This window comes from Echiichthys vipera (genome assembly GCF_963691815.1).
Source record: "Echiichthys vipera genome assembly, chromosome: 22".
Taxonomy (NCBI): domain Eukaryota; kingdom Metazoa; phylum Chordata; class Actinopteri; order Perciformes; family Trachinidae; genus Echiichthys; species Echiichthys vipera.
Genome location: NC_139847.1, coordinates 11,670,414 through 11,742,502, shown reverse-complemented (window position 1 = coordinate 11,742,502; position 72,089 = coordinate 11,670,414). Strand labels below are relative to the sequence as shown.

Below are 72,089 nucleotides of genomic sequence, written 5' to 3'. Positions count from 1 at the left end.
GTTGGTCTATCCAGGTGGAGCTCGTCACTGCCCATTATGCTGCGTTCCATTGTAGTCTGAAAATGGGAACTTCCAACTTCCAACAAGTAAAAGTGCAATGAAACGGAACGCTCAAGTCTGAGTTTCAAGTCAAGCTTGCTCCTGTGTGTCTGACCGGTGTGTCTTATGTTTCTGACCACAGTGAAGGATCAACAGACGTATGGAGCATGTGAAGGCATCACGCCACATCACTGAGCTGAGAGCCTCCAATCTAAAGACGTCATGCAGCCAACACTGATAGGTTTCCAAAGGAACTCTGGGAGATGAGGTCCTAGAGGTGTGCCTGCAGTTACATCTCACCCCCAAATCAGTCGCTTGAAGCAATGTATCTCAAACACCACAGACCTTTTGTATAGGACAATAATTAGGTGGATATCGAGGCCAATACTTACTCTTCCATGCACCAGGTCTGATTTACAACTTGAGACACTTGAATAGACTTGAAGTTGAGAGATGGCATCTCTATAATCACATATCTGCTTATTGATGCAGATTAATACATTTTTAAAAACAACCCAAACTCTTGTCCTGCTGTCGACATATTTTTCATTTACAAATACCTTTTTCAGAGATTTGCTAGAAACTAAACGCAGTCTATTTAGTCTGGTTTAATATTTGTCCTCCAATCAAATCTGGAGGTTGCAGCATTATTTTGCAAAATTTCTTTTAATTAAAGTTTAAATTGTTGATTTAGTTTATTGCTCAAATTCTCTATTTACTAAGATTGTATGGCGATTATCCACTACGCCTGTTGTATAAAAATGATATTATTATGTAAAGACATGGACTTGTGTTGCATGATTTCTTAATGATTAATCACTTATTAAAGCATCAAATGAAAGAGTAAAGAGGAAGGAAAGTGCTTGGAATTTGAATTTGGTTTTTGGAATTGAAAAACTAACTAACATATAATCCAGTTATTACCACTAAGTTGCTTGTATTTTAACTGCAGTTAAATAGTTATGTCATATATCTTTAAAAAAGTTTCTGTAGAAACTGAAAAGTACTCTAATTTCCTTCGAAACTTTCCAGATCTTGCAGTTGGATAATCCGTCCTGTCAAGTTGCAGAATATGCTCCTGCAAGCCTGTGCAAAAAAAATGTTTCAAACAAAGTGAAATCCATCTTTGGTTCTGCTCTCCTCCTCCATGTTGAGTCTTCCTCAACTTGTTGGAGAGAACCGCTCACACAGGAGATGACAAGCTGTGGTGGCTGGCCTTGAACTTGGCTGCATTTGCTGACTCAGAGGAGGACATTTGCATACAGCTGCCATTAGCCAGGCTGCAACTGCTATGGATGCCTTCCTTAGTTTGCTGAAAGGAAGAGATAGTATGTCGGACTAACTCGTCTGAGTGTGACAGAGGGTTCATAAGGCGTGCACTCACAGTCCTCAGATACCGTCAATGATGCATTCTCTGTCATGACTGATATTAGGGGGTTCTTATGAACACTGTTTGCAGACCTTTGGAAAAGTCTGTTGTATGATTGACATGATATATGGTATGAAGAAAATGTGAGTCATGTTATTTATGTATGCGAAAACACCTACTGGCGTGCAGGAAAAAAACATAATTTTAAAGATTTTTAGGAAATACGGTCTCAGCAAATAGTTTCCTTTTCAAAGGACCTTTTGAAATGATTTCTTCTTGTTCCCAATCCACTTTGAGAAAGCCATCTTTTCCTGTCTAGTTGAAGCTGAATCACATTCTGTCAGGGTTAAGGTGATGTTGCAGGCAGATTGCTTATCCGTCAGGATCACGGCAGACACAAACAGGTTGCTGATGCTGCTGCTTAAACCTGTCTCACTCAGGCCTCGATCATCAAATCTGTCCCTGTCTCCCATGATATATTGACAGCATTGCATTTGTCTCCCCCTTCCCCTCCGAGCTGAATTCCTGACCAATCCTGTGCCTGGTTATCGGGCCATCATAAAGAATGTATGACAGGACCTTAGAGCGGTGAGGAATGGCTTCGGTGAAGCCGGTAGGGCTGGTGAAGATGGAATAACGCAGGTGTGGCGGCACATGCCAGCTTGACTTACAGCTTTGATTCCTTTCACGACCACCTTGAAATCCCAGACTGTGGACACTATTTGAGAAGTTGTTGAAATGGAAATGAAATAGATAGAAATGCTGTGACCTGGTGGTTATTAAAGTTGAAGGAGGAAGGCCAAGAAAGTTCAGATTCAATTTAACACCCTCAATTCGCATGCAGGTTTTGCATATTAAATGTGGTCAGCTGAAACCGTGTCTTTGAACTCATTAAGGTTTAATGTGACCACAGCGGACCATTTCTCAAAAACACTGTTGAGATCTGGTTTTATTGTTCTGATTTTAGTTTTGCCCATGACTACCAGAGACAAAGATGGGTTACATGTACAGCTTACCCAGAAAGTGTTGATTGGTCATGGTCGGAAAACCTCAAATTACAAGTTTCACAAATTGTGATCTCAAGAGATAAAGCTCGGACCTAGATCAATACAATCAGCAGGATAGTGACGTCAAAACTAATTAAGATTGCCTGTGTAGCACAATGGTACCAATCTGTGCTGGGTGGGCCCAGTGTCAGCATGGGCTACCGCAAGGTTATTTTTCTTCCATTGTTTGAGGCTTAGAGACACCTCCAGAGGGATCCCTGTAGCCAAGACACTATTATCTGGCTAAGGTTTTGGACAATCACACTGTCCCTCTCTCATTTCTTGTAAAGGTCCCTCTTCAATTAATCTCAGAGCAAAATCTTTCTATGCTCTCCTGTACGGTCCCCATGAAAAGAGACTTTTTCAAAGAGGCTTGTGAACAGGCTGGCTTTCTGTGTTGAAAGGGAACAAAGAGGGATTATGTCACGGGGAAGAGAGGATGTAGCTGGTTGATTCCGATTATGTCCAGATAATGTAGTGTTGTCACGTCTGACAGAAAATGTTGTGCTTGAAAATCTGATCATTCAAAGGTCTTTACATTTCAGTTCAGCCCAATTTGTAAATCAATTCAAGGCATCGAACCTAAGAATCACTCCAATGTGCAGATTGCATGAATGATACAATCAATACAAGGACATTTGTAATGGTGACAACATTAGAGGGGCAATATCATGCTCATTTTCAGGTTCATACTTAATTTGGGCTTTATACTAAAGCATGTTTATATGCTTTAATGTTAAAAAAAAACATTATTTTATTCAGTCTGAATATATCTGTATTCAGGCATATTGTATTGTCTCTTTAAGCCCCCCTCCCAAAAATCTGCTCTGATTGGTCAGTGTTTCTGGGTCATCTCTGCACCATCATTGCAGCCAGGGAATGCCTGTTACAGCACTATAGCAGCACGTTCTACCTATATATAGTATAGTTGTGACATCACAACTATGATGTACGAATACGGACTGTGTGCTTTTCTCTGTGGACTGGGTGTTTTCATACTGTACATTCACAGTATTTATATAGCACCTCGAACAGCTTCATAATAAAAAAAGGCATGGAAATTTCACTATACAACCTGGGACCTTTAAGTAACAAGACATTGTATTGATTCCCAAAGATGTCTATTTTCATTGGTCTTCTCTGTTCACTATAACATTTCAATATGTGTTCTGCCTTTCAACTCTCCAATTCACCATGACAGGACTACCTTGACATTGTCTGTACAGTAAAAAGTGGTTGCATTGAGGTCAGGGTGGTAAATATACATACTGTACAGTAAGGGATTAATCAGGTTCAATGCAAAATACATTTTATCTTTGTAGGTGTATCCTTCTGTGCTATTGCTAATGATAACATTGAGATCTAGGAAACTGCTCAAAAGAAGTCGGATGGGGAAAGAAACATAAGCAGTCAAACGATTAGACAGGTTATAAAGCCGACCTATTGTGCTCACTCTCAGGTTCATAATTGTATTTTTGGTTTAGAACATGTTTACATGCTTTAATTTTCAAAAAACACATTCTTTTTTAATATTGTCTGTCTGAATATACCTGTATTCACCCTCTGTTTGACACGTTCCGTTTAGCTCCTGGAAAAGCCTGTTCTGATTGGTCAGTGTTTCTGTATCTTCTGCATCTGCACTGATTCCACCCAGGAAATGACTGTTACGGCACTGTAATGGTGGTTTAGATAATCTGTTGGTTTGTTTATCTGACTCTAAAGCTTGTGTTTGGTGTAACAGCTTGGTCATAGAAATGTACTCAGTGAGTAAAGCATTCATAACAATGATCACAGCTATGAAAATGAGACTGAACCAGTTTATATAAAGCATTTATATCGTGTAAGTTAAAGGTACCCAGTGTATGTTTTGACTGCTAGTGGTGCTATGGAGCAGTAATTTCACAAGTGGGTTCAAGTTTTTGTCTCTATGTGTTTAAAGTAAGCTAAATAATCATTTATTTTTCAAATAATTTAATTTTACAGTGACCAACATACGATCAAAATAGTTAGTCTGTCCTGCCCAGAGTAGTCACATAAATCCAATTATTGTATAGAAGCATGGAGTATTCTCACATACAATGTGTTCACAACATGCTATTTGTAATGTGTGTTCCTTTCTAAGAGTTTGCTGTAACAATGTTCCTGCTTGTCACGCTCCCTTAACTGCTAAAATTAATTTAACTGATAAGGCTACAGTTTGTTGACTGTGAATGTGTTTTCAAAAAGTGAATCATTATGCAGAAAGATGCAGAGCAACATTTACAATTCAGTGGCCTACAGTACCATGGAGATGAGACAAATTGAAACTAAATTGGAATCTTAACCAACTGTAATACAAAACTTAAAAATGCTCGAGCACTCAAACAAACAAAAGCAACAAAACAGCTTGTGTTTATTTACTAATAACAAATATTCTGTCCTTAGCCAACCTTGCATACATGTAATCAGTTCAAATAACCTTGAAAAATGCAAACAAGGCAATTGTGTTGGGGTGATTAATTCATTTCTGAATTGCTGTGCCCGACTACATGTGGGAAACAGTAAGATTAATTTTGTGAATATATGTATTTTGCAAAAGTGCTTTTCGGAGTGCAAAGATGAATGTTTATTTGGATAAAGCAGCCAAGATATGGGTTTACTCTTTGGCCCGAACAAATAAACCTAGTGCCCACACACACACGCACGCACACACACACACACACACACACACACACACACACACACACACACACACACACACACACACACACACACACACAGTCAAAGTTGTTTTAAAGTCAAATGGATTGTAACTGGAACCCTAGATGCACTCTGTTCCTTACTCTGAGGATTAGGTAATGTGTAGAACAAAAGACATATGAATAATTAATTTGCCACTGCATGCGTTGCGGTCATGCACATAGAAGTGTTAGTTTCCGAATCAGTGTGTGAAACTCTTCAGTTATTCATGACATTTTAGAAGGTTAGTTAGATCTGTAAAGGGTTAAATCATGTGCAAATTAATCATGCATGCATACCTTCCATTCAAAACTACTTCATAAAGAAAGTGTCATCCTAAAAATCATATCATCCAAAAATGCTGGATTTTAGATAATTACTTAATAATAATGATAATTACATAACTATTTTAATTACATTCTTCATCAACAAACAGAAGGAAAACAGGCACACACTCACAGCGACTCAGAGTTGCTGAGCAATGAAAAATTCAGGTGTTTCATGTGATTAATTTTTCAGTTGATTTGACAAAACGCTTTTGCTGTGTGGAGAAAAGCTACATTATGATACGACTGTAGCTCTCTGGGCCATCGTCGAGGCCTTCTTTTTTTTGCCTTGAAGACAGTAATGGGGACTTCATCTTTTTCTCTTTTGGGACTATTCTAGAAAAAGGTGCTCGTGTCTGAGGTCCCAGTGGTACCTATTACAGCAGCCTAGTAGTCATTAATCACGGGCAAGTAAGCATTCCAACACAGCGTCCGCCCAGAGTTTCCAATAGCCATTCATTAACAGTTTCCACCGCCATCTCTTTTCTTAGCATCTGCCCCCTCCTCACCATCGCTCCCACCTGGACTCTATGGAGTTGGTCCTTTTCTTGCTGACATACCTGCTTTTTACTTCCTGCTTTATGTAGAAACTATAGAAGAGGGTTGCTCACTGTCCAGGACTTTTATATAGTGTGAAAAAGGTGTGAAGCTAACCTTTGCAAAAGTTCTCCATGTCTTTTCTTTGCTTCCCCTTTCGTTGGGTGTTTCTGTGAAAAGCTGCTTGAGTCTGACAATATTTTGTCTTTAATTGCATTCATCTATCTTGAATTTGATCCAGGTGTACATGCAGCAATGAGGCAGACACAGAAATAGTTATTTCTAAATTAAATACACTCAAATACTTTGAAGCTGCCATGCAGAATCAGCAATTAAATGACCAAACTTTATTCTAAAACAACTTGCATCGACTTGCTTCTTCCCATCTGTAGAAAACATTTCTGTTCATACTGCTGCTGTTTCATATCATCCAGCAAGGGAAAATAATCTGTCAAAACTCATGCAATAGAGTAGCCAATGGGGAAAATATACCCATTATTAATGGTTTCCAAGATCTCTCAGGGGTTTTCCATTATAATTATTGACTTTTCCCTTTCTTGTCTCATACAGTGTTTTTTAAACATTAAATTAGAGCAGGGTCAGCATCTCGTAAAGCAGCAACAAAACAGAAAACCAAGCATAAATGATTTTGTGGTTGGTAAGGTTTTTGTGTCACAGTAACTGAGACACAATAACACTCATTTATTTGGTTGTTTTTATCAGAATTTATGCTATACATCGAAATCATTTCACACGAGGGATAATTAAACTATTAACGTTTTCCAGGACCTTCAAATTGCGTCCTTCACTGGCTACAAATGCCCTTGTTTGTTCTGATAAACAAACCAAACTGGGCCATGGGGAAAGTCTCATCTAGATTTAGAGCAGTCTGGTTTGACACAAAAGAAAAGCCAGCCCTATAACTAACCTATTTTATTGCCAAAAGGATCATTGTTGTCCCTCTAATCTTTATGAAGACCAATTTTACCACCAATTACAGCAGGTGGTGGGACAAATCATGACTATCGGAAGAAAACCTTGACCTCGAAACTTGTTTTATATTGACTTTCTCTACGATTTTCTCAGTGATTTTAAGTAGACCTTATAAGCTCTAGTTAATTTAATGATTTTAGTTAGTTATGTCCAATAGCAAAGACTCATTATCAAATTGGACTTACTTAGCTCTGACAGAGCACTATTTTTTGCTTTCCCTCTCCTAGAAATGGGATATTTATGCATGGTGAAAAGGGTATCTTTGATGGCCAAAAACCTGACAACACAAACCTGAGCAATTTGGCTTTCTGCACTGATTGATTAGGTGGAGCTCTCAGCTTTCTCATTGATATGCATCTGGGAAGGGAGTAACTGTCCTCTCAAAATAATTTCCCCACAATGACAGTGAACTTCCCACCTGACTTAATATCCATCAGCAGAACAGGGATAACTCAAAGTGCTGATCAGCAGATAAGCAGGGAGATCCCTCCTCAGTTAAATTTGTGTCATATAAGACATTAACCCGGAGAGTTGGATTTCCTACGGCAGCAGCCTAAACAAAATGATTGCTAATCATTTGTCATCTGCTCCCCACGACTCTGCATCATTGATGAGAGAGAGAGAGAGAGAGAGAGAGAGAGAGAGAGAGAGAGAGAGAGAGAGAGAGAGAGAGAGAGAGAGAGAGAGAGAGAGAGAGAGAGAGAGAGAGAGAGAGAGAGAGAGAGAGAGAGAGAGAGAGAGAGAGAGAGAGAGAGAGAGAGAGAGAGAGAGAGAGAGAGAGAGAGAGAGAGAGAGAGATCGATCTTCCCTTGACTAATGCAGATGACGGGGAAAGTGTGACAGAAATCGGCTAATATAAGGCCACCTGAGGATGAGGCTTCATAACACACTTTGATAGCTCATGTACCAGATTTGTAGGTTGAGGAAAGACAAATGCCCCCTGGCTCCATCATTTTGTATAAACATTTAAATTCCAAATGAAATGGCACTTAACTTGGATTGCTTTATTAACTTGGATTGCTTTATTAACTGAAGTTTTGTATTTGTTCTGTTTCAAATCTATTTATATTACCACTAATTCAAGACGAAGTTTACATACTTTGGACTTAAATTGTTTGAACTTTGGAGTTTCTACGTGATCAAGAGATCAAAGGTAAATGCCCCTGTGGCTACATGGAGAATGGCAGAGCCATTACTCATATTCTGGAAGAAAATGAATAGGCCAAAGTCCACCATGCTGTGGGTCCATGAGTAATGCAGGGTCTTGGCTGCTAGTACGTTTCAGAACAGAAGCTAACAATACTTGCCAATTCCACATTTTGGAAATTGAGCTTCATGATGGAGTGGAAATTGCCATCAGGCTGATGCATTGTTAAAGACAAGCGGGAACAGCTGGTGGCCTTTCCAAGATAATCCAACTCTTGATGTGTTTGGACTTCTTGCTTGCCTGTGCTCTCCACTAATGCTCCCAACGGTTAACTTCCCCTCCTTGGTTTACAAATGAAACTGCATTATATTCGCAAAGACAATTTATGCTCTAACACATGCTTACAATGCAGGATGCAATTTGGACAAGGAGACTAGGAGTTTGCATTTATGCAGAATATTAACAACTACTCCATTAACTCCCAGTAATGATGCATGTCATCCGTCTGTTTGCCTGCTGGTGATTTGGAAATGGCACACTGTTGCATGCTGTATGCTCTGTGTCCTTCTGGCCAGAATTCGAAGCCTCACAATTGGAGGAGAAAGAGCAAAAATATTAAAGGTGAATCTGAGCTGCAGCAAACCAAATGGCCCACACTGTTAGTGCTCACAGTTTTTGAGTCCCAGAAAAGCAGAGAAAAGGGGTATTTGAAAGCCCACTGTAGCATTTCTTCCCCCTATTGTGAAGTATATTTGTCTGCAGCCCCTTTGGAGGGCTCACAAAGCAGCTTGACAACTGAAGACATGTTTTCTTTATGTGAGAATCAGCTTCTGTGATACGCAGGGAAAAATGCTATTTCTCACCCCCAACTGTTGTTTATGGGAAGCAAGTGTCAGAAACTACTTCAGTCACCAAAGTGAAATTGATAAAAGTAAGAATATAAAAAGTGCATGCTCATATTTTCGATCACTCAGGGCTGCGTGAGAATTCAAAATTTGTCTGTGTTAGTCTGGAAGTCAACTTCCTGCTTTTGAAGTGTGAAAGTGCAAAACACAAGAAAGCAGATGGATTTCTCAACTGAATTGGCCTATTATTAAATTATATCAGCTCAATGAGTCGCAAGGTGTATAGCCTAATTACAGTTCTTTTAAAAAATACTGGTGTTATTCTAGACTCGTACAAAATGGAGGACAATGTTGAGAATAAATGTGTTGAATGCAGGAGAATTCGTAATGCATGTGCATTACTGTGTTAAGTATATTTCTCCCAATTATGACACAGAACTTGTGGCGTTGACTTAATATCACACAGTTGTGCTGAAGAGAAAATAATTATTTTAATATTCAAGAAGTACACTCTTTTGAATGAAGTTCTTGTAGTGCCATGTCACGTTTTCAATGCCGTCGTCCTATGAAATGAATGTCCCCTGTCAGACTGATCAGTATGACTAACCTCCTTGTAATGCCTCAGATCCTCTTCAGATAAAGTCTTGCTCTGGCCCCATGCAGCAACTTGTGTTTCCTCTATCTACTAAGAGAGTGCTCCAAATACAGTTGTCCCTGCTATAAGATAAGAGCTGGATAATGCATTTTTTGTGTCAGTTCTTGGAATTACTCGACTCTCCGATTTGTCTCCCTATGATTCTGGGTACTTTTCTGGACAGTGCCTGGTATCTCTCACTCTGTAATTAATCACCATGTGGTAGTGTAATATCAAGCTTGTCTATACTTATCTGGATGTTTAGCCCAATGTAGACAAAGAAGTACATTTTGCCCTTATGAGGCTGAGCAGTTAATAAGTTCATGTGCAATATAGATTAGGACTATTTCAGCACAGGTCTCTAGAGATTTGTCTTGCCATGTCAAGATAGATCTGAGCTATTCAGAAACAGAAAGAATTCACATGAGCATCTCTTTGTGGTTAGGTTTAGGCAGCTTTATCATCTTGGTTAAGTTAAAAAAAGATTTCCTAAATAATAATAAAAATACTCACTGGACAGTCACATAAGTAGTCGCATGCCAACATTTTAGCTGTTTTAGAAAGAAGTGTAATGTTTGTTTCCTTTTGCCACTTCATTGTTTTAGTTTTACAGACCACATATTAACTATACATGTAAAATAATTTGAGGCAGCTTAAACAAAATCAAATAAATAGTAAACCAACTGACTGTGTTGTAATATATTCATCACTTAAAATTCACATTTGTTAATATTGTCCTGTGATTTACTTTAAGAAAGGATTAACTTTGTATTATCCCCAGTAGGGATATACTGTATTTATATTACTACATTATTACTGCATTTACATATTCTTTGCTGAAATGTCATAGTTTTCACTATCATAGAGACACCAATCCATATGCAGATGTTGTTGCAAGATTTAGCGAGAAGTCATCAAATCAAACACATCAAATAATATGAACTATTATTAGCATTTTTTAATGACAAGATTTCCCTTAGTGGAAAAACACAACTGTTTTTTTTTATTATAAATCAGGTGATAACATGAGAAAAATAAGTTTTTTTTAAAAATGAAAGCCTGTAAACATGTTCTAAAAAAATAAATTTTTACATTGTGAACTTGACAAAACGAGCATAATAAGGTACATTTTAAGTATTTTGTTTTTTATTGCAAGTTATTTGCTAATATTGCATCATTCGAACTCGCATTATCTTCAAATGCAATATTCACAAATTAATTTGTAACCAGACAAATCAATCCATTCCCTGATCTAATCTGCTATCAGCTTCCACTGCCACTGTGTTTGACCTGGAGTAACAGTCATCACAGATTGTTGTAACATTATTGGAACATCCTAAAGCCTGTCAGAGCTGCTTTCTATTGACTGCTTTCCCTGCTGTATTTGATGAGGAACTTGTCATTCTATCATTTACAGATTAAACTAGGGACTCAAATGTTTTGATACTGATTTGAGACAGAAACCAGGAAAAGTACTCAAATGCTTTTCATGCATCACCTTGAAACCCCGGTAGCTTTTGGGTGAAAAGATCGAGCAGCAAACTCCTGCTCCTTATCATCGCCTAGAATAACATAACCAGGAGGCAAGAGAGACACTGCATTGGGGACCAATTTACATCATGACCCTGTCAAGATGGAGCCTCAGAGGTGTTACATCTGGAGGTGACTTGCACTGAGAATTCTAAAATTATGTGCACATATATTTGAATATTATCATCAAGTTCATTTTGTACTGATCTCCAAAAGCACCAAAATGCCGGGAACATGAAAATCACAGAAAAACAGCCATATGACTTCCTTGAAATCCCAGTATTTTAGGGCACTAAAGCCCACAGCCGTGATATTATGTTTAAATATCTTAACACTGAGCTCAAAGGGAATAATTATTGCATGGAACTGCTAAATTTCACTTCATTATTTAATACTTGACTCACAAGCAGTACTTATGTTGATCTTAACATTAACAAATCAGTGTCAAATCAGGATACTGTATGAGGAAACTATCATTAAATGACAAGAGTATGCTGTTACCATCATACCTTTTTTTCTTTATTTTTGAGAACATCAAGCTTCTTTTGAGGCTTTCTGCTCTGTTCTTCATCCAACAGCCGATTTAACATTCGACCCAGTTTCAGCGAGGTTCTCTACTGGGACACAACCCAGAAGTGTCATACAGCAGAACCAGAATAATAAAGCACTCCACTCTGGATATGAAAGCAAACGATACCCTGTTTATTCTTTATGAATTGACACAGAAGCACAATAGCTTTCTGTATAGAAGAGGCACACACAGTCACCAGCTTGCATTATTGTAATCAGTGTGGAAGAATAAAAAGGCACAGAGTAACAGAGAGGATGCAGTAATATCTAATACGTCACATCTGAGTTCTGAAGGCTAATTATGCACACACTGCCCCTTGGATGTTAGTTTGATATGGAAATGACAGCCAACAATTTTATACGCCCCTTAGGAATGTAATTAGTATTATAGGCGGATATAATGTAATTAGTCTCACCATGCTATGTAATGGCACAAGGCTTGGTATATCAATAGTTAATGTGCAAACTGGATCACAAACAACCTGATTTAATTTTCTAACTTACTTTCAAAGAGCAAGTAGCCGTCTGCCAGCGGGTCTCACAGGGACTTGAGTGTTTTTTACTGAACTTAGCGAAGTACATAATTACTCTGAGGTGGCACAATTACCACAAGTCTCATTATGCTGAATGCTGATATTGAGAATTGTAGTCTTCAGTATGTGTTTAACCTAAAGAGGTTGAGAAATGTCAACATTTAGGGCAGTGTTGTACTCTTATGCCCTTGTGGCTCACAGAGCTCCAGAGCATATCCATGAATTGGTTGAAAAGTGTGCACCTTCGTTGATACCACCCATCATGTTTCAGATGGGTAAAGTGTTTTCATATAATTTCATATGCTATAACATCAGTGTGTAGGTCGATTTGGTAAAGTTTATCTACATACTATATATTTACATTTTAGCTAACAATTCCAACCATTCATCAGATATATTTAACTATCCATTACTTTTAGCGAGCTGTTTCAACTCTTCATCGGTTAATTTAGCAAAAAAAGTATTTCTACTATACATTTGATAACTATTTCAACTATTTATCAATTACTTTAAGCTTTAAATATCTGTTTCTTTAAGTAACTATTTAGATTTGACACTTAATTTAGCTATCTATTTTAGCAATTTATCCATTAGTTTTAGCTAACTGTTTAGACCAAGTTTTGGCCGTCACTGCTCACTTGCAAACAAGTTCCCATGCCCTCTTAATCAATCAATTCGATTTTTTCTAATCAAACTTTTCTATCCTTTTTTCACGTTAGCTGAAGTAGCTCGTTGGGAATCATAGCCGTATAGTACATTCATTCATTCATCTTCAACCACTTGTCCCTATTAGGACGCGGGGGGGCTGGAGCCGATCCCACCTGTCATTGGGCGTGAGGGGGGGTACACCATGGACAGGACGCCAGTCTAGCGCAGGGCACATAGAGACAAACGGAGACAGACAACCATTCACACTTACATTCACACCTACGGGCAATTTAGAGTCATCAATTAACCTTAACATGTGCACGTCTTTGGACTGTGGGAGGAAGCCGGAGAACCCGGAGAAAACCCACACAGACACAGGAAGAACATGCAAACTCCACACAGAAGGACCCCAGCCGGGATTTGCCCCGTATATTACAAATGCTAAATAAGAAAGCTGTTTTAATGTCTCATAAACTGTATTTATTGTAATAGAAACATTTTTTTGTCTTACTCAAGGACTTGATGTTACTTTCTTAGTTACTGTAGGCTGGTTCATTGTTATTACTCGTCCTTATGTGCATAAAGTGTAATGAAGCAAATAATTCCTCTTGATGCTTGTGATGTTTTAAACATGTATTTAATGCTCTCAAGTCAGTGGTGAAATTACTGAGGCTTAAAGAAAGGTCAAAAAAGTTATTTTCTTGCTGTCCAAATGAATCACTGATGGGATCATAAGGTGACATGTTTTTGCCTGAAATGCATTGAGAATGCAGCATGAAGTGAAAAGTAAACGATATATATAATAGCTAAACACAATCAAAAACAAGCTTCTCTGTTATCTAGGACAGCTTGCTGTTAATTACACTGCCTCAGTAGTTGTTTTGAGGGTTTTTGAAAGAGTGTTTCTCTCTCTCCGAGCAAGTTTCCGCTATCCAGTCTCCAAAGTGTTACAGCCATAATTAGCCTAGATTAATGAGGGGACCACTTTAAAATGAAACATATGAATAATAAAGGTCCTGTTATACAAACACGGTTTCATCGTTCATTGTAATCTTACACAGCACTCACATGAGATGGTAAAAAAAGCATGTTATCAAATTTATTAAGGCCACGCTGACAATTTGTGCCCGTGAATATTGATGAAGGGGAAAACCACTCTTTTTTTCTGCCTTGTCTTGTTTTATACACAGAAGACTGTATTTCTACATGGCATTTTAGAGGCCTTGTGAATCAATCAAGTTGAATTTCCCTTTTTATTGCCTGGCTCAGGAAAGAAAAGACTTTAATACATAAACCTACCATAAAGCATTGCTTTTTTATCTCTGTCTGATTGGCAGTATGAATTGAATTACATTACACTGGTCAAAATGCATAAAGACTGCCCCCTTTCTACCCTTCTCAACACTTACAAATAATTAAACCCATGGGGAAACATTGTGAGCGTACTGAGAGATCAGAACGGCTAAGGGGAATAAAGCTGTGTAGCTCTAAGAAATGATCATAATGCAAACACGGGTTTCTCTTCACTCAGGCAATGACACCTTAAACACCCTTCAAATAATGTATTTATAATAAAAAGTTTACTTTTGTATCTCTAAATTGTTGAACAGTCTAAAGGTAGAATCAATAAGTGACACATACAGAAATAGTCATGCACACATGAATAAATGAAATATTCAGCATTATGTGATGTAGAATATGACCATAGATGTGCTAATGGGAAACCTGCACCAAATGCGATGAACAAGAGGTTGTGTCTGATTTCTGAATAAAACTGCCAACATATCTTCCTCATTTCTAGAGATGGCTTCCTTGATGGACCAATGCTGCAGAAATCTGGTCTGAAATGGCTGCTGGAAGGAAGAATTTTATATGTCTGTTTTTGTTATCTCTCTGTGATGGTTCCCTAAAATGAGATAAAGCAATACCCCCTTTTTGTACTATGTTCAATTTATCGTGACAGGATGAAAGTTAATTTCCACATTAAACAAATGTGCTGATCCCTGATTTTGGAGCAACAAACAGAGCACTGTGAGACCAGTGAAAAGTAGGGAGAAAGTGGAACAAACTTTTCCTCAGAATCCAGGCCAATGCTTTGCCCCTCTGCCAAGTGCTGGGTTGGTTTTTTTTTTCCCCACAATGCCAGTGATGTTCTATGATTAGGTCTTTGTTTGAACTGAGTAGAAGCCCACACACAAATACTTTTCTCTTAATTGGGATTTTTCAAGGATGAGAGTGGGTAGGAAGAAGACGGAAAGCTTCAAAACCGAGGGAGGACGCCTAAATTTGATCTCCGGCAAAGGCAGAGCTGGACTTCAAGCCATTCACAATCTTACTTGCTAGAGCTCAAATGTAGCTTTCTTTCTATCTTGTTACTCTATCCATGTTGATGATTCTTTGTAATGTGACATGTCCTCAAGGAGTAAAACGCCTTCAGCAGTTATTGATAGTTGACCAGTAGGCATTAACAAAGACGGTTCATGTGTTTGGCAGCATCGACCCTTGGCAATTCAGGAACAGGCCTGTTTGATCTATAGAGAACACACCGTGGATGTCAGCACCGGGAATGCTTATTTCCCAGGGGAAGCAAACAGTGGGGACGGCAGAATCCAAGAGGTTAAAAATATATTTGTGAGAGGCGATTACAGGTATAAAGTCGGATGTGAACAGCGGAAAGGCTTTGAAATGCTAAATCAGTGTCCATTCCCCACCTGTCAAAAATACTGCACTTGGAAAGGGATGATTGTCATCCTTTGCAATTTTTTCCATTTCACTTGCATATAAATGTGATGTGTCCATTACACAACTCGATGTAATTATCTCCAGTATAGCACCAAGAAGATTGTTCTAAGGATTGTCAACGTAGATCATGTACTACAGTATCATAAAAGCAATAAGACTGCTATCGAAAGAAGATATATCAATTTCATCAGCAACTGGAATCCAAGCGAAGAGATAATTTCACTGAATAGCTTTAGTATTGTGCACAGTGCTCTGAATACATCTGCATTAATGTGCTATGCCTTTTTTATCTGCCTTTTCCAGTGGCCAAATTGCCTTTGGTCTGTAACCCTGCATGTATGAAAAAAATGTTAAACAGATGCTTTCCTTATCAGCAGCCCCTCTAAATTCTTTCTATGTTCCACCTCCTCTTGATGAAGAGTAACCCCAGACACAAAAGAGCAAACACACTTATCAGACAGGGATCGGGGAAGAAAAATAACCCTCGTCATGAGGGCACTTCTCCTCCCCCTTTTCTGTGACTTCCTGAGCCAACAGAGGGAGGGGACAATCGGTCGAGGAGGACACATAAGTGCAGGGATGAGGAACAACTTGTCAAGATGGTGGATGATAAACTGAAAGCACCAGAAAGCTCCACTGAAAGTGATGCAGCTAGCCCCTTGGGTGGCTTTAGCCGTGTTTGTAACGAATGCATCTCGTGTCGCATTGGCATTCATCATTTAGACCTTTTTGGCAAGGTTTTACCTTACATAAGTCACAGTTTGTGCAGGGGCACCACCATAATAGCTTCAAAAACTGTTGTCAGAATGCCAAAGTACATTCAATAATTATGGTAGCTAACTCAATGCAAGCTCCTCCATATAACAAACTAGGTCTCTGAAACTGAGCAAAAGTGAACTGCTAAGAAATCTCACAGGGACTTTCAGATCCTGGCAAGAAGACAGTGGCTGCCTGTATTATTCAGAGTATCTCAGAAAACTTTACAGGATGAGGTGAGGTAGCATAAATGGCGCTGGCAAGGTGCAATGTGTTTTCACAGATCTAAGAATAAACCAAACTGTTGCCTCCCCACGCTCGCAAGTAGAATTGCTTTGGAAATTTGCTATTGAAGTGTTATGTATGTCACCACCATGAGACTGTATATAAAAACAGAAAAAACGACTCCACCTCCCCTCATTGTAGAAAAGTTAAGCCAAAGTATCCCAGATACAGGCCCCGCCATCTTGTTATTTTGCTGCCAGAGTCTGCACAGTAAAAATCCGGCAGTATTGTAGTCCCACCTATACACCCGCCAGATCATTCACGAGTGAATTAAAGCCGTCAATCATGACGTTTCACCCCAGTTTTTTTTTTATGAACACTCATACATTAGCAGGATAAAAACTACCTACAATGGCGGAAACCATCTTTGGGGGGAAAAATATTTAAGGTGTATTTTGATTTTTAAGTATGGCCTATGTGCCATCTGCTAAAATTGTACTGCGGCCAGCCACAAGAGGGTGATCCAGTTTTGGCCTCACTTTTGGGGAGCTGTTGAGGCATCCATCTTTATATACAGTATATGGTCCCCAGATGTCCTCTATCTCCTTTTTTTGTTTCTTGTTCTTCCACTCCAACATGTGTGTCTACAAGCAGATTAATTTGTGTATCAAATTATGACCATATATTAAAAATAGATAAAAGTCAAGTGTCTTCAGATTATTTTGTCCAACCTTATCTTCTTTAATAAGAAGCCATACACTTTGTGTTTTTTCGACATCAAGGTGCAAAAGTCCTTCTTCTTTCCACTTGTTTCTCTCCATTATGCAGTAATTATTTTTTATTGATTTAAATGTAATGCAACATTACTTAACCATGTCTCACTCCTGACACCAAAGCACTTGGTGTATTAAACACAGTTTTGGACAGTGGCTTACACAACTCAGACCCACATAATAAAGAATTAATGAACTATTTGCCAGGATGATGCATATTAAGCTGTGTTTAACAATCTGTCAGGCGAGGTCTCGACAGCCACTTGGTCAGGATGATAGATTTCAAAGCAGGATGAGACATCAATCACTGTCCCGTGGTGATTGGTTGTTTGTGTGTGCGGCGGTGGCCCTCCATCTCAGCGAGGCGAAGGTTGGCTGATTGCTCCCTCTGCCTCTCTACATTCATTGTGGCTACCTGACACCATGTTATACACCCAATGCTGAGCGTGGAAATCCTTATTTACACTTTCGCTGGGCCGAGCCTCCACATGCGCAATATCATTTGGGTGTCTTGATGCTGAATTGGCTCCTGTGCTGGTGTGAGTGGAGCAGGTTTAGCAGTCTGGTTATTGCCTCTGTTGCTGCTTTTGTCCATTTATTCCAAGATAGGTTAGATGGAGGAGTGCTGGTTGTTTGTTTGCCTGTCTTCTGGCCCTGCTGCTACGATAGCTGACTGACAAGTGGCTAAGATGTCTCTTTGTGCTTATCAAAAAGTTGCCACACAAGGGTAAAAAGCTTTGCTCTCTATCTGCTTTGAAGCTGCAAAATAATTCAGGTGTTGGAGCTACGACAGCAGCTGAAAGCACACATGAAATGACAATACAGTGTATGAAGAGACTAAGATTTTTATTACCATATCCTCCAATTCCCATCAACTAGACATAATTACAGTGTTGTGAATCAAAAGATGTATCAATGTGAATTTAGCTTTGCATAATGTTCAGTATTCCTGCACCATTTTATTGTTACTGCAAAGGATCATAACATTACCATTGGCTTGTTATTTACCATTCTGCCATGTCCCTTGTGGGCTTTTTCTTAGTCTTGTTATGATCATCATTTGTGCTGCACATAATTGTTAGGAATCTGTTTTTAAACTGTTTTGTGGTTCATACTTTTCCACTTGCTACCCAAATGTGGGAAAGAGGTCCCCCCCATTTTATCATGCTTGGTATTATTCAAATTTGTGATACATCAAATATATAAAGGCCTGGTAAGCATGGTTCAACCTGCATTGTTAATGTGTTACAGAGGAGAAGTGGCAAAATTTCAAAGCAGCTGAACAGGAAGGAGAAGCATGTTTACTGACTCGGTTTATTCGCCACATGAGCAGAAAACATTGTCTTATCACAGCGCTCTATATTTTTTCCTTGACAGAAATGGAGCAAGAATAGATGACAGAGAAGAGATTTAACAGGCTTCTTGACGCAACACACTTACTTTAATATTCACTTTTTTTTTCCATGTAGGATTTTTGTCCCATGTGCAAGTGTCATTAATTGTTAAAATAATCTGAGCATAGCTGATTTTAGAAGTAAGTACTGTAAGCGGCCTAGCCTACATTCCTTCCTGGCTTCCGAAAGAGTCAAAGCGTTCTTTTGGAGAAAGTAAAAGGGAGGGATATAAGTCACTATTTTATCATGTTTGACATCACACTATTATGATTGTTCACTGAGTAAAAATATACAGGAAATAGGTTTTGCTTTCTGGTCAACAGTTAGATGAGAAGCCAATTAGTTCAGCATTGACTGGAAACAGAAGGAAAGCTCTGTCCAAGGGTACCATCACTTCTAAAGCTTGCTATTAATGCATCATATAGACAAATGTTGCCAGCAAATGTACTCAGCTGTAGCTACTTAACGTTAAATATTTTTAAATTTCCCCGTGGGGATGAATAAAGCGCTTTGAAATTGAAATTGAAATCTGTGAGCTACTGTAGCTAAACAACAAAAAAAAACTATAAACTATTAAAACTCCAAAATAAAATTGTAGCACTTAATCTTACAGTTTAAAGCTTTCACAATAAAATATCTGCATCAAAACATCTGGTATTAGAGGCTTTGTCACTTTGTGAAGCTAATGTTAGCTTAAACATCTACTTAACAGCAGAGACCTGGCTGTCAACAGTGTCATTAGGTGTTGCCACTTCCAACCACATATTTATCATCCAGGAGTGGCTGCATGTCATATGGCAGTGCTATGATCTCTGATCCACAATCATGTACACACTACTGAAATAGCACTGTTGTTACTGAGCATCAGTAGAATGGGGAGCATCAAACAGAAGGAGGCAAAAGATGAAGTCAGCCAAGGAATTCCAAACACGCTTGTCCAGCTGTGATCTCTCCTGGCATATCGATTCACATCCTGTTTGTCCTTCATGTAGTGAATAGCTCTCTGAACCATGCAATTGTGCCAAATACTTTACAAGTTTGCAAGAAGCATTAAAGTTTTCTTTAAAATAATGATGTGCTAGATAATGAAATGCTGAGAAAATGTGCATAACTGTATTCAATGTACCAAGTTCAGAGAAAAAGCTTAAAATCACGTCAGTTCACACAAGTATTGTGGTGTTTGGAACATAGTTCTGATGATCACATGTGCCAGATATTATTCTTGTTACACATTTTCTTGTCCTTATCAGAGCATTTGTAAAGCCATTATTTGCATTATCTTATTGTGATCGAGATGCCATATTAGCTAAATTAGTTAATCATCTTGCCTAATTTTGGAGTCATGTACTATCTCTGTCTTTACATAAGATGATGGCTGATAGAGAAAATTAACATCTACAGATGAGATCACTTTGAACTATATATTTTGAGATCTAACCTTAAACATGTACAATATAATAATTCCCTATTTAGCTATGAAACAGGTGATTATAACCATGAACCAAATGTCTTCCAGTCTCTTTACCAGACAACTTTGTACATGAGATGAGATTGGTATTGTCGGTTGTTGTTGATACGGCCTGAGCTGTAATGCCTCCTCCAGATGGCCCTCCTCAATTGAAGTCTTGACAGTAACATACATTTTGAGTTTGTTGCTGCGCCCTTCACAGGATTAGTCATAGGGGTGTGCACATTATTAGACTCAAATTAGAACCCCACTGTGTTTGAAACCACATGAATAATTGAGGATTTTTTAATTATTGTTCACAAACACTTAGGGGAGGTCAAGTTAACAATGAATGACCTCTACTTATGCTATAAGATATATGCAAATAAGGACCATAGACACCTCTATCCGTGTACTTTTGTTTCTTTTTTGTTATCACATTTTTTTTCAACTTCATTATTTGTCTTGTATCATACTTGGAATGATCATTTTAACATCATGGTCCCAGGGGCAAAAGCAAAAATGTTAATAACAGCATAAAAGACATTTGTTAATGTAATTTTGACTGAAGTAAATCGAAGATGTGTTTGATGATTGATAGCTAACAAGACAGTTTCCCAATGCTAGCAGCATTTCTGACATATGAATGACAGATTGATGGTGCTTGGCAGAACACTTGCATGTCCAATCAGTCCACACCAACCCAGGGTTAAGTAAAAATGAAGCACTAATGTCCCCCCCTGGGAGTGAGCTGTCTTGCTGTGCTCAGCCTGACTGACAATATGACCAATAGATACATTTCAGTTTTTCTAGTTCACAGTATTGATAGTCCACAGGAATTAAATCACTGTGTGGTGACTGCCTGATTACAATGCCCTTTCATGCTTAGGGGTCAATGATAATAACTAGATTAGTTGATTGCCATCTGGGTCAGCATTTTAGTACTGTATTCAAATTCAAGAGGCTCTCTGATTATCTTTATTTGTCTCTGTTTGTAATACTTTCATACATCTACTTGATTGTGGAGCCCCACAGTATTCAATACTGAATATATGAATAAGACATTTTCAATATGTGTTTTTTTTCATAATTACATTGTCCACGTTTTATTTCATGTCACATTTTAAGTCATAATTATTTTTCATGCTGTCCCTTTTAATGAAAGCGGAGTCACCGCCCATTCACCTTTTCACATGCTCCCTGTTTCACTTAAGCAAACAAGCTCAACAACTGCTACAAAGTTTAACCATTTAGCTCCTGCCAGCTAGTGCAACAAAATCCCACAGTCATTCTGAATCAACTAACTAGCTTCTGCTCTAAATAAACAGACTTAATAACTAACCTCTCCTTTTAATTAGCTTAACAAGGCTCCACATGGCAGTACCTATCTTTAGCCAACTTACTAACTAGGTGGTGAACATGAATTTAGCCTACTCCTTAGCATCAAACTGAAGAGAAAGTACTAACTGGTTAATTCGGGGTTACTTCTGCAGCACTTTGATTTTAAAAATGTTTTTCAGAGAAAGATGCACAATTGTGTCAAGATTTTAACAAAAAAGAAACCGATTTCCTCTGTGGTCAACCAGATTTAGCATTTGGTTAGCTAGTTGGCATCATAGACTGTATGTAAAGCATGGATGTATTATTAGACCTGGATGAGGAACTCAAATGGCGCCTATTTAATCCAATGAGAAATGCTCGCCTGGCACAGATGCAAAAAGGTTTCTGGGCCTCCGGGGTTTACTTCCGTGATATGCAGCCCACTTAATATGCGCAGTAGTGTTTTTCCTGCTGGCCCAACCATTGAGTTGCCACTAAGCCCATACACCTTACAAGGGGAAGACATTGCAGGTTTTTAAGTCACTTTTATAAATATAAAAAGTAAATGGGTTAAAATGTCATAATAGAAAGAGTCATAACTGACAGTCAACAGTTTTACGAACGTCTCTTTTACAATGATGGCCACAGGAATTTAATATACTGTAATACATCCATATATGAAGATTGACAACATGGCAGCTCCCCATACGTGGAGCCAAAACATCTTGTTCGCCCCCTGGTGGCTGGCTGTATCATAAAAACCACCTCCTCCATGTTAGCTGAAGGGAAATTGTCCAAACTACTGCGCAGACTCTGGCTCCAAATGAACAATATAGCAGATCCCATATCCAGGATATGTGGCTTTACTTTGGTACAGTGGGACAAAGTGAAGATCGTCATCAATCTTTATATACAATATATGATTGGCATTGGCAGTAGGTGAGCACATGGGACATGGAAAAAGAATAAAATTGACAGAAAAATAAAAAAAAGTCATTATTATTATAAAAACATACTATTAAAAAATATTTTTAAATAAAAGTGACTTCTAATAAATAAGAAAAAGAAGAGAATATAACGTTATTAGGAGCTTTAAACGCACTCAGCAAAAATGAATGACTTTGCTCCTCTACAAATTGGCTCATCATACATTTTCTTGAAGATAACATCTAATAGGTGCTGAAGATCTTTTTCACATACAGCTTGTTCCATATCTGATAACATACATAGATATTACTCAACATAATGAATGTGAGCAGAGATCAAGTGCAAATTATACAATTAATTATAATCACGATTATTATCACAGTTGAAGCATGTGATGGTTGAATTTCAGAATACTACACATCTCTTTGACATACCCAAAGCAGTCAATACTTTCATCTTCTGAACTATCACCTTTCAGGTTGCCTCATTACGTGCCTTGATCTTTTATGCAGTTGGGTAAAAACAGAAGCCTGGCAACACTTTGATCTCTAGCATAAAAGCTCCAAAAGAACTGACAGTGTTTCAAGGTGGAAATGGTGTTGGATAGACCACGTTAGACTAAAATATTGTTTGATATTTTTATGCATTATTGACCATGAAACAAAAAGCAAAATATTGATCCCATGAAATATTGAAGGGGATATGACAAAGTGTGCAGAGCAACAAGGCCGTCCAAATATGTGCCTTTCTGTGTGTTAAGACATTTTATCTGATACAAGGCCACTGGGACAGTGTAGGTGGTGTAATACTTCCACTGGACTGCCCCTTGTTAGGATGCATCTTAACTGTATTCAAGCCAGTGGTGTTGGGAAATTATGGGATTTCCTAAAATTAAGAATTTGTTCAAAGACATCAGTAGCTGTAGGAGTATTCTTTTATGTGTGGTTTGCTGATATTTGCTCCCTCTTCATCTTAGTTGTTCAGACTTGTGTTTGAACAGTTAAACATTAAACTCAAACAGTCCTCCATTTGGGAATTACAAACTCCGAAGTGACTTCAAAAGCATTGCCTTCATTTGTACCAACAAGGAACAGAATGTGATGATTCATTCACTTCTCTGTTTTTTCATTCTGGACACATTTTGGGTGATAAGCAGAACCCTCTCTCTATAAGCCCATATGGCCATCAACACATGCTGTGGAACAGGATACTTTTCAGACTTAAACTGCATATTTATAGAAACATACCCACTAAGTAGTCTTATCAAATTCTTTATATTCACTACAAGCCACTAGTTAAATACAATTTGTACTTGTGTTAGCTTGTGCTAGTTGTTGCCTGCTGACATAGGTCACACAGGTGTTGATAAATAAGGCTGGTATTAAATATGCAGAGTTTAATTAACATGTTGATTTTTATTGGCTCTCACCTGGGTTCCTACTGTGCATAAGAATAACTAGTAATGTCAGGGAAATCAAGGCTCTGGTAAATTGAGGAGTTCAAATCAGTGTAGCAACAGATTTGAGCAATTCAGATAATGTAACAGTGGGATAAATATAAGCCCAAGACTGCTCAGGGTATTTGAGGATTTCTCTTGCAAATTATTTAATTTCAATTTGCTCAGATTGATTGCTTCATTCACTCTCTGGTGATGACATTATCTCATTAATTTGTTCTCCAAGGCAACAAATTATGCCATCTATTGAACTTTGAATAACAAAAATACTTTTACACCCCACATGTGACCTCCTCGACAGTGAAGCTAATGACCTGCAGCCAGGAGCGGCAGTTTGTCATGACATAATCAGCTTAGCCACACTTTAATTTAGAAAAATATTGAAAGCAATAAGAAAGTAATACAAGATGAAGCACTTGTGCTGACTCTGCCAAGAAATAAAAGGTTCATTAATTCTGACATAATTTTGATCCTTTAACTTAATGTTAGCTGTATCCCAAAAGGGTGAAGGACGAAACATGCCCTAAAGATGCTCGGCACAATGTGGATCCCAGCATGTGCTCATCATTATCTTTGCATTTTTGTCTGCTGTTGACTACACCAGAGTATCATATGGTATTACGTTAATTCTCCTCTATCAACAGTGTGGTGCTCTAGATTCAGAAGTACGCACAGTGTCTCTTTAATTGTTTACCCTTTATCTTCTCGGTTCTGTTTGAATATGCATGCAGAGGAAGAGCACTTGTATTCCCAAGGATATATACTGTGAAAGTTTGGTTCAAAACAGAACTGGCTCAAACTGGATGATGCTCAAAGAGGAGTTAACCTCATTTTCTGCCTTGATCTGATTCGAAATGTTTTGAAAGAAGGTGAAGATTTAAAAACTTTTACATACAGTAAATCGGTTTAAGTGATGTGATCAAGTGCCACCTTTGGAGTGTTTAGTTGCTGAAACCATCCACTTTCCACTGGGCATTCAAAGTTTAGTTCATGCTTTTTTACTATTGTATAGACCAAAATATAGCAAATGAGGGAGGTTATCTGTGCCACATAGGGGTACATGTATATCCCATGCTAATTTAAAAAGAATATTTAAAAAAAGCTGCCTTTGTTGTAATGGAAACATAGTAGGACCTCAACAGCGTATTAAGGAGATAAATGTGTTTTGGCAAAGCACTCACTTCAATTTGCTCTTCAGTTCAAAAGCAACATTTTAATAGCATAGTTGTATAATGCAGAGCTCAGTACCTCAGAACAGAATTAGCATATTCTTATTTTGTTTGAATTTGAACGTGAACACAGAAACAGATTTCCTCCATCTGCTTCTGTAGGAACAATGACTGAGTCAAATCTTGTAGGTGTTCCATTGACAAAGATTTTTTTATTTAAATCAACAAAAAAACATGGCTTTCTGAAGACAAAAACATAACCCAAGCTGATTTTTACAGCCTTTCAGGTGTGTTCATAATTATAACCGGATAAATAGGTGACTGAAGTGATTTGTTGAAGTTATATTGATTGATTGAGCAGTCTGTGATCACAGTGAATTGTGGATTTTCTCTATAGCAGGAGGAGCTCTGAGATGAGTCCATTTATATTTTAAATAACCTTGCAGGCTTAAGATCAGATCATTTATGCTGCTTTGATCACTGCTACTTTGCGTAGGGCATCTACCACCCAAGGTATGAGATGACATTTAGTTCAGTGAAAGATTGATGAAGCAAGATGGAAAATATAAGAAAGAAAAGATAGACCGAATCTGGAAATCATTTACAAAGAAATACATAATGACCGTTTTTAGTTGACTTAAACCTAGTCTGGGAACCAGAAGAATCTGCCAAGCTCATGTCTCATTTGCTCTGATACATTTGGCCCCTTTCCCATTCAGACAGAATTTCCAGAAAATTCCAGAAATCTGGTGGGCCAATCACAACTGTGTATCTCATGTGGGGCGGGTTAAAGACAATGGCTGACAGAGGAGTGTCATGCTTGAATGTAGTTAAAGCTGCAGTCGGCAACATTTTTTGATCATATTCACTGAAACCGACACTATGCTCCGATAGAACAACATAGAAAAAAAAAACTCAGATTAAACTAGACAGCACTGATAAAATATAAATCAATATTATTTTACTGTTTTGCCTTTTTTTCACCTAAACTGTTTTCAGAAACACATTTTTTTCCTGCTTCCAAACTGACCAAGCACTGCCTCAACTTGCATGTGTTCTCAGCCCGACGTTGTTTTGTTGCTCTGATTAATTGTCAGTCTATCGAGCCTCCAAAGGCATTTTGGTGTGCACTGAATTGGGAGATTCCAGACGAGTACGTATTTAAGAATAAGTCTTGTGTTGAGTCCTTCCTTTAATCCTCATAAAACAAAGTATTTCCATGCCTCTGGATGGTGGAAATCAATGGCTGACACTTTCCTCTCTCCAAAGCAAGCGTAAAAACATCGTTGAGCAAGGTACTCCCCCCCCCCATCTGTTTCAGCGTGTCCAACATTCCAGCACTGTGGTTGAATCAGGCAGATCCTAAGTGCCAATGTGTGTCGCAGTGTGACCCTGTAATGCTGAAATTATATTTCATGCCCACCCCCAGCCTTCTCTGATTGAATGCATCTTTAAATAGAAAAGTTGCTACATGACTTAAAATTTTCTTAGTAGATCAGGATACTTTATAAGTATGGAATGTGAGGAAGCGGTTTCTTGATTTCAGTCCCTAAATACAAGTATGAACCTGAAAATGAGTAGCCAAATATGCCCCTATGTACAGTGTTAAATCAAAAACCATCAAATAGCTTTCTGGTGAGGACAGTGTCTTTTTGCTTGCTTTTTAGTTAGTACGTGCTGTGATACACTCTTGCCTCCAGTGACCCTGACAAGAATTCACTAATAAAGCCAATAAATAAATGATCGGTTATGTCATACAGTAGTAGAACTAGACTAGAATCAATCAACACTCATTGATGTGTATTCAAAGAATCCAGACAGTCACTGGTTTAAGACAGACATTAAAGTCTCTATGTCCTTGCTTGAAACCGTAATATTAATGTTACCTCGCTTACCTCAAATACTACCATTTTCTTTTACACCCTGTCTGGCTTTTTGAAGATAACTGCACCTTTAAGGGACTGAGCATATCCATCAATTTACATCAAAGACGGATGTCCGAGACATTCAAATACCTTGTCTGTCAATAACGGTTAGAAATTCAGACATTTCTAATCATCATTATCTGCTGTGTCGTTGTTCTTTGGGCAAATGTGCCTGGAATGCTTCAAAGGCATGTTAATCAAGTTCTGTGTGAAGATGCCAGGAGACCAATTACACTCGCGAGCTGCACTTCAGCTTTCTCATTTCCCTGAATCCTGCTGCTCAAACATGGTTATAGCCCAGATTTCTTTTCAACACAGATGAAATAGTTGACCTTGACAAATAACACAATATAGAGAGGGATCAGTTACATGGAAATAGCATGGGAGTACTTCAGCTTCTCTACTAGCTCATGTGAAAAAAAGAAGCAGTGTCCACTGAGCTACCTGTATGTTGGTCTGTATTTTCGTGAACAGATGATAGAGCAACTTTGTTGCTCTAAGATTGTATGATTTCAGCCCTATGGGTGAAACATTCAAAAGGCAATTATTTAACCTAGACTTGACTTGATAATACTCAATAGCTGTACTTCAAGGTACACCCATGTGATTCTGCTTACTAACTTTGAACAGGAATCATTTTTCTTAACTTTCATAACAGCCCAAGGTCATCACAATAATCTTCAAGCACCATGACTCTGCCAGATAAGATATTAAGGTGGAGTTTTCAGGGAACAGATGCGGGTTGAACAATGAGCTCTCCATCTGCCCAGCTGTTTCTTATTGCGCTGTAGGGCGGATTGGAGAACAGAGGAATTTGTCACCATTGGAAGCTGCATCCCAGTTGGCCTCACGAAGCCACAGCCTTGTCCTAATCATCGCCCATCCATCCATCTGCTATGAGATTGATATGACTCTGGATGTCATGAAAAGACCCCGGCATGCCCCTCGCACCCGTCGACCAGCAAGGGCCTGTCTGCGTTCGGCTGACATTGCGTTCTGTTCACAACGGGACAAACTTGATTTGACCAGAGGGAGGCTCTTGTGATTGATGATTCCAGCATGTATCTTCAGCCACAGCAATCTGGCCTCGCTCTACTGCTGTGCGTACCGTCTGAATGTGACAGGGAATAAAAATCCTCAAGTAAGGACATGAAGGACAGAAAGAGTTTGGATGTGGGTGCAGGTGTGTGGAAACATCCACCCTGGCCGAGTCACTATGGGCAGCCATAGCAGTTCCAGTTGTTTGCTTGTTGATTGTGGTGCAACATTTCCCAAGCATGTGACAGGCTGCGAGCACACTCTATCCTGGCTTTGGTCAAGAAAGATCAAAATGCCATCGGGTTCCCCTCACAGCCACAGGTTTCCTCGGCTGTGGCAGTAATCAGTGCTGAGAAGTGGCGTCCATGCCTCAGCACCCAAGCCAGAAGCTTTCTACACCGCTTCTTCTTAAACCACTTTGTTTTCCTTTTTTCTTAAATGTCATCTCCCATCATGCTCATATCCCATGGTGTTCCTTGGGCTAACAAACATGGAAAACAGTTCCCTGTCACTATTGCAGTACAGTTAGGATCAATTCCTGCTCTTTATGGTAAGGTTTAGGATAACAAGTCACAAGTCAAAGACTGGTTTAGAAAACTCATATTAGGATGAGTTCCAATTACCAGCGTTGTCAACCTACAGAAATCAAGCAACCTGCAGAGTAATTTGATGTGTGAGCTTTCAAAGCAGTGCAATTCTATATTATTTTTGCCCAAATCTTAGATGCATCAGTAAAAGAGTGGAATTATATAATATATCAAGGGAAACAGTCAGGCAAATCATGACAGGAAGTTGCCCTCAACAAAGTTGAAATTAACTAGCCCAGGGAGATGTGATTGACAAATACAATATAAATTGAGGTTGACAATTGACATGCAAGCTAGCATGACCCACATTTGTTGCAGTGCCCCCAATGATCTTTTGACAGTACTCTTTTTCATGGCTCTCTTGTGTTATTCTCTTTTTTACCTCTTACCACTCACACACACACACCAAAACACACACACACACACACACACACACACACACACACACACACACACACACACACACACACACACACACACACACACACACACACACACACACACACACACACACACACACACACACACAGAGGCATACAACCAAACACCAACCTTAATGACATAAATGGCATGTAATGGTGATGATACAGAGCTGGAGGGGGAAAAAATCACTGATGTAATGTTTCCAGTGAAAGCACGGTTCATGAAGCCAATGTGAGGGGCTCCATCTGCTGTTTGGTCAAGGGAACTTCAAACTGTGTGTTCTGACAATGCTCCAGCTGACTCACTTCAGCTGCCTGTCTGTAAACGAAAAGGAACAGCCAGACACTGAGGCAGTATAAATTATGCCTGTGAATTATGGACATACCGAGCAAGTGAAGGCCAATATATGTTTTATACCACGCTCCCCTCCATTTATTTTGGCTGGGGTTATGATTTGATAGCTGGTGCTTCTATTGATGATGGACTTCCTGATTTATCTGCTCAAGTCAGGCAGGACAATCAATTAAGGCGCCTTTCCAGGACAGACATGCCGAATGTACTGTCACCTGTTGTTTATGACTGACTGACTGTGCTCTCGTGAGTTAGCTTCCTGCAGAACGAGACGGTTCTCCCCTCATTCTGCTCACCACTGTAATTACTCCCTGACACTAGGCAGTAAAACAATGTGCAATTTGTGCAGCCTCTAAACTGGCTGTTTCTGTTTTTCAGCTTCATTAAAACATAAACTTCTTATTATCTGATAATCAGAATTACAATGAGTGTAAACTGTGAGGCAGCCCTATACATAGCATTGTTTTATGATCTAATTTTATTACCTCATAGAAGTCGGGAACATATAACTTCTCACAGATAGACTGAGATGTATATACTATCCATTCCCCTGGAAGCCATCCCCAGCAACTTCCTTCCTCTTTCATCATTCTAAATGCGCCTAAATGGTTTGGGTGGGGTGGGGGGTTGAGCGGCAATAACCGCAACTTTGTGTCAGAAGGGGAATTTGGAATATCTGATGCTTTCCCTGGCATGAAATGTATTTATAAATACCTTTGTGGGAGCCAATAAAAGGTTTAATATTTAATTAGGCCTAAGGGCATCTCACAATAACGGGCACACTTCTGATCAATGGTATGATGAAGGAGTCCTCACTCACTGTCAGTCTGCGTGAGGAGAGAGCCGGGCTTCCTCCTTTAAATGTTGCTACAGTTACTTACACAGAGATTGCACTTTAGGGAGGACAGTTAATCATGGAGCATTTACAGTGCACCTCCTGGAATGCTGAGCAGCCAGTGAGAACCACTGGATTCGTGTTTGAATACATTTCTGAATTTTAAGGCTTCTAACTTCACATGATTACCATGAATGATGAATGGTGAACAATGATGAAAAATGTATTCAGGCTCTCTTTGTGCCAATGCTGATGAAACTTTGATGGTCCCTGTGGGGAAACCGGGTACGTCATACTGCGCAGTTGAGATCAGATTGTATAATCAAGAGACTTAACTCGCGGTGGCTGAGGGGTGTTTTTGAAAGACCTCCCTTCAGTTTGCCATGCTCGTCATATACGACCACTTTGTCAGGACCCCTTGGCATCTCAATGCATTGTGGTTAACGTTTGAAGTCAAACAAAACTATGTTGAGTTTAGCCAACAATACCACCTGGTTAGGGTTAGGAAAAGATTGTGGGTGGGGATAAAGTGTGTTTGAAACATAACTACAGTGACACATGGGACATGAGCCGTAGTCATCTGAATGGAAGTCCTTTGTTTGTTTGACCCGTCCACCACCCCGACCTCCTTCCTACTCTATCGCTCTTAGTTCTGCAGCGTTGTATTATGCCATGTTTTCACTTGAAGGCCTGGTGCTTCTCGTACAGACACTCAAGGGTGCCCTGTGCATAGGTATCGAAGGCCAAGGGCTGAGTATGGCGGCTGTGTTTGATGCCCTATGAATGAGAACAGTCTGGTTTTGAGTGTGTGATAACAAATACCACACAGGTCAGACATGCAAGCCTGCTGCTGATGTAAAATCGAGAGCCTAACTATCTCACTTAGACACTTTGACCATTGATTACTTTAATGTGGGTCTGCTTATCTAAAAATTATCATAAATGTTTTTCACAGAAAATGTAATCCACTAAACTTGGCCATTTTCAATACATTATTTTGAGTCTAGCATCCAAAGAAATTGCAGAGAAGTGCAGTTGTGTTGAGTTTATGTTGAGAATAGAGGTTTAAATTGGTTTTGAGCAATCGTTTGTATGAAGTGCTAAACTCTTTGAGTCCCACCTGACCCTTTGGCCGAGGTACACTGAAGTACATTGCACATCTTTTCATACAGACAATCTCATTGTCCGAGCTACAGTACAGTACACTTCTGTAATTTTTTTACATAAGACTGTATGAAAAAAACATTTTCAATCAAAATGTTGTTCAGACCAACGTTTGTTTATCCTTTTAATATAATGTATAAATTAAAAGTTTTAACCAATACCTAGTAGAGCACTCTTTTCTATAATTAAAATTACTGTTGACTGAACCTCACTGCATATCTTAAATGCCTTACGGGCGGAAACTGAGATATTTGGAAACTCTGACGCAGGCACCCACGTCAGTCAGTCTAATCAGTCAAGTAGGCTGACATACCTTTTGTAATTTTATCATTCTTATGTTGGTGCTCCTTTCCCATTGGCTTCTTCCAGCAATGGATAATGCTCCCGGTACTGCTTTAATGTGAAAATGTAGCAGTGTGGATGTAGCCTTAGTGTTCTGATGATGGCTTTGCAAAATATTTCGGGCCAATTTGGCGGCAATGTGAGGTCAAAACACAGAATCTAGCATCAGGGGAGCATTATTGACTTAACCTTACTGCTGTGTAAATAAGCACACCTGCTCTGTGGCGCTAAAGCCTTCAATGTAGCACTATCAAAACATGCAAAGATTAACAACTGCTGTCAAAGATTTGCGGCAGCTGTCACAAAGTCAACACTGCTTTCCCTGCTGCAAGAGTTTTTCGGTAAAACTTTCGAGTGCTAAAAAAGAATCCTGTTCCATTTTCAGTCCCTATGACAGTATGAAACCTCTTCTGCTTTAGTTTTAATCGCTGAGATCCGGCCTGTACTTTGGAGCCACATTGCAGTGACGGAAAATTGTGTGCTCTGCTTTAGAGACTTTTGTTTCAAAGCCACTGAACTCACGTCAGAGAGCATCGATACCTCAGAGACAAGGCACAAAACATATAAATGGCCAATTATAGTTGCTTCAAAGAGAGATGCATTTAAAAATTAATAATAAGGGGCATTATATAATTCACAGTTGATTATGTAAGCAGAAAACAGACAGTGCGTGCCCGTCTCTTTTTGTGTCATTGCGACTACTTGCATATGTTGATCTGTGCTTACTACTAGAATCTGTTGGAGGCAGAGAACACGATTAAAAACTCCAAGTTGCTCTGGTGCCAGAGTGGGTTTATTTGCCGCCCTCCCAGAAGATGTGGATCTGCTCTGTTCTGTCTCCTTGTTGCTTCAATTCAGCATCAAGGCTGCTCTGTCTGATGTCTGAATGGCTGAGGCACGACACAGTAATTCCTTCAGGAGCATAATATATAAATAGAGAATCCCAAGGCTCAAGGACCGTCCCTATATGCCACTTTTGCATCTCCCACACAGGTTTGGATACCAGTCTCCACTGAGTTGTCCTTATTCTTCCTCTTCGAGTTGATATTGTCAACATCGGTCAGTGTTTTAAACATATGTTTCTCTTCAATAACAAAAACAAAAACAGATAATTTATTCACATCTGCATGATTTTCCTACACAAGGGAAATAGAGAAATTGTTTGCTTTTTCAGAAATGGGTATATGATATTATAAAACTGCAGTGTGAGTCACGGAATGAGCTGCTATTACGATAAATGGTCACAGTACAAACAAAAAACTGACTTCAAATTGCAACGTATCCTTGGGCAGTGTTATCCGACTAGACCTTGAGTTCACTCTAGATCAAGTCTCTGGTTCAGTTTTGACCCTCACAAATACTTGAATTAGTCAAGAGCAAGAACTCTTCAGAGTTTCCCAAATGACACTCCATTAACTTTGAACAGTTTCTAATAAGATGGGGTTAGTTTGGGATTTTTTGTGGGTTCATGCACCTAGCAGCTATTCAGAACCTCCCATACTAACACCCCTCATCTTCATGCCCAGAGTTGATGGTTACAGCTGCTCTTTTTTTTTTTTTTGTAAATATTATTTTGGGGTTCTTTTCATGCCTGTATTAGGATAGATCAGCTGGAGTTTTGAGTTGGGTTTTTTTTTTGGGGGGGGGGGGGGGGGGGGCAGCAGCGGTTCGCAGGTCGGAGATGAATCCTGCAGCAGCTTGTTCTTAACCAAAGTAATGACAATAAGCAAAAACTGTGTCAGCATCGTATGCTTCATGGTAGGGATGGGCGAAAATGAACAGAGGATGAAAATTAATCGTTTTGAACAACTCTTTTTAGAGGCATGTACCAGGTCAGCCTATACCGAGTTCTTATGAATCACTGACTCTTCCCACTCATACTGACCTCACACTCACTGTTATCGTAGGGTAGTGCTCGCCCTGCCTGCCATTAAATGAGCGGTAATCAATGTATCAAACGAAAACTCCAAAGGTTTTACATTTACATGTATCAGTTTGGTCCACCCTATGTGGATCTAAATTTCCTATGAGACATAAAAAACTACATCTAGAGACTATCTGGCAGTGAGATTACACCAGTCTTGGTACCAGGGGCGTAAAGTGGGGGGTCCGATGCTCCTTTTCTACTTCTTATCCCCTTACTTCCAGTGCTCACCCATGTTTGAACCCAGCCGTCATTATAATCTCAATTCTACACCATCAAGTTTTGTGACTGTATCTCACCCAAAATGTGTACCATTTTGGTACAAATGGCCTCCTGCTACAGTAGGTGTCTCAAGGACCACATTTTGCCATGATGACACAATCACACACAGACTCCAAAGGTGAAAACAATACCAGCATTGTTGTCGCGGCTGGTAATTAAAGATGTACTCCGTACAGACGTAAGATTTGCATCTTTTTGATTGTCTTTTAAGTTCCCATCTTTTAAAGAGTGAGTTGGATAGACCCAACACTGCTGTCCGCGTCATGTTCTTTGACTTCTCCAGCGCTTTTAACACCATCCAGCCCGAGCTGCTGAAGGCCAAACTGGAGAACATGCGGGTGGATTCTCCTCTCGTCACATGGGTAAATGACTATCTGACGGGCAGGCCGCAGTATGTGAGATTACGGAACTGTGTGTCTGACCGCCTGATCAGTAACATTGGTGCCCCCCAGGGAACCGTGCTGTCGCCCTTCCTCTTCACCACCTACACCGCAGACTTTAAGTACCGCACTGAGTCGTGTCATCTGCAGAAATTCTCTGATGACACGGCCATTGTGGGGCGTGTAGAGGGTGGAAGGGAGGACGAGTACAGGGACCTGGTCGGCAATTTTGTCAAGTGGTGTGAGGAGAACCACCTGCAGCTGAACGTGGCAAAGACAAAAGAGATGGTGGTGGACTTTAGGAGGAACAAGCCCCCGCCCTCTCCAGTCTGCATTGGTGGGACGGACATAAACATTGTGGACTCCTACAAGTACCTGGGTGTGGTGCTGAATAATAAACTGGAGTGGACCACAAACACACAGGCAGTCTACAAGAAGGGCCTGAGTCGGCTTTACTTCCTGAGGAGGCTCAGGTCCTTTAATGTCTGCAACCGGATGCTTCAGATGTTTTATCAGTCTGTTGTCGCGAGCACCATCTTCTTCGCTGTGGTGTCCTGGGGTGCGGGCATCAAAGCAAAAGACGCGAACAAACTGAATAAACTGATAAAGAAGGCCGGGTCTGTTGTTGGCTCTAAGCTTGTCACCCTGGAGGAGGTTGTGGAGCACAGGATGCTGGCAAAACTGCTGGTGATCATGGACAATGTCTCCCATCCCCTCCATAAAACCCTGGACAAGCTTCAGAGCAGCTTCAGCAGCAGACTCATTCAACCCCGCTGCCTTAAGGAACGGCACAGGAAATCATTCCTACCTGCTGCCGTCAGACTTTACAACGCTGCACAACAACGCTGCACAACAACGCTGAGCAACGCTCAGGGAATAAACTCTCACTACTCATAGTGACCTATCACTGACATGCACCTTATCCCAATTGCACATTGAAATCCACACTGCACATTTTAATATAGTGTTTTATCTGCAATACTGTACTTTTATTTTATTCTATTTTATTGTTGTTCATATTTTGTATTTTATATTTTATCTTATTTTAGTACTTCTGATTGCTCTGTACCGCTGCTACGATGACCTAATTTCCCCTCGGGGATAAATAAAGTTATCTATCTATCTATCTATCTATCTATCTAAAACAATGTTGACTGATCATATGACCCACTAATAGAAGCTCTTCTACTTACAGTATTACAATATCCCTGTCTGTGGTGACATTCCTTGGCTACATGTAAAAAAGGTCGCCATGTTAGTGACGCTGCTGATTCTGCATTCATTCGTAATCGGAAATTGGAAACTTTCAACTTCTGAGTCAGACTTCAAAACAGTGAACGTGAACGTGACAAGATGGAAGGCTCTGAAAGATCAGGCCCGCCCCCAGTTACATTATACTGCCATTTTATGGATAACAAGTTTAAGCTTTTTGCTTTGTTAGCACTATTTTGTGGGTTAAGAAGAACTCAACAATGACAAATATATATGTGTATGTACTACTCAGGTCTTTAATGAGTAGTAGGAATCCCAGTTGCATGATTTAATTTACTGTCTGAGGACTGCAATTGTTTCCTTTTGCACTGATCACTCTGAATCAGTCTGTGACAGTCTTTTCTTTGTTTGTATTCCAGTCGCGTTAGCTCCCTCATGTTTCATTATTACCCCGTTTCCTCTGAGGTGTGTCTTTCTGCGTGTGTATGTGTACACCTGCTTCTTTGGTCATTTTTAAGGAGGCCTTAATTCTCACATAAACCTACATTTAACTTATGAGGACTTTTGCTTTGACCAAGAAAGAAAAAAATTCCAGACTTTACAGACCGCTCAGGTTGAGTCCAAATCCATCCAATGATGGTACTTAAGCTCCTGTCTACCTAGAAAGGTAAGAAAGCAGCTTGATCTTTTGACTAAGGATTACAGAATGGATGAAAGAGTGGGGAAAAGACAGCTGGATCGTGCTCTACTTAACTATTTGGATAGTTTCTTCCTGAATTGCTTGAATGTTCTCTGTGATGTGAGACAACTTCTAATCAATGAGCACAAGGATCATTCTGGTTTATCACAACTCGAACATTAATTTCAAAGGTTCGGCCATGATTCCTATCTGTAATAATAACTTTGTACTCATTGAGTTAATTGCTTAGATCTGCTAAAAAGGAGTCAAATGTGGAAGAGAAGATGAAAGCAAATGGTAAAACTATAACCCAAACTGTCCCAGGGTGTCTCATCTGACCTCATTTCTGTGATTCTCCCAGATCTCAGCAATTACTTTGGTGACTACAATACCATCATAGCTGAAAACGAAGGCCAAACCTATACAAATTGGAGATCATAACAGACGGGAATTCACTGATCTTAAATCATCTGCAGCTGCTTGGATGGCATCAACACGTCACTTCCAATTTTTTTTTTTTTCATAAGCTTTCTATTTTAAACCTTTCACCCAAGTCCCAATCATCGTATTCAAATAGGCTCAAAACAGCTCTGTGCACACTAATATCATCAAAGCAACTACAAATATAGCGTCAAATCTTCACATTTGAGATGCTGGAACCAGCAAATGTTTTGGCGTTATGCTTGCCAGCAATTTACTTGCGAGAGAGAGATTTAAAAAGAACCTGGCCAATATTGATGCAATACAGTCCAATAATTCCTAACATTTAGTCCCCAGAGTGGGTCAAGTTCCCAAATACACCCTCCTACATGAATGTCATTTTTTTTTTAAACCCCAAATCTGTGGTTTGTAGTACAGCCTTTCTGCTACATTTGTGAGGACTGAGTATTGCATCTCATGTTGAATTAGCTGAACCTCATGTGCAAAATGAACACATCTCTGGTAATCACAATATTTAAAATAGTGCTTTTGCATGATTCTTCGTGAAGAAACTCAGTTTTACTAATCTGTTCATTAAATCAACTAATGCATTAATCTACAAAAACATGTCTGTTGATTAAGACTTTCTTTAATCCAGGACAGCCTTGAACACAATGTGTAGCCCCCTTGTTGGCTTGTTTTTTTTCTGAAGCACATAAAACTGTCAGGAAAATAATGTGGTGAACTTCAGCCCCCTGTGGTGCAACATCTTTTTGTTTTGTAGTGCTGCTGTTTGAATTGATTCTGTGCTGTAAGTGTAGAAGACCACCCAGTCGAATGAAAGAAGCACACCTGTCCCGAAATTTGAAAGTGTTATGGCTTGTAGCTGTTACTTGTGTTTCGCTCGTGCTGTGCCAGCATATTAAGAAATTCAGCATCTATTCATGTTACTGCCTGATATTTATGCATGAGTTTCCACTACACCTAAACACTATGTTTTTACTCCCTTGTATTTGGTCTTTGGTTGAATCCCCACTACTCCAGCATAAGTGTACTTGCCTTTTATTGTCCTTCATACGGCCACAATTATACTCCTTTATGCCACCTGCTTGCAGAAATGAGATATTCTGTTCTCTTATCATGTTCCAGAGTTTCAAAGTGGGTTTTTTCCCCAAGCACAATCAGACCGTCCCCTGTGCAAAGCTCAGCAAATCCCTGCTGGTTCCCTGAAACATCCCAGAAACCCTTTCCTCCTCGAGAGACTGACTGTGATTCCAATTATAAAGAAATATGTACAGGAGATGGGAGACTGTCGTTGGTCCCATGGAAATTTCATTTTAATTAATCTTGGGCAGAAATTGGCAGCTCGGGCATCACGACACTCATCGAGGCTCCCTGAAGTAGATCCAATTTTCTCTCTCAATAGGCATTAAATTAGCAAGAACATTTCCACCTTTGTCACCCCGGCACACATAACAAATGAATTACATTTGGCTACACGCCATAATGGAGTGCTAATAAATGACTCACCATCCGAGTGAGGTACAGGCAGATTGTTGCAGGTAAATAAGGTACACATCTGGGAGTGTTTAAGAGAGGGCAAATGTGTGAATGTATATTTGGGATGTGCAAGTGAGGATGCAGATATTTTTGATTTTTGAAGATTGTCAGCAGAGAATTGTGTAGAATAAAATATTCCTGAGTGCTTCATTTGAGATAATTAACTACCTTGACCCATTCCACGAGTATATACTATGCAGAGCTTGATTGGCACTACTTTGGCCTCATCCTGCATCGGTGCTATAAGTTCGTAAATGTGTTTACTCTTATATCTCATTAGGAAGTCATCTTGGCTAACTGATCCACAACACCTTTGAGAATATGTTCAGAAATTTAACGAGTGATGTGTTTTCTTAGAAAATGGCCCGCACCGCCGTGATATCATTAATGGAGAGAAGTTTTGCATTTCTTTTGAGCCCGGTGGTTTGATTGTTATCAGAGTTTCTACCAAACTGAAGTCCTGTTGCAGCAACAGGTTAATGCAGGTCTATATTAAGAAGTTCTGCTGAATTAATTTCTTTAAGAAAACCCAGCACTTATCTATGAGAGGAAGCTTATTCACTTACTTTTAAGAAAAGTTGGTATCACTTGCAAAACATTTATCCCCCACATTTAACACGACACAAAGGGAATATGCCATTGTTATAGAGATGTACAAACCTCAATGGTGACAATAATTACCAGGAGTGAGGAGCTCATTTCAGATTTATTATATTGTTCATGCATGCATCAACCAGACAAGCAATGTGCTTCCATTTCAGTAAGACTCTTGCTACTTGACTCTCATCCACCCTCAGAGTGAAGTGTCTGAATAACTCCACATATACAGCACCTACTTTACATTATAAGAAATATCTCTCTTTTGCCAAACCTGGTAAATGTTCTTTCAAAGAACATTGTCCACACATTGTGCACATACTGATTGTCATCTGTCCCAAAAAGTAGTCGCAGTAGAATCCACATCTGGGAATTTACAAAGTCTTGTCCAAGGCCTTTGAACTTCTGTGTCTTTCTTTCAATCCTTTTGTTCCTGGAGACTAGGAACTGTCTTAGTAGGGGGACAACTGATGAGAGTGTGAGCTGGACCAGTGTTTGAAGGAAAGATGGATTAAGGTGATGGCAGTACGCATTTCAATAAAGGAGTTGGGAAAAGTATTGGGTGTTTGATAAAAGTAATCAGCAGTAAAATATGAGCAATATTGGGCAATATGTAAGCAGTAATACCCAACAAGTTGTACATTCCATGATTAAAAGGAAACATACACATATGAAATGATTATTCTGTGTTGCTGCAAAACTGATGTGAAGTGAAGCACCTAAAAGTTCTGTACTAAAAGCACTAAAGCACTTTTGCCATACTTCTGTCTGTTCTTCCTTTCAACCAAAACATCCAGTGTTCCAGTACTATAAAAGTTTATATGGTGCTTGAATGTTAAAATGGATTTAACTTGCATATTATTGTCTGTAAACCTGGAATTGGGACAAGTGCATTTTCAAACCTGTGATGTTTAGGTCAATTGAATCGAACTCAAAACAACCACATCAAGACCATTGGTGAACATAGTCTTGTGGTTCCCCAAAGGTTCCCCAAAGGCTTTTGTTGCGGTTGTTTTAGTCCACACCTGGATGCCTGTTTCAAAAACTGCCCAAAGAAAACCGCAACAGCCAGAACTGCATCTCTTCTCTTTGACATAGATTATTTTTTCTTCTCCAAAACTCTACTGGAGGGATAACATCATTCTTCAAAAAGATATTTCCTCATTTCATGTTCTGATAATGGTGGTATAGAACACTGTCGAACATTTTGGTACAAAATTTCCCACGGGTGTTCAGCTGGGGTTGAGATCTGGTAACTGCAGACCATAGCTTATGATTCATTCAGTGACCTATTGTGTCTAATATAAAAGTATCTGCATTCATTCTGGATTTTTTTTCTCTTCATTTTTCTCCCCCATATATTAATATCAAAATACAAAAATTGCATATAACGTGACCTGACTTAGTTTAAGAATTCAGCAATGCACGGATAATCTCTGCAGGATATCTTTTGTGGGAGAAAAATGAAATCTACTTCTATATTCATCAATTTTATCTGCAGACCTCCATTGATGGTGCCTCATTTGACCACAGATAGTCGCAAAACCCCTAACCTTTTTCATAACCTTTCACTTCCCCTAGCAGAGTTTCATTGAAAAGTGTTTGTGGTTTGCCAGTAATGATGAGCCGGCTACATCTTAACCTCCATCCTTGTCATCATCTACTTCTGTGCAGCATTTTAATTAGCTGAGGCTGGTGCAACCTTACAACCCAGCTGTTTCCCTGCTACATCCCGGAGCAAGACTAGTGTTCCTCACTAATTACCACTGCTGTCTGCAATGATCTGTGACACAGCCGGCTCCTTCTGAGTTACCCTCACCTCTCCCATTTACAGTACCTGTCAATATCCTCCCTCATTTTCATACATCAGTTAAAAAAATCTGTGAAGTCGAGCGAAGGATTGACCGAAAAATTATGCCTTTTTCAAGAGGCTCCCGCAAGACTAATGACTGTTAAAAAGCAATCAAGTAGTAGCAGCAGTCTGGGCGGTAGATCTCCTTATTTTATTGCTAACGCCCGGTCACGGCACCTCTACTGTTTAAATTATTGATATGTAAATCACCTGAAGTGCTCTGGTATTGGAAAGAAGCAGATTTAAGATGCTGGTGCATGTGCTAAGTAGACAGTATCCCGATATTCACGGAGGCCTTCATTTGAGGGACTAACTCCTGCTATTCATCAGTGTGTCAGTCTACCTCGAGCTGGCACTACATTCTGAGAAGTTCTCTGGCGGAACAAATGAAGTTCTCTCTGACTCACATATGAAATGCTTATTCTGTATTTCTGCAAAACTGATGTGAAGTGAAGCACCTAAAAGTTCTGTACAAACGTGTTTTGGAAGCACTTTTGCCATACTTCTGTCTGGTCTTCCTCTCAACCAAAACTTCCAGTGTTCCAGTACTATAAAAGTTCATAAGCTGCTTAAATGTTAAGATAGGTTTAACTTGCATAAAATTGTCTGTAAACTTGGAGTTGGGACATTTTTTAAGATTTATGACTTGAGAAAGGTCTTGAAAGCCTCTTGAGTTTTTATCTTAGAGTTAAATCATTTTAGATAAAGGTTGTTTATAGCTAAAATATTGGCTGAAGAAATTGTAATTTTGCGTCTATAATGTGCAGTGGACGGGTCCCCAGAACTGCTGTAAACACTGCTTGTCTTAGTACACATTTTAACATACTGTAAGCTGTCACTGTCCTCTGCTGGTTTTTGGACTGTATTACACCTCCAGTGTAGAGGTGCTTTTTAAAAACATTGAAGGCTGCTTTCGATTTTACTCATGTTTATTCAGTCTCATTAAGCTTAAGCTTGCCGGGACGGCACATCTAACTCTGCTACACTCATTTGAGTTGGAAATCAAGCTTGTGACTGTTAATATGCTTATTGCAGAAGAAAAGTCCATTGTGAGAATGAATTGTTTTATTGTTGTATGTCTCTGTTGTCTCTCACAGCACATACAGTAGGCTTTTACTGTTTGCAATAGAAATGTACTCCCATATTCCTTATATTTATATTATTCCGGTGCCGGTGATCCAAATTAATTTCCCCTCAGAACAAATATATATATGTCATGACCACCTCAAATGTATGTAAGCAACATTGTCAACGGGGGTTCACAGACCTGAAGTGCCTTTGTATCACATTGTTTGTTTTTGCATTAGTTTTGGTATTCCATTTTAGATACAAACCAGGGAGAACAAAATAGCCTATATCGTAGTCATTGTTTTGGGCCAGCAGTTTGATTTTGCAGTTACAGCTGCTATGTATAATATGATGTGTCTACCCACCCACACAGTCTCTCTCACGCACATTCCTCCACCTCTACACCCCCAGAGCTTCGGTCATGAGCCTGCTCTATTCCCTCAGCAGACAGTGCCACGGGATGGACGTCCATTCACTACAGCTCAATTAGGATGCAAACTTTCTGTAAAAGTCATACTTTATTTTCAGCCTGATAAGGTTTTCATAAGCTGTTCTTAATAAAGCAATTACGTTTAGATGATTTGGAACATGGCATCAAATAGCAGCCGCACCTGTCTCAGACTCGTTTTCGCCCTGCCTTATCTTCTACATGCACTACATAGTAATTATAGATCAGAAGAGGAGTATTTGTCCCCGAGATAACATCATCTGTGGTAGAAATTCATTTGCTGGGGTGTTTGGTTTGGCCACATTCTCCAGTTGTGTTTTCTGCTCTATAATTGGTAGTATGTGTCGGTTGCTCAGTCAGTGCAAACTGAACAACAAATCCTCCAAATTAAATAACAAAATATGTTGAAATGTCTCATATATAGGTGTGTTTCCATCCACCTGTTTTTAATGTGCATTTTCAACTTGTGCATTAAAAAACCTGAGTGGAAGCATTACATTAAATTCCATCATGGGCTAGCCCAACACTGTTATCCATGGTCAAAACAATCATACTAAATATACCTTTATGAGCAGGTTGGAAGTTGATGTAAGGTTATAATGTTAGCGTACGCATCAGTCTATGCTATGCATTAGTTTGGTGACTGTCATGAGCCATTTTTCATACTAGCATATTGTAGTAAGATATTGATATTGATTACAAAGAAGAAAAATCAAGTTCTAGATATGTTGACGTCCATACTCAGATAATCATACCCATCTATAAAAGGTAGGTGTATCAATAACAGCAGAATGCGACAGAATGGAAATACAGTGTTTCCCCTACCAATATATTAGTCAAACACATCTCACTAACCAGTTTCAGGGGCCAAACAGCGCCAGATCAGAAGTCATTTAAGTAAGATAAAGGATATCTATAAAGGATACTTTCCTGTAGAACAGGTCTATATATTGTCCTTAAACAAACCTAAAAGCCTTACTTTTTTATCTTATTTACATGATGGCATGTCATGTCTTTTTTGTCTCTATATGGTCACAAATTTACAATTCTCCTCTGCTCTCTGTATCGTGCACCGCAGAGTTCTGACAAAAATATCTGCGTTTTTGAAAGAGGGAATTTAGGGAATGGCCGTCGTCATGGTAAAAAGAAACCTGCGGCACTGCTATGCTTCAGTACAGCCTTATAGAGCAGCCAGCATGGCTGTGGACTCTCACTGCTGGTGTGCCGCGAGCTTTAACAATGTGTTCACATGGAACTCATTCTGTCTGAAAGTGAAAAGTATTTTTATTTTTCCCTCACTGACAGAAAAGCAAATGAAAATGAGGAAAAGCAGAGGCTTATGGGGAAATGAATGGCATGAAGACATCGTGTGATGAGAAAAAGAAAGAGAGTGACGAGCATTTGCAGGCACTTTCTTAGAGGGGAGGGGAGAGAAGGAGGCAGACAGTCATATGAACTGCTTGTATAGCTCCCTCCTAATGACTCCCACTGTGCCATTTTTAACCAAAGGCAAGGATTACCATTAAGCCTGAATCACATCTTCTCACATGATCCTCCATCCTGCCCCAGGTTTATTCACACACATGCACAGACATGGGCGCACACGGATTGGTAGCAGGGGGTGAGTGGGGATGAAAGGGAGGTCGGCTGAGGGGTGGTCACGGGATGAACACAGGAGATGTGTACACGTGTAGTGCCCAAAGCAGAATAATGCAGTAATGACTAAACAGTAGGCCACAAATATCTTATTCTTGTACATTTTGGTATACTCTTAAACTAATCTAACTTGCTTACGTTACGGATAATTGACGAAATATGCTTTTACAGACTAAATTAATTGCTAAATTCTCATATGGCAACAAAATAAATGAGTTTGGATTGCAGCTCCCGATTTTGCCGCCTCAGTATTTGTGAATGTAATAATCTTAAGTTTGTATATCATCATATTGATATACACTCATTATATCACTCTGTGATACATTTATGGCTAAAAGTGAACTGTGCCGAAGTTTGTCAGAGAGATGGTAAACTTCTTAAATAGCTACCTCCTCTTCTACTTAAATGTGACTTTAAAAACACACATGCATTTTCAGGTCAAGAGCAATATGAATTATTAAATACCCACAAGTCTATGATGATGATAATATATCATAGGAAATTCATTTATGGCCAGCATAAGACTCTAAGGTCAAAATAATTGATCATTAGAACTATTAAAGCATTAATCTTGACGTTTTTAAAAGAATTGTGGAAAACTCGATGAGACTCCAGACAAATTATGTTTAAATGGTCATAACAACCTTGACAGGCTAATGGGTCTCCTACTAGTTCTCAAGGGGAACATGAGAACTGCACATACATAAGGAATGTGGCTATATTTTCAAATGTACTTCATGAGAATGAGCTTAGCACTAGCTTTGTGTAATCCTCACAGTCATGCCCCAATTATGGAACGATACATGCAGGCTGGAATAATGATAACCAACGTGAAACACATGTGACTGGGTTAAGAATCTTTGCCTTTCAGTGTGTAAGTCACATTGCCCTCCTCTAAGAAAACTGCTTTATTGTTAAGTTTATATTATTATTATTATTATTATTATTATTATTATTATTATTATTATTGTTATCATTATTATTATGCCTGATGGCTATATTTAAAGGATGAATGATTTGGGTTTTTTTCTAAATTATTAACACCGACAACATCTAGTTCATCACATCTTTGAAGATGAAAGTTGTTGTGAATATTCTTTTTGTCTGGTTGGAAGGAGAAATTGTATCCCTATACAACTATGTAAAAATGAAAATAAAAATGGCTCCTGTGAATGATATTGTTCTGCTTTATACACAGTTAGATAGTTTCGTCCTGTGGTTCCCGGCCCAGGGGTCGGACTCCCTCCAAAGGTGCACTATTTTTACTGATAGTGTGGCTCACAAAAGCTCTAGGTAGATATTTTGGTAACTAAAAAGGATATTGGGCCGTCAATAACTCACACCCTGGTTTCAAAGTGACCGCCAGCTGTTGGTAACAATTTCCTATACCACTCGAGCCACATGCAATAATAGACATAGTAACCCTGAGACCCAAATACAATACTCACTCACAATTCTCTGGACAGGATCATTTTAATATACAGTTCTGTGAATTATTAAAACATTTCTAGTATTACTTTGTCAGTTGGTGATTACTAGAGAAAATGTTGTTTGTTCTATTTGAGAAGTACAGAAGCACATAAGTAACATACCTATATTCCACATCCCATTGATGAATATAGTTTAGAAACTGTATAGTTTATATTTTCGTATATTGGTCAGTAGTATATACTGTAGTTTGGGTGGCAAAGGCTCAGTCAGGGGACTTTGATGTCCAGCAATTATGAAACCAAGTTAATCAAGATAAAAAATATTATTTTTCCGCATTCCGTTTCACAAGGATGATCCCATTTTTCTTCCGTTATAAATCCAACACACCCACTTTCCTTTACTATGGTGCACTTTTTAACTGACAGGAATATGTTCAATATATTTATATTTATAATACATATGTATACTGTATATTATATATTCAGTTTATGTATTTAATTTTTTGCATTCATGTTTTTAGTTGTTTTTCAACTGAATTATAATTAAATTTGAAGAAAATCCAGGTTTTAAAGAAAAAGTTAAAAAATGTTTCCAAAATCAATAAATAATCATGATAAATAATGGTGATCTTAATATTGGCCAAAATACCATAAAGACCATAATTGAGCAGCCCTGTAAGGTTCCATTAAGAGACGACACCTGAATGTTATAAAGAAAACTCCCTCATCCTGGTGCGGATGAATCTGCCTACAGGTGGGAGATTGACCACCTGGTGACCTGGAGCTCAATGCTTCCAAAACAGTGGAGATGATAGTAGACTTCCGGAAGAGCGCAGCCCCACCCTCCCCCATGATCCTTCGTCACTTCCAAGTGGACACTGTGGAGTCCTACCCCTTCCTGGGCACCATCATCTCCCAGGACCTCAGGTGGGTGCTGAACATCAGCTCCCTCATCAAGAAGGCACAGCAGAGGAAGTACTCCTTGAGGCAGTTAAAGAAGTTTAACCTACCACAAACAATGCTGGTCAACTTCTACACTGCCATCCTCACCTGCTCCATCACTGTCTGGTACGCTGCTGCCTCTGCCAAGGTCAGGTGCAGACTGCAGCGTATCATTCACTCTGCAGAAAGGGTGATCAGCTGTAACCTCCCTTCTCTTCAGGATCTTTACTCATGCAGGACCCTGAAGAAAGCGAGGAAAATAGCTGTTGACCCCTCTCACCCCGGACATAGGTTATCTGAACCTATATGCGTTGCAACAACCCCAATGTTTCAATGTAAGCACCGTCAAATCAAGTCAAATTCCCAAATTCTGATTGTGATCTCTCTATCAGTGAATCTCCTGACCTAAGGTCATTAGAAGTGCTTTTGTGGCAGCCTTTAAAAATCAATCAATCAATCAATCAAATCAATCAATCAATCAATCAATCAATAAGTCTTGAAAGTACAAGTACTGTACTTGAAAATGCTTCACTGCTTACTGAAATCCTGTGTCTTTGAATTGAAAGCATTGACACTGTTGTTTTTTTCTTCTCCTGAAGGAACTCCATCACCATCATTTGATGACTGAGTTTGTAAAGCTTTGGTTGGATAATTAGTGGGTGTCGATCCCCTTGAGGATAAGTGATATAATTACATCTTAATGCAAGCACACAACAAATGTTCAAACTATCTGTATCCTCTCTGCAACCCAGTTTAAAGCTTGCAGTGAATTATGGGAAGATTGATAGCCTTTAGAGGTTTTTATAGAGAACCTTCCTTGCTGATCTTGCCCTAGATTCTAACTCCTTGGGGTTGTCGCTGTAGGGTTTGTCAACAATAACAGACATGTTTTACCTATCACAAAAAATGTCCGCAAGTTAGAAGCAGCAGACCAAAAATAATCAAGGTTTTGGGTATCTTCAGCTATTTAAACTCAACAAAGGTTTTTTTGTTTTCAGCCCGACTCCTTCACCTCCAGAAGCAAACAAACACATGATGGAGGGTGTGTGTGTGTGTGTGTGTGTGTGTGTGTGTGTGTGTGTGTGTGTGTGTGTGTGTGTGTGTGTGTGTGTGTGTGTGTGTGTGTGTGTGTGTGTGTGTGTGTGTGTGTGTGTGTGTGTGTGTGTGTGTGTGTGTGTGTGTGTGTGTGTGTGTGTGTGTACTAGCTGACTCCACCTTCAGCTGAAATTAATCACACTGGAATCTCATTGTGACTGATGATACCTGGAGCTCACCACCAATTCTACACAAAAAAAGCAGTTTATTGGTCATGCATACTCATAGAAAAACAATTGTATACTGTTTCATGTGGTTCTGAAAGCGCTCTGTAAAGTTTTAGAAAAACCCTGATGATGTAAGGTGTTTTTAAACATATTTTCATCCAAAGTGCACCAGGTTCACTTTTATTTGACACAGAGATCCCAGAAAGAATCTTGCATTCCTAGAAAGATGTCTTTGTGTAGAGTAAATGCTCCCATGTCTCACATGCTCATACACAAGCAGCCTTGGGGTGAGGGAAAGAGAGAGAGGCCTTCTTGTGAAGTCAAATGACCCGAAATATGATCACTTTAACAAACACACAAACCTCTGAGGTTTTCAAGATAGGATCCTGTTATTTTTCTACAATGGAAGGGATTTGTTTGATACAATCAAGATATTCAAAAAAGCAAAAAAAACAACAACAACCTGTTTATTAACATGACGCATCTTTGTGCAGGACCAAGTTCATTACTTTAATTCCACAAACAGCTATTTGTGTTCCAGGGGCTGTCTTTGTAAAAGGCTACCACTTCATAGCAAATTAATTTTCATATAATGCTCATAAAGGCGTGCTGAAACCTTGCAGCCCATGAACATACAGTACATTAAAGTTTATGGCTGGGCCTGCTCATTCATCAAAATTTGTGTTTTAATCTGAAACAATTTCATAAATAGACTCCCTCGCATTTAATGTTGGCCTCATTAAGCCAACTGCAGAAACCCAGTGAGTTTTTTAGGAGAATAATACTGTGCACGAGGGATCACACTACCTTCTCTCCCTCCATCCCCAGTAAGAAATATGAATGTTATGTGATGGCATCACGCGGGAGTCAGAAAATCCGGGTAGTCATGCGCTAATCCGGTATTTAAGGTCGACGGTTCACTGGTTTGGGGGGAAGTAGAAGCAGGGGCCTGGGCGCATGGAAGGGGCAGTTTTGTACTCACTTATTTGACATTCCTGCTGCGTTTAAGTGATGCACATTCATTGTGGATAAGTGCTTATTTGAGGTTTATAACTGCAGGTTAATCATTGGTCGGTACAACTGACTGCAAATCATCAGTGCGTAAAGAATTTGGCAAGCGTTTTTGGATAATGTGGCAGTGCTGTTGTTTGGTTCTTGTGGGCGCGGTGGTGGTGAGCGCTCAGTTCCCCAGAGAGTGTGTGACACCCGAAGGACTCAGGAGTGGACAGTGCTGTCCGTCACCGTCTGAACTCAACGACCCGTGTGGGTCCAGCACCGGGCGCGGACAGTGTGTATCCATCACGGTAGATGCGCGCCCGCATGGTCCCCAGTATCCGCACGACGGACGGGATGATCGGGAACGATGGCCCGTCCGTTTCTTCAACCGTACTTGTCAGTGTAACGGAAACTTCAGCGGTTATAACTGCGGCCGCTGCAGACACGGATGGACGGGGCCCACCTGTGACCAGAGGGTTTCTGTTGGTAAGTGCGTGTCCGTCTAGGGCAATATTCAGATACTAATGCTTTAGTGTATTGACTATAGGTCATATATGTTACTGTAGGACATAGCTAGCAAATCTGGAGTTGGTAGTGAGTCTGTGCTTGCTCAGTTGCACTTCAGTATTCATTTGAGACACCAAACCGAGCAAAACTAACAAATTTTGGCTACTTTGTCGATTCAACTGTTTTTATAGAGCAGAGGCAGATTATTTTACCAAAACTATTTAAATTGGGGTTCTATGAAACAAGCGGAGATGCATTGGAAATAGTTACACCCCTGAAACGTATACGAAGGCAATTGATTACAAATGAATTGATCAAAACTGTCGTTAAAACAGCACGTTAAGCACATTTTCTGTACTTCTTTTCCCAGTCATTAAAACCTTTCCACAATTAACGCATGACTGATTGAGTTAATCCACTTTCCCTCTGATATAATCCCCCAGTAAGAAGAAACGTGATGCAGCTCAGCGCGGACGAGAAGCGTGCGTTCGTGAACGCACTGGACCAGGCCAAGCGCACGGTGCACCCAGACCTGGTGATCGCCACGCGGCGCTATCCGGAGATCTTCGGGCCCGACGGGAACACGATGCAGTTCGAGAACGTCACCATCTACAATTATTTCGTGTGGACTCACTACTTCTCGGTCAGCAAGACGTTCCTGGGTGCAGGACAGGCCAGTTTTGGGGGAGTGGACTTCTCACACGAAGGGCCCGGGTTTGTCACTTGGCACAGGTTCCACCTGTTGCAGCTGGAGCGAGACATGCAGGTAAGATTCAGTATAAAGACGGATTACCGAGCAACGTCATTACATACACAATAAAAGCACAACGTGATGGGACATCTTTTATATTATTTCTTATTGACATTTCATAACAAAAAATGCCCTAAACCCTACTTTAATACGCACCAACGAAGTGTACTTATGGAAAGTATACTTAGTATTTGGTGTATTAAAAAACAAAGTAGTTTAAAAGTGCATGTGAGGTATAACAGTGTGTTAAAAAATAAACAACTATAAATTGCCAATTTAGCATACACTTCAAGTATACCTACCTGAGTAGTTTTAAGTGTACCTGACAAGTACATTCCTTAACAAGGGTAATCTTTTTTTCCCAAGGGAGGAAAAGGAGTGTACAAGAACAAAACCAAGAAAGAAAAAGTGATGGGACATTATAAGATAAAAATCTGACTGTTTATCCACATTTTATATTTACCAATATATCACCCACTAATAGCCTTTTATCGCAGCTGTCATTTCCCCAGCTTGTTTATTTCACCTAATGCGTTTTCCCACAACTGCATTGGCAAGGAAACCATAACTGACCAAATGTTGCGCTTTAATAGGCGAGCAGTGTGTTAAATGTGATTTTAAGGGTTTGAAATTGTATCTGATCAGCACACCATCAATTTGGAGATGGTGTGTAGAAAACAAAAACAGGGCTTTTCTGAAAGGAATTATCAAACTGCACCAAGTTTGTATAAGAATGATTTTCATTCAGTGGTACACAATTACCCAAGTTTTTGTTCGTACACACACTTGCTAGCACAGAAAAATGAGGCTGCTATGGCAGCTTGTTGGACTCCTGCAGAGAAACTCCATCGTTATCCTGTGCAGGTGTATGGTTAACTTGTGCTCCCTAATTAGTTGTTCATTCTTCTACTCTATTAAATGCACACTAACAGGCTTTGTTTTATGGGTGCTAATTTTTTCAGTATGCACTACATCAACTCACATGACTAACAAAGACACAGCAGCTTGTCCTACTCCAATTAAATAATTTAACTTTCCGTATGTGTCGTGTTTATCTCAAATTAGGAGTTTTTGCACTAGTCAAAACACAGATGTGGCAAAGCAAAGATAAGCATCACATAACCATTAAAAAAAAAAAAAAAAAGTATTTTCTTCCCAGAAAGTCTCTAAACCATTTCTCAATTTATCATCACTAATCTGTTTCCTGCCCCTGGTTGCATGTGCATTCTCCATGTTTCTCTTCGTGTAGCCTAAAACTGTTTGAACAAAGGTTTTAAAGAACCAAGATTCATTCATGCATGGGCTGTCTTTATACTCACAATTTGTGAAAATGATCCCCAATTTATTCTGTGCATTGACTCCATTAGAAGGACTTAATAGCATTACCTAAGGGAGTGGGGAACCATTGTAAGCAACATGAAAAAATAATGCCTCCAGCCAAGCCCTAGCCTTGATCTTCCCATTCACAAACTCTAACTCAGCCATCCTTTCATTTATCGATTGCTTTCAAAAAAACAGGACATGCTGCAGGACCCCTCCTTTGCCCTGCCCTACTGGAACTTTGCCATCGGTGGAAGCACATGTGACATCTGCACAGATGACCTGATGGGAGCCAGGAGCAGCTTTGACATGAATTCCCTGAGCACCAACTCTATCTTCTCCCAGTGGAGGGTCATGTGTGAGAGCGTAGAAGACTATGACACACTGGGAACCATCTGCAACAGTAAGACCATTGTTTATTCACCATGGCAAAATATGTTACAGTAACCCTCTTTATTCTTTTAGTATAGAGACATTGCTTTCTGATCATGGCTCCTGCCTCCTCCCAGGCACTGAGAGTAGTCCCATCAGAAGGAACCCAGCAGGAAATGTCAACAGACCGATGGTCCAGCGTCTCCCAGAGCCCCAGGACGTGGCGGACTGTCTGCAGGTTAACGCTTTTGACACACCGCCATATTACTCCACCTCTTCTGAAAGCTTCAGAAACACAATTGAAGGTAAGAGACTATAATTGTTTGCAAGTCCATAGTAATACACTGTTAGCATTCTTTATGATAGTGTACTTTACTTTCTTAGGGTTTATATAAGTATACATACTAAAAGTGCACTTTAATCTAAGTTTATTTGAAGCTAAATTACTTTTGAAAAGTATAATTATTTTCAAGTCCTTATGTAAAGCGTACTTTATTGCCAGTGTATTGTCAATTGTAGGTAAGTGTATTTTTAAAAGTATACTAAATTGCAAATTACTAGTGGTAATTAAGTGCACTTATGGAAAGAATACTTATTTTCAAGTCCTTTGTAATACACAATTATTGTACTTAATTTGCACTAGTGTATTTTACCGCACTTTAACAAATTATATTCAGCTATATTTCAATGTACTTTTAAACGGTATACTTAAAAAGTAAATAATAGTGTTAATTCTACGTATACTTCTGCAGCACTTAATACTTACAGTATTGTACTGAAAAAGCACTTTTCTTCTGTAGTATAAGCAGTGATAAATACACTACATTATAGTATAATAGCCTTATACTTAAAGTACTTGCCTTTATGATTCTTACATTGAGATAGAACTTCACTATACATACTTTTTTTATTAACATAATACGGCAGCACAGTTTAAGTGTACTAAATACATTCAGAAAGTGCATTTGAGTATCATTTCTTTATTTACCATGACAAATACTGTAGTGGTGTTACAGTGATCCTCTTCATTCATTTAACGCACAACTGAAGGTGAGAGACTACAAAAACATTTCATGTCATCCAGTGTTTCTACATTGATATACAATGTTTCAGCAGTCTGTCACGTGTCTTTCATGTTGTTTTGGCAGGCTACAGCGCCCCCCAGGGGAACTATGACCCTGTGGTGAGGAGCCTCCACAACCTGGCCCATCTGTTTTTGAATGGGACAGGAGGACAGACTCACCTCTCACCCAACGACCCCATCTTTGTCCTGCTCCACACCTATACCGATGCTATATTTGATGAATGGTTGAGGAGACACAGCCCAGGTCTAAATAAATTTAAAAAAAAAACATGTTCTAGTTGTTAACTTCTGTGCCTGCATACAGTATAGTACTGCTTTATAGTTAGCATGATGAGCTTTTAGACTAACTTAAAGAATTTCTCAACAGATTCAACTCTGTATCCTGAAGAAAATGCTCCCATCGGTCACAACAGGGGCTACAACATGGTGCCGTTCTGGCCCCCAGTGACTAACGCTGAGATGTTTGCCACTGCCCCTGAAAATCTTGGTTACTCTTATGAGGCTGAATGGCCAGGTATTCATTTTGGATGATTTCTTTAACTTACACTGCGCAGTTTTGTAGGGCTGCTTTAGACGTTGCATTTAAAAGTGTCATATTGTAAAAAGTGAGTGGTCCATTTTTTTTTTTGTAAAGCAGGTCAATGTGCTTAAAAAAATATTATGAAAGTATTGAACCGCTCAATGCATAGAGTAATGCTCACAGTCCGTATTCAGAAGCGGTGTCTTTAAAGAAGCTGTCAGGACTTGTGTAAAGTTGCAGTTACAGTATATAAGTAGAAAGAAAGACATTATAGTGCCATTACAGTAGTTCCTTGGCTGCAATGATGGTGCAGACACCAAGAGCACAGATACGGAAGACCTGGAAACCAATTGACCAATCAGAGCAGACCGGACTTTTTCGGGAACGGCGCTTAAAGATATAGGCGCTAAAACAGAGCGCTTCAGACACAGGGTGAATACCTGCATATTCAAACAGAGTATGAGAAAAAACATGTATTTTTTAACACTGAAGCATGTAAACACCTTCTAGTAGAAACACAAAAACTAGTATGAACCTGAAAATGAGCATGACATGACCATTAAATAAATCCAGGCGACAAGGTAATAATCATCCTCTTCTGTCTTTTCAGGTCAACCTTTCACTATGACTGAAATCATCACCATGGCAATAGTCGCTGCCCTCTGTCTCGTCGCAGTCGTTTTCGCTGCCACCACATGTGCCGTGCGTGCCAGATCTTACAAGATGGAGGGCCACCAGCCTTTGCTTGGGGATCAGTACCAGCGCTACGATGATGCCAAAAGCCAATCTGTAGTCTAAGATAACTGTTCAAACATGAACCTCTCTCTCTTTTACTTTTACAGTGACACAGCTCTGCAGTTTGTTGAAGCCTCAATCTGTTCTTGCTGGGGATCATGTGTAGATTGTTGAATGCTGCAATATAATAGGAAGTCATATTTTGTCTGCAATAACAAAGCTGGTGCTGTTAATTTTTCTTTACAAATAGGCTACAGATGTGAAGCATTTATTGAATATGCATTTTTGTAATGGTAAGGCTGATATGCAGCACTTTTTGGTGTGTAGGTGTATGGTTCTTTTTACAAAGATTGTAATGATCCATGATTTGAAATTTTCAGATTTCCGGCAAATTTGAAAATGTGTCCAAATAAAGAGAACATGGACAGTGTTAGTGTCGGTGTGATAGTGATTCCACCAGGTGGTGCTAAACTGTGACCCTGGTCAGGGCCTTTGAATGGCATGTCAGTACCAGCAGTGATGCCTCCTGTAGTTTAGTGTTTGAGCCTGCACTTCAAATGTGATCATTTGTAAAGACTAATGCATGCGATATTATCAAAACATACACATCTACAAGTTCTACCGTGTGCAAAGGTTTTAACATTGTATGCGTTTAACTAACTTAAAGCTTTAGTTACAATGGCAATGTAGAAGTGATGCACTAGTAACAGTAATACAATACACTGCCAGTGCCCGTGTAACAGAGCCATAATGTCCACAAGGGGGCGCAATACTTAAATTTGTTGAACTACATGGTCTTGGTAAGAAATATTTATTTATTTTTTTGCGGTTGTTTTTGAATGACGTGAAATAAATTGTCCAAATGACCTGAAATGTGAGTAATAAATGAAGAAATAAAAACGAGTAAAAGAAGAAATGTAGCAAAATACAGCGTCAACAGGCTGCAATCCTGAAACCTTACTGAACTGTACTAACACCATAAGCAGCTTTTTCCCAAAATCCACATGAAGTGGTCATTGATGCTGTCCTGTTTTTACATTTATACATTTCGCAAGAATGCTTTGACTCAGCTGAGGACATTCCTGTGATTAAAACATGAATAAACACACACACATTATATTTCTGTACTGAATCAATCACAATAGGCCTGTTGTGCATACTTTTAAGATTTCTTTACCTGCATTCGTTTTGGACTCTTAATTTGTAACGCATTACAATGTATCGCCCTGTGTAGTCTACCTGGATATGTTTTCGCGACACGCCGGTGTCGCTTCACCTGTCTGGTGTCCGCTTACAGAGCGAGGCTTCCCATGGGAGGGTCTACGGGAGCACGCTGTCGTTACACTGCCTCACTACTGGCCAGCCGCTTTAAATGGGAGGTGTGTTGGTGGAGCAGCGGTGCGGTGGAGTCGGTGTTTTGGGTTCAGCGCTTCATTCTGTGTGACCGGGCTGAAGAAAGTTGTGAGGAGCACGCGCGCCTGTTGCAACTTTCAACCAACTCCTCTTCGGATGCAGCTCGCGCGCGTCCCATCGACAACTCACAGCAGCTCTGTCACTGACTCCTCCGCCCGCTCCATTTCACACGGTTCGACGTGTCCTCCTTCTGACAGTCCGCAATGGACGGGGATAACAACGTGTTGCCTGATTTGAAGGATATAGAGACCAAATTGGGTCTAAAGGTCCCGGAGAGTCTCATTCGTTCTCTCGCTGGAGGGAAGCATCGCGACACGCACGAGAAGTCTGCATCACCGCATTTAGTCAACTGTAAATTGCACGCTAACAATGCGGACTTGAAAAGACTGGAGAGCAAAATGCTATTTCTAAAACAAGAAATGGTAAGTGTCTTTTTTTTCTGTAGGCCTATCCCGTTTCACTGTTTCACGTTTATTGCCAAGCATGAGCTCTTTAAGTAGGAAAGGCTATAGCTCGATGCAAAATATGGGGTAGATGTCATGATGTGGTTGTTAAATGCAAACTTCCACTGGTGGGTGTTGTGATCCATTGTCTTCTAAACCGGTCAGTAGGTGAGAGCCGTTCACACCTGCACACTACAGCCAGCACAGTGCTCTGTTGATGACGCCTCCTCACCTCAGGCAGTGACCCCACTCTTATTTATTCAAACTACTGTGCAAATCTAATTGTGCCTGTGTAATCTGCCAAAACATCCCATTCAAATGTTGCCATGCGAAGTTAGGTTTTAGGACCAGACTTAAGCTTTGTTCGAGCCAAAGTCACCGCAATCCCCCATTTTAAGTACGGTCATGAAAGGTATTAGGATTCCTGACCAGATGGCATGAGTTGACCGAGTTTTGCCGACTCTAGTTGAGCTGTATCATGGCCAGCACACTGACCAATCACAGAGTTTGTCACGTCAATGTAAGCCCATCAACACAGAGACATTTAGACTTACAACTAGCACATTTGTTTTTTTTAATGTAACAGCCCATATCTTGGTTTAATCGCTTGTGTTTTTAACCTTATGCCATGTTGTCATTTAATATGCTGATATGAGAAATGAAACTAATTGACTTTTAAACATTAATTTAGCGTAATGTCATTAGTGGCCTTATGGGCTTGGACATTTAATTTCAAATTTGGGCCATCCTGGGCTTCCCTGTTCTCGCGGCTCCCTTCACAGCTTAATCACTAATCCAATCAGACTGCTCTGTTTTGGTGTGCACAAGTCTGATAGACACCCCCACACACACTTTAAGCATTATTATAGTATTCTGCTAAATGTTTGCATTACTTGAGAGGTTGAAATAATCCACAGCTAATAAAAGGGGCAAATTAAGTTCATAATGTGGTCATAAACAATCAAGTCTGTTGCTGTTCTTTGAGTTTGTCTGATGATTTTGGTGTGTGTCCTTATTGATAGAAACATGTGAATTTCACAGTCTCTCATTACACATTTATGTGTAAATGTTTCATCTATGTGTAAATCACCCTTTTTCTTCACCATTGTCCTCCGCTTTTGACCGACGCATGACATAAACATCATCAACACACCCATTAAATCTATGTGTTTACATCAGAGAATGAGTGGCTCTACTCACGTATGTGCTCACTTAGAGATTGAACAGTCTTTGTACAAGTTTGCTGGCAGGGTAAACTCCTTTTGATGCCTGGTCCCACTGCCCTGCCTGTAATGTCCAGCCGATTTCAGGTTTGCGGTGCATACGTGGAAGGGGCTTTAGTTTCATAAGATCAATTAAACATGTTGTAGATCCAGTGTTATTATCCAGTACAGACACAATTATGTAGCACTAATTGTTTCCAAACTCATTTTGTGATACTGACCCACGGGTGCCATCTTATTGTCATGAGATAGCTGCTTGGACTTAAATTGCAACATGACTCCATCTGCTTAGCTTCCATGTGTGTGTATAAAGCGGGTGGTTATACTCACAAAACAAACACACCGGCAGCAATATGAGCTAAATGAAGGCTGGTTGCAAATCAACTCCATAGAAAGGCTGTTGTACCAAGCCAGCTGTCTGGAGGACTGTACCAGTTCTGTTTGCCTTCTTCTACCTCAGTGCATTTTGAATGTAGCAGGCTGTTACAGCTGTTCATTTACCATTTTTCATTCTGACTGAGTGTAAGCCGCCCACTCTACAGGGGAATCCCTTCAATTGACCCCATAGGCTGTCCACTTCCATCCCCAGTCAATGGCATGGTTTGTCACGGCATGGAGTTAAATCAATGGCCATACTGTGTTAAGTAGGCAGATCATTCAGAATCCTGAATGCAAACTGTTTCCTGGCTGTGCTGTTACATGAGTACTTTTCCTGTGCCGCATAGTTAAGTGTCTTTGTTCACAACAAAGCCTGATAGTCTAAACAAAATGGCACATAGTGTTCTTGCCATGAGAGGACTGTTGAGAAAGAAATTCTCACCGCCATGATGTTCCATTAGTATCTGATCTGGAGCTTTCCTTCAAATCACAAAATATTCACCAGCAGTTGGAGATGATCTAGAATAGTATATATTCAAATTTCTGTTTATTTGTGATCTCGCATCTGCGTTGGTCTAAAGGCTGAGGTTTAATCTGCTAATGAAAACCATGATGCATGGTCAAAAACTCTAAGTGGGTCGTGTGGCAGGATTGTTTTCTAACTGCCGTTTTCAGGGTCTAGAAGGAACTTTGAACCTCAATGTTTAACAAAAGTTAGCAATTATTTCGGTACTGTTTTTTATTATTTTCATTGTACTAATGAGGGCATACTGTAGTGCTGACATGCAGTAGCTGTATTAAAGGGGTAGTTCTACATGATGGGACATTTTCACTTTCATGCTCAGCAGATTGCCATTTTCATACCTATTTGTTTAATACAAGGCTACAGCCAGCAGCTGGGTAGTTAAGCTTAGTTTAACAATTTAGTCGAAGAATAAAGTGATTTCCTGAGGTCTCTTGACAATTTCAGAGTAACGCCAAAACTCCAGGAAGTTACTGCTCCTGGCCAAGAAATAATCTGGAACATTGCCCTCTTTTAAAACAACAGCTTAATCTTTACACATGTTAGTTTTAAAGGTACTGGTTAGTGCATTTTGATCTTTGGAAAAAGATAGACTAGCTATTTACCATCTTTATGCTAAGCTAACTGGCTGTTTGCTGTAGCCTTATGTGAAATGGACAAGATGAGCAAGTGGATTAATCTTCTCATCTCATGATACAAAAAAAGTTAAACAGTAAATTCCCCAAAATGTCAATTTACCTTTTTAAATACTGGATCATCCTTAAGTGCCATGACCTGACTGAGGTGTTTTTCTCCAACTCATAGGCACATCTACGAGCCATCGATGTGAAGCTGATGCAGCAGCTTATGTCAATCAACGAGGGCATTGAGTCCATCCGTTGGATGATAGAAGACAAAGGAAGCGTGGCAAGCCAAGAGGGCAGCCTGACAGGCAGCTTGTACAGCCTGTCAGACAGCCAGGACGGTACCTCACTGCGAAGCAGCTTCAACAGCTTGAATGATGCTAACAGTGACGGGCTAGATGCTCTGTCGGTGGGTAGTTACTTGGACACTCTGGCAGAGGATCTCCCAGACGACCCCTCACCCACGGATCTTGACTGTTTTGTGGATCAAACGGTCATCGACGGTGATGCTTTCAGTAAATCGCCACTGAAACTCAGGGTGGAATCAGATGAATACTACTGCTTTGGATAATGTTTAGCTAAACAAGGTGGTTACAGAGACTACTAGATATTCTGTGGGGAATGTTTTGAAAATGTGTTCTTCACTTCGACGAATTAACACAGCTGTCAGATTATTCTTCCCACATGTTAGCAAAAGCCAAGGTTTTAGCTAGATTTACCAAAAGACACATGTTACTTTTCACCTTGAAACCAGCTTCCTTACATTGTGGATTGAACGTACCTCTTTAAACTGTTGCCACTTAATGTCAAACCAAATGCAAGTGAAAACATCCATAACTCTGTTTTAGTATTTTATCATGCAGGTCAATAAGATTAAAAATGTGCTCTATGCTGGTTTAAAATTTTATTGAGGAGTTATCCAATACCTCACTAGTTTATTTTCAGTAACAGTACTTCCTAGTGTAAACGACTGACGATTAGTAAATTAAAGAATCAACTGAACATTCAATTTATCTGTGGAAAAATCAACATTGTGTTAGGTCAACCACATGCAGCTGATCTAAGTGAAGGAGTAGATTAGGATTAGGCAGCCATTTGGAAAATTGAACATTTCATGCTGAGTAGTTCAAGTGTGTAAACTGTTAAAGTGGCAAAGAAGTAAGCTTATGTGTTAAAGCAAGTGCAATTTGCTTCCATGCCAAATTCTGAGCACCACCTACTGGCTTTTAATTATTTTTACTAAAATAGTTATGACTGATGGAAATTCCTAAGCAATGGTCAAATTGACATGTACACTCAAGAGATTAGTAGCACATTCAAATGTACTTTGGATGCTTGACTGAAAACCAAAACAATTTGATTGTCATATATATAAGTTATGTCTGAGGGAAAAACCCATCTAACACCAGATGGGACATTTGTTGATGGTGGACATACGGCAAACACATTTGCATTGTGGGCACATTTGAATTATCTTGTCAAACAAAGGTTTAACGATATCTATATATTGCTGTACATAACTGTTGTTTTAGCTTTTAACTCTTTAATTAGTTTGACATTTTGTATTTTATGCTGCCTGCTTTTGAAAGAAAAATGTTTTTTTTTTTATTGATTGCTGTTAATTTTGTTGTGGAATTGAAATAATATATTGTGATTTTTCTCTTGCTCACAATGTGTACGTCTTTAATGTAAAAAATAGGAACTGTTGTGTAATTCTCTATTTTTAGTAACAAAAACAGTTCACTGACCCCGTTAATGAGATGGAAAGGGAACATGATGGTGGTTTCCTTTTTTGGTGAATTTAAGTCAAGAATAATCACTTTAATAATGAAGTCGGACGGTGTGGTGCCCTGTGTAATGTGGCATGGAAAATGACCATTAATTCACTCTATCACTTCATGTCACTTTCCTTTGATAACACAACCAGGAAAATGCTTCTATATTTGGAAAAGTGTTGCTTGCTTGTGCCCTATACAATTTCCAAGCTATTAGCAGAGGAATGCCAAATCAGATAATATTTAGAATGGCATATCAAGTAATATCAGATGAGAAGCCATGTCACCAAATGCTCTATCATGAGTGCAGTGCTTCGACTGAAGTAACACCAATCAAAAGTAACAGAATTAAAATTCCAGCCATGCAGAATATCTGACAGCCTGCTATGTTACTTCATTTTTATGCCTGTCACTAGCTTCTTATCTTTCATGTGATAATTGAAGTTCCAGACAGCGTATACAGGGAAAGTCATTATAGGAAAGATGAGAACCTTGGTATCTTTGGCTTGCAGACGAATGAGGCACATGGGGCACTGTTCTTCAGCGGTTCTCAGACTGGAAAATGTTGCCGTGTTGGATTAGTCTTCAAAAATTATTTGTACTTAGAGCTGTCTCATGTTAGGATTTTATCTCATTTGTAACAAGCATACATGAAAGCACAGATGAAGGATTCTGTGGATGCTTTCTGAATCCGTGACAGTCATCTTGCATACTATGAAATGCAACTATAACCAGATTGGACACAATGGACACTTTTAATGTTACATTAGTTCCAGCCAGATATAATCACTTTATCCCGGCACATTAAGCATACTTGTAACTTTGTCTCACTGCAAGTGGAAAGCTGCTTTATTTGGTTTTATGCTGCCTTTCCTTATCTCTACCTCCCAGAGGCTTTGGCAAGCTTAAGCTGCCTGTCAAGCTGAACTACGCTGAGGCCACTAAACCAAAGAGCCTTGTGAATGGCAGCACGGCCTCCTTGTCAGCAATTCAATTAAAAACAAAGTTCTCTCAACTTCTCTGAAATTTCATGTCTTAACAAATGTAACCATGTCATGACTGACTGAGCTAATATCCCTTAGGGGGAAATGTTGAGACTTGAGCTAGTGGCCTTGAAATAATTGAACACACAGAACAGGTTCTGCAAGTTTTTGTTGTAATAGTCCTCTGAGTCAAAATTCCTCAGAGCTACATGGTACATTACACAAACAGAAGTTGCCTTTCGGGCCTTCCTCTGTCCTTATAAGTGTATATTTCCTGCATGAAAGGGAGAAGCAATTGACACGGTCTTTGTGGTGAAGACAAGTACTGTCTTTCAGCAGATCATCCAAAATTAACGGATAAAGCTCCCTCATTCCAAGCACAAACTAATCGCCTCCTTTTTCGACAGTGAGAGAGAAAACCCACGATCAGTTTATATTACTGGAGGCTGAAGTTATTCAAAGTTTGTCAAATTATTCTGTCAGCAATTATAGCCACTCTGTTCTGAAGGTGAATGACACCCGGGCTTTGTTGAAAGCAAATAAAGGGAAAATCAGCTGCATTCTCCTGAGTTTGGGAGCAGAGTGCAAAACAATGATTTATTCATTCTCCTCGTTAGTCCTCAATTACTTCACTTGAGCACAAATAATTACACTCGCGTACAGTTGAGACAGCAGCTTCCAGCAGGGATCCATTAGCAAATTAGACAGTGGGGTTGGACCTGTGCCACACGATGAAGGGAAACCAATACCGTCTGGTATCTGGGAAACTGTCACCATGCTACCAAATGAGGGTACAGGATATGGGTTACTCGAGTGGGTTTTAGCGGGGGATCAAAGCCGCCCAGAAAGGAAGCCAGAGATACCAAGTAAATATACACAATTGTCAAGTTACTTTATTCTGGTTTAATTAGTCTTTCTCTCTTTGTGCCTCTGGTTTGTTTCACAGTTCTGTTAGTGTTAGACTCGGTCTCTATAAACATGCACACAGTTGTATTAAAGAGACTGCAAGTCTTGTGAATAAGACGGTGGACTTGAGTATGAATATGCGATGGCTCTGCATGCTAATGCTTGTGATGGATGTAGCACATTAGATCCACTATGTCAGCCTTATTACATTCCCAGACACAAGGAGCTCCATGTTGGGAGATTTATGAAGCTGTGGAAAACTTAATAAGGTCTGCCCCATAGAATGAATATCTCATTTCGTCTAGGAAAAATACTTAATGAATGTCAAGGTTAGCCACAACCCTAATGTTGTGCTTCACATGAGATTTTCTGCACTGCCAATGTGATGATAGTGTTCCACTTCAGATCAAGCAAATACCTCATTCTGCTTAGACTATTATGTAAGAGGAAGTCATATATGTCTATCTTATATGTTGGGAAAACATCAGTTTTGGGGGAAATACATTCTAAAGGAAGCTCTCAGCTGGTCTTCTGCCAAGCTGTGGGTCTATGAATCACTTCTTGGGAGTCTTGTTAAACTTCTGTGCTGCTGGGAACCACTGTTCCCAAACGCAGCAGAAGAGACACGACCCTGTTTACGTCAGTGCAAATATTAAACATTAACAATGGCCGCCACTGCTTATAAATAATCTCAGCTGAGATTTAGAAAGAAACGCCCTTCGGAAGCTTCTGTAAATATTAAATAGAAAGCATCTGAGAAACACAAATACAGAAGGTGGCCAGCCTGAGAACAAACTCTCCTCCAGACTGGTCCAGCTGCATTCCATTCATGGTTTATGGGGTTATTTTTAGTCACCATATACACAAGGAGTGCTTGATTATGCATCAGATGTAATTACAGCTATAAAGATTACAGCTCACCCCATGAGACCTATATTCTGACCCCTTTTTTTATTGTATTCAGGAGTCCCACAGGATGTAACAAATTACAAGCGAAACGCTGCAGTCTTTAGTGTTGTACTGGCTCAGTGAACCATAGCTTTGTTTATATTTCAGCTCCACACCATCATTTCTGCCCCTTGTGAAAATTTGCCAGACATCATGGCTACCTTAAGACCAGGCCACACAACTGCGCAGCGTGCATGCATCGCCGAAACTGTTACTTTTTTTTTACCGCAGTAAACTCCACCAAAAAGAACTATTAATGGAATTATGCTGTGATGCTAACACAATCAGTGGCTGGCTGTTGAAATAATTCTATATAGAAGGCACAAACTGGTGCAACCAGATGTGCACTGTGAACCCCCGCTAATGTCATATTTCCCAACTAGTATAATGAACTCACATTATTCTAGAAACTAAGGATTGGCCGATTAGTCATGATTAGTCACTAAGAGAGTGTAACCTTTGTGCTGAAGATCAGTGCGTTTCACCTTCACTCTACTCACAGCCAGTATAGTTTAAGAAATCCCATTTTGTAGAACAGTGCAAGTAAAGGGCATCACAGTGAATGGATGAACTGATTCTGATTCATGAGCAGTTGGACAGTATGTTCCATCATAAGAGTAGGTTTAATGTTACATATAAATCATCCGGATTCACAAAATGGACATATCAGTACTTCCAGTATTTTCTCAACACATATTCCATTTATTATTCTTTTTTACCTTCGTATCTGTTCAGTCACACTCTTACACCCTGGCTGTGTTTGATGGCTCTCTGTATTGGGTGTCTTTTCCCTTACCACATAACTGTGGTCCGAGCCGTTGAGCCAGCTGAGATTAAACAGCAGGCTACATCATCCAGGAACCTTCAACAGATAGCGAGGAGAGAACAAAACAAACCTCTATCCCATTTGATCCCCCTGTTTTTCACTCCCTTTTTCTCTTTCTATCCGGGCCAGGAAGCTTTTCCGTGACTATATTAGGAATCAAAGGGACTTCTACAGAAGGCACTGACCCTGCCACAGCATTTGAACTTTTGCTTTGCTCTTTCACAGCCAAGCTGTGAGTCATGAAAGAGAAATACGTGTTATCATGGTCGCTTTGAAGATTACGGAAGTTACAATGTATGTGATTATATGAGCGATGTTACAAATTGGGTTTTGGGTTTGCTGTGTAATTTGATTAGTTTTGAAACAAGAAAAACATTCAATCAAAATACTAACAGCCTATGAAAGAGGGCATATAACACTCATTTTCCGGTTCATACTTTTATTCTGAGTTTCTACTAGAACATGTTTAGATGCCTTAATGTTCAAGATAGCCTCACATTGGTTATTTCCTCGCTGGTTTTTACCAATGTGGATGAGACACCCTCCAAGCAACAGGCAGCATGAGGCCAAAAGGTCAAAAGTATTTTCAAGTGTTTCCTGGCAACAAGTTGACCCTGTGTCATTAAAGGAGCGGAGCCTTTGCTACTCCTTGGTTGGCAAACATGGTTGATCAAAATGCTTCCCTGTGGATGACTGCTTTGTAAGTCCCTGGACACCCATTCAGGTCAACAGAGGGCAGGCTGGGGTCAACAGGAAAGCATTACAATTGATTGACCCAAAGATGTCAAGAGACATTGATCTGATGACTTTGTGGTGAAGACGTTTGGCTATTCTACCAATCTGCTAGATATTAACTCATGTTTTTGATCTTCTCCCTGTTTTTTTTCAGGATGGTATTATTTTATTATCCTAACTAGAGTCAACTCTGTTTCCATTAAAGAGACACATAGAAGTGAAAACTGATTGTGTTTGTTATGTTTACTCCAAGTGTTTTTCGTCTGTTTTTTCATGGTTCATGAAGCATGCTGTTAAAGAATGTGGTACTTCAGTTACTGTTGCCTCGAGATCTTCATGTATCATCCTCCAATCAGTTATTTTCTGCCCTTATGAGTTGTGGACCTTTTCCTCAGATGTGCTCTTCTGTCTTCATTATTGTACAGAAGAGTATTGCAGCAGTCTTGTCACGATGGGATTCTATTTTCCCAATCGTTCTGTCTGCACTCTTTCATAAACTGTCATCCTTCCTGGGAATGTGATGTGATCCTCTTGGGAAAGAGCAAAGAGTGCACTCCACAGTAAGTGTCCTCCAAGGCAAAAGATCCTCCCATGATTCTCTCATGGTCAGTGCTGTTGTCTGATGACCTGTTGTGAAGTAAGTTAGTATTATTTCCTTGCAGAAATGACAAAAACAACTGATTCTCTGTTGTAGTTTTTCTACATCTCACTGCACAGGTCCTGGAGGATCTTTCTCAAGTGCTTTGGTGCAAGAGGTAAAGCACTTCTAATATCTGAGGGATTAGGATGCAAAACTGGCATGGTTTCCCTGCACCCTCCTAAAGCCCCTCATTCAAACCCAGAGCTTCAATGAAAACACAAGATCATTTCTTAGGCAGGATTTGGATGGTGGAGAGCATCCAAATCCTCCAAGTGTAATTTTGGGCGGTGTGTATTACCATCATGCCTCATCTAACTGAAAGTTAGAATGAAACAGAAAAGTAGAAAAGTCTTAAATCTTCCAAAAAAATAAATAAATCAGCCTCTTATCGAGAGGCATTCGGAAACTCTGAATGATTTTATTTTCATGTGTCCAAGCTGCAGGCAAAGACATTGGAGATGGACAGAATTACATTTGACTTCCTTTGCTCCTTTGCTGTGGTGTTCCTCTACACCAAACATTTAACCCAGACATTCAACAGTTGGAAACCCACACCGCTGAAATAACACCATGCTTTTGTCTTGACTTGTCTCTCTGATTACTGCAGCGTTCAGCCTCCCAGCCCCCACATACATACCCTGTGGGGATAGCCACCTGTCTCGACTGACTCCTGGGATGCCTCCCTGGCCTAACAGACAGTTCTTTGTGCTGGGGGGAGTAAAGCCTCTTAACAGGCTGTTACTGATAGGACTCAGGAGACTGCTGCCGTCAGGGAGGGGTTACAGCAGCGTAATACAGTGACGCTGCTTACCTACTGTCACCAGTGGTACAGATCATTTTATAATACAGTTGTAGTGCTTTTTTTGTATTTATGAGAGTTATCAAATACAGGGTGAATAATACAGAACAGGCCAGCCAAGATGACACCAGCTTTATAACACACTGTACAAGTGCAGAGACTGATAACTGACCTAACAGTGTCCATGCCAGTGGCGGTTTGCGTTAATGATTGCCCCTGTACAGATCCTCATTTGAATCACTGGTGCAGTCCTCACTGACAGCTTTTCTGCTGATGCAGTCAGGCGGCCAGTTTTTCTGCCCCCTACCTTCTCTGAGTGCTGCGGCCACAGAGGTGAGGATGTTGTACTTGCTAAGAGACTATTGAAGACAAATGATTGTGCAGATTGCCGGTTAAAAGTGCTGGAGAAGCAAGGTACATTACCTAGCCTTTAAAACTGCGGATGCATTCAGTTGTGAATTACTCTGCTAATGGCTTTTTAGAACATTTCCTCATCCATTTACACGTGCATAGAAACATGTCTAAACCTTTTACAGTATTATAACCTTGCAGAGATCCAGCATTTAGGGGTAATTATTTAGAAATTGGACTTCCACAACTCTACTACTTTTGTAAAGGCTTGAACTTTCAGTGATATAATATTCTAAACACAAAGTTGACTTATTAGCTTTTTCTGTATTTCACAACCTTCTTGGGCAAATGGACCTTGCTCAGTTGCCATCGTGTTCTGTACTACTGTCACATAACAGGTTGGGATAGACAGTTATCCCCCCCACCACACTGGAAATGTGGTGGGGGGGATGACATTAAAGGCTCAAATAAATAGGGACCGCTTTGTGGTACAGTTGAAATCCCTGGAAAAGATAGTAGGTTGAGTTTAGAATATATTTATTTTTATGTTGTCATGTTATATGATGTGTGTTTCCAAGGTCAGGAATGAACCTGCATGCTCAAGCTCTAATTTTGTAATTTTGTACTCTGTGTCACATCTAAACTGAATATTTAGTCAACATTTAGTTTGGATTATTTAGCAAGCCGTGCGGTGCAGTTATGTCATCCTTTTTGGATTTTCTCAAAAATCAAATATTTTTTCAGAAAATCAGCATGTGATATAAACTATATATATATATATATAATATATATATATAACTAGTAGCTGTTTCTCTATGAAATGTGGAAAATTTAATTCATGGGGAATTTCTGGATCTTGGCAAGAAATGCAACATAGCAAGGATTCCACTTCAACCCACTTCTGAAAACAGCGGGGGATGAATGCATAGCTGCAAGAAGCAAAAAGCTGGCATTCCGTCTTCAGATAACATTTTGTACCACTAAAAATGTTTGGTAAGGCTAAGGAATGTTTAAATTAACACGGAAAAGATGAGCTTTACAGACTCTGTTCATAACAAAAGACAACTAGTTATGTAAATTTCCATCGTTGCTCAGAGGAACGCTCATCCCTTCACTCTTGTGATCTGATTCATCTTGTTCTTTTTGTCTTCGAGACATAATGTATCCTGGAGAAATAGCTACACTGATCTTCACAGAATAGAAACTACCCTGCCCGTTCTCATTCCTAGGGCGTCAAATACTGCTGTTTTGTCACAGCCTTCAGTGTTTGATGTCGACACACAAGGCACCTTTGAGCGTCTGTTTAAAATGTACAAGGATTTCAACTGTAAACCCATCTGTGGTATAGTTAGACGCTCAGAGTAAGTAATCCAGAATTAAGTTAATGTAGGTAGAGGGTCAGGGTGGTGGATGGGTCAAACAAGCAGAGGACTTTCATCCAGGAGACTCCGTTCCATGTCCCTTGTTTCCCTAGCCACATTACAAATGTACTAATTTTGACCCCAACCACCAGCGCATTATTTCTGCAAACACAACAGGATGTAAACTTTCAAGAAATGCATGTCGAGGATTTTGCCACAGGGAAATAACATCTGTCAAGTCATATGAAAGTGTCCACTAATGATGTCATGTGTCCGTAAGGCCCTGCAGCCATAACCACTCACTTCATGTGCTTATAAACAAACAGAAATGTGCTGACTTTATAACTTTTACAACAACAAAAATTGACTGCGCCCGTGTAAGTGTTTGTCCTAGAAGCCATTTAATAAATCCTCCAAGCAAGGTAGCAATTTAGCGGAAATTAATCTGATTTTATTGGAGAAAACAATGATGGATGGTGACGCCTCTGTCACTTCATTGCCTGTAGGAAACTAGATTAACATAGCAACATATCAGGAGTGCATAAATCAGTTTGGCTCTTGCAAATAACAAGTTCATGCAAGTCTGATGGAAAGTTTTCCCTTAAGTACCCTACAGCTTTGGTGTGATGGGTGCTTTACAGGCTGCTGACACTTGCATGCTTTCTCTGGCTTTTGACATTTTCTCAAGCATATGCTTCGAAAATCTGCTTTTGATCAAACAAATTTAACAATTTAGAGTGCTTCATAAATAGTTGAAGGGCGTTTATCATTGAGAAAGGATTATCTTTGGTTCTTGAGAGAACATGTGCAGCTCTTTTGTATTTGCATTCTAAGGCATTGCAAAATACGCAGCATATGTATTTTCTACGTGATAAGGTCCTGTATACACACATTGCATCATGTTTTATATTGCTTTTGACTTTGTTCAGATGTGACGAGTGTTCAGTTTAAAATTCCAGTCATTGCCATTCTCCCCATGCATTAGCAGATTCCTTTAAGAGTCCTTTAAAATCTTTCCCCTGAGGGGCATTTGCAGAATAAGCCAGACTCAAGCATGCATTGTAATCTTTAGAGGACATCTAACATGTCACCCAGTTACATTTCTGTCTGTATTGCTAATGTGACAGTCAACCTGAGGTGTGTCAGACAGCCATCAATGGAATCCAGTCAACCAGAGTCACCCTTCTTTGGCTGTTGTCTTGTCATTTACATTAGCTTAATGGCAGCAGAGTAGATGGACGCGTGTGCATGGGAAACAAGTTTGTGTTCTCTCTTTGTCTGGTTTTACAATGACTAGAGGACATAGTTACACCTGTTTAAAGCTTGGAATCCACTCAGAAAGGGAAAAACCAACAGAACTATCTGGCATCTGGGATCTTGAGGAAAAGCAACAATGTGCAGAAGAAGCGAAGACTTTAACAGCACAAACAGACATAAACGACAGGGGTAAATTCACCTGATCAGGGGGCATGTTTACACTTTAAAGCACTGCTGAGGTCTGCGTTCAGCATGTTATGGTCTCCTTTAGAGGCAACTGGAAGCCCTCATAAATCAAGCAGAGGAGCAGGAGAGCTAGACTTTAAGTGCAGCAGCGTAAGTGCTGATACAGCGATGTCATGTCCTGTAATGGCCACAGAACATTTCTATTTTTTCCCTCTATATTATTTTAACACTTGTATTGCAGTTTCTCCTAAATTCTTATCTTTATAAAACTTGAATGTTCTGAATTCTGATTCAATTAAATGTCGTCATATGATTTAAATTAGCAGGTTTAGGGCTTTCTTGAACTGTGGGAACTCCACTGTTAGGTCCTCTTTTTATTTTCCCCTCTATTTATGGGTCTGTCTGAGAATGCGACCTCGCAAGAATGTCCTCAAGATCCCAACATTACAACTCACCAGTATTGTATGGTATTCAAGCCATCACTGGAGCACAGATGAGATGATAATAACAGAGTAGTGCAAAATATACATTCAGGGTCTGAAGCAAAAGAAAATTGCTTATTAACTTTGCACTGGCTGAATTTTATGACTTTTGTTACAGTATAACTACAATTATAGCTTAAGGTGAGATAATGGTTGCGTGATGCAAGTAATAACTTGATAAGATGCCAGATCAAAGACTGCAGAAAGCTCTCAGATTTGAATATAACATTTTTCTTAGGTTTACACACACACATTTTAAAATTGACATCAACTGTAACCTAGTTTTAAACAGGGGTTAAAGGTTGTAAATGTGGGATCAACAGCAGGCTCTAAAAATGTCATCCACAGAATAATAAAGAGCGCTTGGAATGAGTCAAAAGTTGGATGATAAAGTCAAAGCCTGTGCAAGTACTACTTTTAGAAGAAGGTTATTTATGGAGCGCAGTTTAATTTGACACACATTTGCATGTAATGACACAGGCAGGTTTGCTGAGTGAAGATGGAAAATGGGCTCAAATAGCAGCAAGGGCCTGAGGCGTAAATGGGCTTTCATCACTAGCTCATTTTTCCATCCTGCCTTAAAATCAATAGGATGCTTTTGTTTTTACATCAGTAATGCAGCGAGTTGGAAGTCAATAACACAGACCATTAACGGCTGTGGAACAAGCACATTGCAGTGTTTACTAGACCTTTGGTAAGTTACAGTCCTGTTTTTTAGCCAAACCAGTGGCAACCACTGTGGTTCACAATCATATACATATCCTTAACTATTTGATGCATTGCCAAAATGTTTTGTACACTCATTCATTGTACCCAGAGGATGAGGCCGACTGACGTTGGTGATCCCTGTCTTCCTCTAGCTCGTCTATGAGGTTGACACTTTTGTTCTTTAGCGAAATGTTTCAAAAACTATTGGATCGATTCTTTCCAGATATCTTTAGTGACATCATATAGCACCATGAGCATTCGATTGTCAAAAAATACATGTTAAATAAACTTTAGATTAAGCACAACAACTCAAATGTATAAAAAATACAGGGTTGTCAAGACAAAGCTGAACCTGGCTCAACCACAATGTGATGTCATCTGATCACGTACAGCAGTAGCCAGTGTGCATTCTTGTCAGATTACGTATGTCAGTATTTCTAGTGTTACCTGGCAATCATGGGGATGAATGATATAATAATTGCTGCGGTGATTTCTTTCTAGAGTTGTAAATTCCAATTTCAGAGTATTGTAAACAACTGTTTAGTGTTTTGTTGTTTTGGTATTCAAACCCATGAAACTTTAACTTGACTTTCTGAACTGTTTTTCATGTCTCAACAGTACTTAAGCCTTAGACTCATAGAGATGCCATGGCTGTGTTTTTCAGTTAAAAATAAGAAATTGTTTTCGATTTGCTATTTGTATTAAGACGAGGGAGTGCTTGGCATGCATCATTTGATTTCACGCTGTTCTTGGTCTATGTCTGTTTTCCTATGCATGAGTGCTGCTTCCACAGCCCTGCAACCACGTCCTTTCACAAGGTCGGACATGTGCACCTCTCGCAGGCAAACACAGGTGATCCTTCAACCCTCAGTTCTGCAAACATTTCCCAGCGGCTGTGTCACTGCATTACTTTACACCCAGCTCATAAAACCATGATTACACACTGTGCCTTATCAGGCCTCAGCCACGGTGATGTAATTTGAAGCTGTAACTGAAATGCAAACATACCAAGAGAAGCACGCAAGGTGTGTTTAAGACAAGCGGTGGACTCATGGTGAAGCAGCTTCCTGTTATCAGAGATAGAGTGGAGTTCACTGTATGAGATGAGTCTTTAAAAATGATCTTGTCTGCCGTGTTGTTAAAGTCTGAGCTGAGTGGATTGTTTGTATTGCTAACATGTAATAACTGCAGGGTTAAACAAAACATTAAATGTCAGTGTCCTTGTCGAACACGTGCACTGTTGTCTGTGTAAACAAGAGACTCAGCCCTCACACTCTCTTAGTGCGAACATGCCAAAAGTGAGGAGGAAATACGATCTTGCATGATGTCATCACTGCTTTAGTTAACTCCCAGCTTCATTTTAACAAGGGTGCAAGAGTGCGTGCTGAGCTACAGCTATCCTATGACACTGTAAATCATGATAACATCTTGCTTGCAAAGTATGACTCTGACATAATTTTGGGTTATGGAGAAGAAGGGAAGTATGTGTTTGTTTGTATCATGACTGTTTACGCAGACAAACATAATTGTTAGAATCTATATAAAGGAGGATAGTTATATATCTTTGTGTTTGTCCTGGAAACAAGACACCAGAGTGAGATATGTAAAGCTAGAGTAAACAAATGCAAACACCATAGGCAGGGCTGGATGTAATTTTTCTCGTTCCCTATTTACAAACAATTTTCCTGCATTTCTAGTTTGTATTGTAAGACTTCTTTATAAG

At 39.6% G+C, this 72,089-nt stretch overlaps 2 protein-coding genes across 2 annotated transcripts; both read left to right on the top strand.

Annotated features, from left to right (window-relative positions):
* Positions 1–48,486: 48,486 nt before the first annotated feature.
* Positions 48,487–54,330, top strand: LOC310963759 (5,6-dihydroxyindole-2-carboxylic acid oxidase-like). The gene is made up of 7 exons (XM_083936681.1): positions 48,487–49,003; positions 49,468–49,790; positions 51,294–51,498; positions 51,605–51,772; positions 52,616–52,795; positions 52,919–53,065; positions 53,682–54,330. Exons 1-7 carry the CDS (start codon positions 48,652–48,654, stop codon positions 53,867–53,869), a joined length of 1,563 nt encoding a protein of 520 aa, XP_083792807.1. The 5' UTR covers positions 48,487–48,651; the 3' UTR covers positions 53,870–54,330.
* Positions 54,331–55,256: 926 nt separating this feature from the next.
* Positions 55,257–60,155, top strand: lurap1l (leucine rich adaptor protein 1 like). The gene is made up of 2 exons (XM_083936782.1): positions 55,257–55,641; positions 58,591–60,155. Exons 1-2 carry the CDS (start codon positions 55,423–55,425, stop codon positions 58,978–58,980), a joined length of 609 nt encoding a protein of 202 aa, XP_083792908.1. The 5' UTR covers positions 55,257–55,422; the 3' UTR covers positions 58,981–60,155.
* Positions 60,156–72,089: the final 11,934 nt, after the last annotated feature.

What these genes read in the sequence shown, in the direction of transcription:
- LOC310963759 (XM_083936681.1), top strand. Translation starts at nt 48,652, where the DNA reads ATGTGGCAGTGCTGTTGTTTGGTTCTTGTGGGCGCGGTGGTGGTGAGC. An exon ending in CTTCAGAAACACAATTGAAG is followed by an intron (nt 51,773 to 52,615) that starts GTAAGAGACTAT and finishes TTGTTTTGGCAG; the next exon opens with GCTACAGCGCCCCCCAGGGG. An exon ending in GTTGAGGAGACACAGCCCAG is followed by an intron (nt 52,796 to 52,918) that starts GTCTAAATAAAT and finishes ATTTCTCAACAG; the next exon opens with ATTCAACTCTGTATCCTGAA.
- lurap1l (XM_083936782.1), top strand. Translation starts at nt 55,423, where the DNA reads ATGGACGGGGATAACAACGTGTTGCCTGATTTGAAGGATATAGAGACC. An exon ending in TATTTCTAAAACAAGAAATG is followed by an intron (nt 55,642 to 58,590) that starts GTAAGTGTCTTT and finishes TCCAACTCATAG; the next exon opens with GCACATCTACGAGCCATCGA.